We start from the raw sequence: 72,089 nt of genomic DNA on the forward strand, positions 1-72,089 counted from the left end.
CTGGAATGAGTAATGAAGAATGAGTCATGAAGTTTTATTAAAATCATGGGGCCTAAATAAAGACGAAAACATTACTAAATAAAGCCCACGGTGTTCAATTATTGTAGATAATACTAGACGCCATTATATTATATGTTGTTATATTGTGATAACAAATTAATCCAACTGCAAATTTGTTTTCAACATTTCTTGACAGGGAACCAGCAACTTTTTGTAATATTTCATGAAGCGTTTATTAAAGAGCCTGTCAACAGTTACAGTACCTATGTTTGACGACTAGTTTCGGACAAGGTGGTTCATTTTCAAGCCTCGCCTACTGAGACTGCGCTGAAAGTTATTATCTTCATAACAAACATCAAAATGGTAATACATGCGCTATAAAATATTCACAGATCAAGTGACTAATTTTATAAAAGTAGTAACGCTCATGAACAGAAAAAGATCGTTTGGTATTTATAAGCAGAAAAATTTAAGGAAGCAAAACAAATGTGAAATGATGTATAAAATTCTAGTTAATTTGGTAATGAACTGCTGTGTTGTCAAATTATAGATCATAACCTCAGTAGGGAAAAATGGACGGATAAACAACTTTAGAACATGAACATACACTTTCTTGATTAACATATTTTTACACCTCACGTTTAGTCGTTTATCTGCAACCCGATCCTTTCGACATGCTTTACAGAGCCGTGGTTCCTTTGCATCTTTTACCTTTTAATTACCACTTGATCCTGGTTTATTTTCAAAGCGGTTTAATTGTGCAGGTTAAGAAGTTTTGTTTTTGCCCTTTGTATATCGTTTCGTGTTTTCTTTGGACCACCAGTAATTTGATAGGTTAGTCTTTCTACGAAGACTTTGACAGAAAGTGACACACATCGAAACGTAACGGAATTTTGACGTAGCCACCTGCGTCGAGGTCCAATGAGACATCTTGAAAGACTCAGAAATAAGTTTTCTCTTGGTAACTGCGTGTAAGTGCTTTATTTTGACACAGTTGTCCGGTAGGCACACCTTAAAAACCATGGATGTTCCCCCTTTATTATTTTGTGAATGCTGGTGATAGAATAATTCTCTGACGTTGATAAGGACTATCGACTGCATCATGGCAGTAATGCAGGGGTGAAATTTGTTTAGGACGTTCCATTAAAACTGAAGGTGCAAATTCCGATTGAGGAATCGCTTGAGGATTGCAAGGAAAATTCCTATTTCCTTGAAAACAACGGTAAAATTTGCTGGTGTCATTGTTCTAAGACTAACACTTCATAACAGACTTATGAATAGAGTGCCTAATTTAAAACCTAGACTTTTGGTACACTATCTCATTTTCCAAATGTTCGCAATTTTTGTAATTCAGTAGAGTAGCACAGTCTCTCCATCTATCATTCACAAAATAGTGTTTCAGCTTGAATTGGCCCTAAATGTCCTAATTATTAATGTGGCAGTGGAGAGTAGTCCGTGGCTATTGTGGTCAGCTAACGTACTGCTGCGGAACCACAGACCACGCTGGCTTTTCTGTGAAAATAGTCTGTTCGCAGTGAGGTTGTGGCTCGTAACGACCAGTCGCCGGAACGACAAAAGAGCTGGCCTGTTACGGCAGCCCGGCTACCGGTAAGGGCCCTTCGCGGAACACCGCGCCGAGAAACTTACTGCTGAGGGCGCCCTCAAACCACCTACAGCGTACCACAGTGCCACAGTGCCACAATGCGCTTCTTGTAGTATGAGGAGATTCTGTGGAAGACGCTTCTTCGGCGATTCTTTCGCTTGGTCTTCGTATCTGTAACTCTTAACAATAGCTTTGAGTGTTGTATTTTATTCCAATTGCAGCGTACCATGTCCACCAGGCCCGATTTCTGTGGAAGAATGCAATTTGTTGCATGCTGGAGTGCTGGACATGTGAATAATAGGATTCGAGCACAAGTGCGTTCTGAAGTAGTTAGTTGCTTGCGGGCCCTAGTGGAGGCTTAAAGAATTTCCAATCTAAGAATCCGTTTCATTTCTAACGAGAATTTTTTTATTTAACTGAATGGCCGATTTCAGAGCATTAGGGCCTCATCCTCAAATGCTAACAACTATCAAGGCAAGAGGGGGAAGGCTAAAAGTCCGTCCACGAATTTGTTAAAAAGGAAAAAAGCAACAGAAAGCTGTGATTCTCATAATCATACATGCATGGCATTCTGGCCAGTCGCTATGGAAAGTAAACCACACGTTGTCCTACGTTTCACGCAGTGAAACACCACAGCACGTCCTGTGCCATATAGGAAGCAAATATAATGACCACATATGCTGCAATCAGCCAACAAAGAACTGAATAGTTTTGCATGCCGAGGGGATAGGAGGATGTGAAGACGTGTACGCCACACATATGAACCAATACGAATCAAGACGCTACCAAGAAATGACAAGATATCAAGGGAGTGAGGCTGATTGATCCGTCCGTGTACAATACCTATGTGTTAAGATAAATAAGTTAAAATTAGGTAAATGAAAGGAACCTCATTCAGCCTTCGAAGATATATAATAAATGAAACTTGATGAGTAACATGTACAAATCCTAATAAGCCTGTGATACATTTAACGCCTACATAATTTATAACGTTGTCACCACATATCTTATATCTGAGTAGCTAAAGAAATTGGCACACCTGACTAAGATCGTGTAGTGCACCCGCAAGTACGAAGAAGTGCCGCAAAATGGCATGGCAAGACTCGAATAATGTCTGAAGTAGTGTTGAAGGGAACTGATATCATGAATCCTGCAGGGCTGTTCATAACTGCGTAACAGTACGACGGACGAAGATCTCTTTTGAACAGTACGTAGCAAGGCATCCCAGATACGCTCGCGCCTGGGGAGATTGGTGGACAGCGGAAGTGTTTATACTCAGAAGAAAGTTGCTGGAGCCATTCTGTAGAAATTCTGGACGTATGGGGTGTCGCATTGTCCTCTTGGAATTGCTCAAGTTCCTCGGAATGCACAATAGACAAAGGATGGATACAGGTGATCAGACAGGATGCTTACGTACGTGTCACCTGTGAGAGTCGTATCTACACGCATCAGGGTCCTATATTACCTCAACTGCACAAGCCCCACACCACGTCAGAGCCTGTACCAGCTTGAAAAGTCCCCTGCCGACATGCAGCGTACCTGGATTCATGTGGTTGTCTCCATAAACGTATGCGCCCATCAGCTCGATGTAATTTGTAAGGAGATTTGTCCGACCAGGCAACATGTTTCCAGTCATCAACAGTCCAATGCCGGTGTTGACGGGCCCAGGTGAGATCTAAAGCTTTGTGTGGTGCAGTCATCAAGGGTACACGAGTGGCCCTTTGGCTCCGAAAGCTCTTATCGATGATGTTTCGTTGAATGGTTCGCTCGCTGACGCTTGTTGATGGACCAGCAATGAAACATGCAGCAATTTGCGAAGGGTTGCACTTCCGTTACGTTGAACGACTCTCTTCAGTCATCATTAGTCCCGTTCTTGCAGGATACGTTCCGGCAGCTGCGATGTCGGAGACTTGATGTTTCACCGGATTCCCGATATTCGCGTTACACACGTGAAATGGTCCTACAGAAAAATTATCTCTTCATCGTTACCTTGGAGAAGCTGTGTACCACCGCTCGTGCAACAACACCAAGTTCAGACTCACTTAAATCTAGGTAACCTGCCATTGTAACAGCAGTAACTGATCTAACAACGCCAAACAAATCTTGCTTTGTATATGCGTTGCTGACAGCACGGTCGTATTCTGCCTGTTTACGTATCTCTCTATTTTAATACGCATGCCCATACCAGTTTCTTTGGTGCTTCAGTGTATATGTTTATACGTATTACGTGCAATGTATGTTATCCTTTGCTCTAAGCTTCAATCTGACTTCGCTTCTTACATTTTTCTCTCATACTAGCTTTTTTTTGGATTTCATACCTAAATCGGTAAAAATGAAACCCTTAGGGGATTACTTTTTAGTCAGTCTGCCTGCCTGTTGAACACAATTTTTCTCAGGAAAAAATAGAAGTATCAAGATGAAAATTGTCACACATTAACGTCTAATGTCCCTTGGCGGTGTAATAAATTGAAGCTTCTACGTCAATGCAATCAAGAGATAGTGCCATGTATGTCACTTGTTTTGATATTCGCAGAAACTGTCATCAACACTTATAGGGTGCATTCCGTTGACCTAGCGTCATAAAATTTGGCAAGGAGCTAGGTTTCATAGTACAAGTAAGAGAGAAAATCCAAAATTCGTTAATCTGTAATTATATGACACAAAAATGTTTCTTTTTTCATTTGTTATCTGACATTAAATTTAAAATTAAAACTTTGTTCAAAGTATCGGAATTCGAAGAAACGATATCGTCCCAGAATCAATATCGATAACAGGCAAAAATCGACAAGGTCCTCGATTCCAGGGATCTATGAACTACCTACATACATAATTAAGTTGTGCAGGAGTCTCAGAGCGCCATTCCTATTCGCAACTGGCCAATTTTTATATACTGTGTCGCTTCTTTGTTTATGAAGTGTGTAGTGTGTATTATACACTTCCCCATTTTCTTATGTTTACTTTTGTCTCTTCTCATTTTTACATTCGGGCTTATTAGGATTTGTACATGTTTTCTACACAGTTTCATTTGTTACGTATCTTGTATAGGGATACGAGGTTCCTCCTCCTTTTACTTGCTGTTACTTAATACATATATTTCGATACCTAACTTTTTGTAACCGGGCAGACCGATCAGCCACTTCCTTCCTTGGTTTGGCGTCATTTTCTGGTGTTGTCCGCGATTAGTACTGGTTCATACCTGTGGCGTATGCATCGTCACCGCCTGCCCGCAGGCCTAATTATGCAATTCCTTGTTGTTTCCGCTGGTTGTTCGTAGCGTAAGTGGTGTTCAAATTGCTCTTTATGTGGCACTTGACATGGCACTTCGCCTTCCTGTCTCTCGCTACTGCAGGCGAATTTGTTTTTCAAGCTTACACATTGAGGACATAAACTCAACTTCCCATTCTGGCCGGACGCATGTATGACTATTTTTAATAGATAAATGACAGTTTTTTGCGGATTACCTCGTTTATCGCAACACTTTGCATCGACTTTGGAACAATACTTCTCCTCTTGTCGTTACGGTTGTTAGCACGTGAGGATGGAGCTCTAATGCTCTGAAACCTGTAGTAAATTTAAATTAATAATTAAATGAATAACTACAACTCAAACGGATTCTAAGTTTACGAATAAGTTACTCAGTTGTGGATGTCCTCTACATCAAATCCTATGCACTACTGATGGACACGGAAATAGTACACCGCGACTTAGTACTCCAGGCGTGAACTGCCACATGTCAGTGTACAAAGGGAACGGTATATCATCAGGCAATGACGGCAATGTGGTCGTTTGGCGAAATATTGTGCCTGTTGGGCAGTGACATCCGGCCATTCACCAGCGAACTATTTCACCATGAGTTAAGGCGGGAGTCATTGAAGAGAAGAATCACATGTTACGCAATGATCACATTTTACAGTACGATCTCGGGTGAACGCTACTGATCTGTATAATCGTTTCTGTGGCATATGCTGGTTAAAATTTCATTCTTTTCCTTGAGTCCAGATTATGATGTGTCTCGCCAATTCTTGGCGGCAACTTTTTCATATCAGAGTAGGACTTCCACTCCAATGTTTGTTGATGCCTTCCAAAATCCGACGGCTTCTCTGATACCTGGAAAGTCACTTCTTGATGTCCTAGGAAGAGTTCTATCACTCGCTGGCCTCGAATTCTCCTCTGTTTATTTCCTCTCCAATCCTGCAGACATTTCTTAGAGGTCCACTTAATTTTCAACATCATCAATAGCATCACATCATAAGCGCTTAATTCTCTTCCTATTCGGCTTTCGCACAGCTCATGATTCACTTCAATAAAATGTTGTGGTCCAGAAGAAATTTCTGAGACATTTCTTCCTCAAACTGGTCTATATCCCCTACTAGTAGACTTCTTTCGACCAGGAATGCCCTCTTTGCCTGTGATAGTTTGTTCTTCGTGTCCTCCTTGCTTCCTAGGTAGCATAGTTTCTTCACTTCGCCTACTTTGTGGTCAGCAGTTCTGGTGTTAGGTTTATTCCTAATCTCATTTCTGCTACTCCTCTGACTTTCATTTATCTTCGGATTAGCCTCAGTCAGCACTTTACATTTAATAGACAGTTCGTTGTATTCAGTATGTTCCCAATTCTTCTTAACTATACTGAAGATAGCAAAAGTCATCAGCAAATCTTGCCATTTAATCTAATTCCTGAACGTTACTTTTATTTCAGTCATTGTTCTTCAGTGTATGGACTGAATAGCAGAGGCGAAAGATTGCATTCCTATCACACAACGTTTTTAATGGGAGAACTTCGTTTCTTGTCTTTCATTATTATATTTCCCTCTTGTACATACTGCAGATTAACTGCTTTCTATTATAGTTTACATCTATTTTCCTGAGCATCTCTATCATGTGGCGCCATTTTATAAGGGGTGATGAAAAGGCTTGCTTTCGGAGGCTGTACATTCCAGTATCAGTACACCGATCAGCCAAAATAGCTCTGAGGACAGGGACAATCATTCCACTGACGCAACCTGGATGAAGTTACCCTTTTGATAGAACACCGTGTCCTGCTGTGCAAAGAACTCTGGAACACTCTGCTGCACATCTTCGTCCATAGGAATTGTCGACCCTTCAAGGACTGTTTTGAGGGACTGAAGGTGTGATAATCGCATGGGGGAGGGGGGGGGGGGGGGGGAGATCAAGCCTCTAGAACGTATACTCGAGTGTTTCCCACTTGAATTGGCGTAACTTCTGCGTTGCGATATTTTCGATACGGGGACGTGCGTTATTATGAAGCAGCAGCGTATCTTATCGCTGTTTTACCGGACTTCTACATTCTCATTCTCCGATGCATGTCTCAAAAAATGTTCAAATGTATGTGAAATCTTATGGGACTTAACTGCTAAGGTCATCAGTCCCTAAGCTTACACACTACTTAACCTAAATTATCCTAAGGAGAAACACACAGACCCATGCCGGAAACTTTTTGGTCACCCCTCATATACTAGTATTATCGAACGCTTTTTCTAAGCCGAAAAATCCAGTGAATATCCTTTATCCTTCTAGTCTTGCTTCTGTTATCAAGAGCTACGTAAGAACTGCTTCTCCAGTATCTTTCCATTTCCTAAAGCCAACCTTATAGTCATATAACTGTTCCTAAATTTCCTTTTTTCATTCTCCTGTGTATTTTTGTTGTCAGGAACTTTGGTACATGAGCTGTGAAGATGGTTTACGATAATTCTCGCAATTTTTGTGCCCTTACTATTTCCGAAAATCTCACGGAATGTCTCGAGACCCAGTTTCTACACACCAACTTGAACAGTTGTTTGGTTTTCACTTTGTAGAATGATTTCATAATTTCCGAAGGAATTTTATATACACCTCCCGCCTTATTAGATCTCATGTCTTCTTAACCTCTGTTAAACTCTGACTTGAATTCTGGAACACCTATGTCATGTATAGATTCTCACTTCTCTTTTCTGTTACGATATCTGTCAGTTCCTCCTTCTCGTAGAGGCCTTCAGTGCACTCTTTACATTAATCCGTTGATTCACCTTCGTTTCAAAGTAGAATTCCTTCTGTAATCCTAATGTCGAGATCTTTGATTTTAAATGCACTGAAGGTTCTTTTCAGTTTTCGGTATTCTGAAACTGTCGCTCGGAAATCTATTTCATTTTCAGTTTCTTCACATTTTCCCTTGCAACTAATTTGCTTTAGCTTTCCTGCGCTTGCTATTTATTTCGTTTTTAATTGGTTTACGTTGATGTATTACCCGAGGATTTAGGTACTTTTTCGTTTATCGGTTGGAGCGTTTCTTCTGTTACCCAAGATTTCTTAGCAGTTACTTTGTACCTATATTTCCTTCTCCGGTTTTGTCATTGCCCTTTTTAGAGATGTCAACTCCTGCTAATATGAATTGCTTATAGTCATTTTCATTACCGCAGAATCTCATCGTTCCTCAATAGTTCCGTACATCACACTTTTCGACATTGATTCATGCAGACGATCAACTCAAACTTCAGCCTGCTCTACGTTATTACTTAATTACCATTCGAAGCCACGTCTACTCTGTGGTGTGATATGGTGATGTGTAACGTAACTATGTCGGTTTGTGTGAAATAGCGTGCTGTATTCGAGTTTCTAACCGCAGAAGAGTTGGTCCGCACATAGGACATCTTTTCTTTACAGCCGGCCGTATTGGCCGAGCGGTTCTAGGAGCTTCAGTCTGGAACCGCGCTGCTGCTACGGTCGTAGGCTCAAATCCTGCATCGGGCATGGATGTGTGTGGTGTCGTTACGATAGTTAGGTTTAAGTAGTTCTACGTCTAGTGGACTGATGACCTCTGATGTTGAGTCCCATAGTGCTTAGAGCCATTTAAACAATTTTTTCTTTCCAAGTGGCAATGGCAGACCACACATGCAATTTAAAGGAAACGGCAGCGTGGAAATCCCAAACGGAAGGGTGTAAGCGCTCAATGTCATTCAATACCATCACGACGACACCCCGCGATCGACGTTAACACTCGTGGTGTCACTCGCCTTCGTACATGGCAGTGGACGTTTGAAAATTCGTGACGCTAGCTCAAAGGCCGTCAGTTGATTTAAATGTATTTCCCGGCTGACTCTTAATTAAATTACTGCCACGGGGGTGAGGAGAAAGAACACATCCTGGTGGTACCAGCATTATGCGTATTTAGATGTTCGATTAATCTGAATGGTTTGCAATGTTCCAGCGTTTCTATTCGAACTCTTTGCAGATGTACCGACAAGGACCATTTTCGCAGCTAAACATGCAAGTACGTAATGGATGTTCAGTTTCTCAATATAGTTCGTCGCACTCACACATTATACATCCGCTGTAAGAACAATTTCATGCATTTACATTTTTGGTGTCCCACAAAATTGGTTGGCTAAATATTATGACGATACGTTGCATACAACTTCCACAGGTATTGTTTATCATGTAGTCAAGACTACGTAATGAAGCCAAAATGGTGGATATAACTGAAATGTAGTTTGTTTATTAACACTTTTCTTTTTACTAACTAAATATGAAATATGAATCGGGATTGGAGTTCTGAATCCTATCCTTCTTTTGTAGTGTTTTAGGTTCCCGTTAATTGATATCTCGGAGTTAATAAGCGAACTATTTTTTATGCTGGCGCGTTGTTTGTATCAGTTACCCCCGCAACCGTCCAAGGATAAGATTCTATTAATGTTCCGCGCACATGCGTTTCACCATTTTATAAAATGCAGAATGACGCAAACTATAGCCTACCGTCGCCTAAAACACAGTACCGTTTAAGGGGGAGAGGCGAATGGCAGACACATTGAACAAACTACAAATACAGTTGACATATACACTGAGAACACCAAAACTGTTTACAGATGTGCTATGTAACATCTAAAAACCGCTTCTGATTAGCGATAGAAGAGCTCTCCAAAATTAGTACTATATGTAGCGAGAATAGACTGCTAGTTAGTGTAGGTGGTACTGGGTTGGGAGAGAAATTCACAGGTCCACAAAAAAATTTATTGTTTTACTGGAAATCAGCATGGTCCCAAGGAGATATAAACCACGTTGATAAACTCATATTAAATGAGTCAACTAGATAACTATAATGATTTCTTCCCCACAGTGGACATTCTATGTCAAATTGCAACGTAATTTAGTTTTCTGATTACGATATAGCCACAGAGCCACAAGACTGCCACATATAAGTGATAAATCAATCGCAAAATGTTAAGCGTTCAAATTAGAGTTCAGATACACTCCTGGAAATTGAAATAAGAACATCGTGAATTCATTGTCCCAGGAAGGGGAAACTTTATTGACACATTCCTGGGGTCAGATACATCACATGATCACACTGACAGAACCACAGGCACATAGACACAGGCAACAGAGCATGCACAATGTCGGCACTAGTACAGTGTATATCCACCTTTCAAAGCAATGCAGGCTGCTATTATCCCATGGAGACGATCGTAGAGATGCTGGATGTAGTCCTGTGGAACGGCTTGCCATGCCATTTCCACCTGGCGCCTCAGTTGGACCAGCGTTCGTGCTGGACGTGCAGACCGCGTGAGACGACGCTTCATCCAGTCCCAAACATGCTCAATGGGGGACAGATCCGGAGATCTTGCTGGCCAGGGTAGTTGACTTACACCTTCTAGAGCACGTTGGGTGGCACGGGATGCATGCGGACGTGCATTGTCCTGTTGGAACAGCAAGTTCCCTTGCCGGTCTAGGAATGGTAGAACGATGGGTTCGATGACGGTTTGGATGTACCGTGCACTATTCAGTGTCCCCTCGACGATCACCAGGGGTGTACGGTCAGTGTAGGAGATCGCTCCCCACACCATGATGCCGGGTGTTGGCCCTGTGTGCCTCGGTCGTATGCAGTCCTGATTGTGGCGCTCACCTGCACGGCGCCAAACACGCATACGACCATCATTGGCACCAAGGCAGAAGCGACTCTCATCGCTGAAGACGACACGTCTCTATTCGTCCCTCCATTCAGGCCTGTCGCAGCACCACTGGAGGCGGGCTGCACGATGTTGGGGCGTGAGCGGAAGACGGCCTAACGGTGTGCAGGACCGTAGCCCAGCTTCATCGAGACGGCTGCGAATGGTCCTCGCCGATACCCCAGGACAACAGTGTCCCTAATTTGCTGGGAAGTGGCGGTGCTGTCCCCTACGGCACTGCGTAGGATCCTACGGTCTTGGCGTGCATCCGTGCGTCGCTGCGGTCCGGTCCCAGGTCGACGGGCATGTGCACCTTCCGCCGACCACTGGCGACAACATCGATGTACTGTGGAGACCTCACGCCCCACGTGTTGAGCAATTCGGCGGTACTTCCACCCGGCCTCCCACATGCCCACTATACGCCCTCGCTCAAAGTCCGTCAACTGCACATACGGTTCACGTCCACGCTGTCGCGGCATGCTACCAGTGTTAAAGACTGCGATGGAGCTCCGTATGCCACGGCAAACTGGCTGACACTGACCGCGGCGGTGCACAAGTGCTGCGCAGCTAGCGCCATTCGACGGCCAACACCGCGGTTCCTGGTGTGTCCGCTGTGCCGTGCATGTGATCATTGCTTGTACAGCCCTCTCCCAGTGTCTGGAGCAAGTATGGTGGGTCTGACACACCGGTGTCAATGTGTTCTTTTTTCCATTTCCAGGAGTGTATTTACTACATAACAGAATTTAAACTTCGAACTTTTGCTAAGTTCATTACTAATAAGTCAATGGAACAACTGTAATAATTCCTTTGCCACAGGCAATTACGATCGATTACATGTTACGTCAAGTTTGGAGTACAAGTTCGACGTCTGATTACAATACGGCCACAGACCGACAAGAAGATAAAATGAAATTAAAAAACAGGCGTAAATAGGCCAAATCATCTCTTAGATATTGACACTCCCCTTCTCACCACCCTCCTTCACACCACCGAGAACCAGATGTCCGAGTTGCAGACGCCATCCACTACACCACAATCGCCACTCTGCCGACAGATCGAAACCGTGCTCCTCTCAACTGCCGGCGCTCGTGGTGACGTTCGTAACGTCACACCATGTTTATAAACTTATTATTATTAAGAAAGATATTAATATCTGATACTAAAATTGTTTATAAAGTCAATAAATAATGATACAACACGCAATGTACAATAGTGGGAATTGGTATAAAGGCAGATTTCCTACGGAAGTAATACACTTGGTCTGAAGCACACATTTATCGAATTTATTATGAATGTAGTAGATACATATAAGGTACAAATAATCGTGATGAAATTACATTGTTCTTTCCATAATACGAGTAACAAAATAAGGCGTTTTCCTGGAATATAAATTGGTAAAGGACACTCATTGCCCTGTTGTGTTAATGCATTGTTGGCAAGCTCCGTAGTTCCTCATTTGAAAACGTCGCTCACTCTTCAAAATGTTCAAATACGTGTGCAATCTTACGGGACTTAACTGCTAAGGTCATCAGTCCTTAAGCTTACATACTACTTAACCTAAACTATCCTAAGGACAAACATACACAACCATGTCCGAGGGGGGACTCGAACCTCCGCCAGGACCAGCCGCACAGGCCATGACTGCAGCGCCACTGACCGCTCTGCTAATCCAATGCGCTCACTCACTCTTCTCATATAGCTATTTTCAGTTCATATACGGCCTCAGATCACCTTAAATTGCTATAAACATGCGCTGAAAAATTTCCGTGAGGTTAAAATCGAGGCAACATGCAAACTATGGCAAGATATCGATATGTTTATCTTCAAACCAAATTTTTATCGTGCGAGCGTTGCACGGATTCATTATAGCACTGCAGCACACTTTCGCTCCCTAGGTCCTCATACATTGTGATCCATTCTGTTTCTACAATCTCAGAGTACGTATTAGTGTTCATTCTAGTGTCCATCTAAGCAATGCATGATTTATCGTTAGTACGGAATGATGCCCAAGTCGTAACACTTCCACAATCAAAATTTCTGCTCATTCTTACCTGCTGATCTGCTCTCAGATCATGCCAGTCACACTGAAATCCATCCGGACCATCTAAATTAATCTTCGTATCATTGAAGATCACTTTATCCTATTGCCAAGTCCAAGACACATGTCTTTCAGCAAATTCAAACCTAGCCAGATTATGTTTGGATGTTAGAGCAGGTTTCGGTAGTCGTTTCTATAATGCACGGTGCTTCCATTTAACAAAATGTGTTGTACGCGCCTAGCAGTTATTGGCAACTGTAAATCCGCAAGTTGAAAGGAATAAAACTTTGTGGCCCTTGCTTAGTCCAACTGTAACCCTTTCTCTGCCTCAAATAATTTTCTACTTTAACTATATTTTCCGTTCTACTCTTAACGTGAACCAAGTTAAACTAAATTAGCAATCACTGTACTTGAGCAGCTCAACCTCTTGGAGATCTGACTATTAGAGCGTCCCCGTTCCTTCTGCGCTCCATTTTTGCTTTTTCATTTCATAACAACTGTTTTCCGCGTGACTATGTCACATTCGTGGTTTTTCTACACGATACACACTGCCGCTAATGGTATCTGTTTCCTATCAGCAGGAAAGCACGTACAGACTCACTGAGACCGCACAGATCCGATTAATTTCATACCGAGTTCCATCCTCTGCCATCTGAATCGTTGACGTCTTGAAACTTCCTGGTACATTAAAACTGTGTGCCCGACCGAGACTCAGACTCGGGACCTTTGCCTTTAGCGGGCAAGTGCTCTACCATCTGAGCTACCGAAGCACGACTCACGCCCGGTACTCACAGCTTTACTTCTGCCAGTATCTCGTCTCTTACCTTCCAAACTTTACAGAAGTTCTCCTGCGAACCTTGCAGAACTAGCACTCCTGAAAGAAAGGCAAAGGTCCCGAGTTCGAGTCTCAGTCGGGCACACAGTTTTAATCTGCCAGGAAGTTTCATATCAGCGCACACTCCGCTGCAGAGTGAAAATCTCATTCCGTTGACGTCTTGTTACAAGCTGTGCTCCTGACATCAAATGTGATACCATTTGACGGCATTCTCCAGTATATTGGATCTCATACTGTTGCATATACACTGTCCCCAACTATTAAAAACGACACTGTTAATTTTCCTACAAATATCCATGCCTCTATACTGATTTCCACTACTGTATACAGATGATATGCTGCTATGAAGTTCTTGATGCCAGTTATTTATGCTTAACAAATAACGTAGTAGCTATAAATTATTTAATGAACAATATGAAAAAGGGTCCCTAAAATGGATTTCTCCATATGCACACAATTGATTATTGGCAGCATGAGAATCCCAGCCTTTTAGCACATCAATCCATAAGTTCATTTAGTGATATTTAGAGAACTCTGTATGTGTATTGTTATTTCACTAACGTAGTACTGCGGTGCCAAATTGTGTAAAGATATTGTATCGACTAGCTTTATCTGCAGCTCCGAATACGTCGATCAAAACAAATAAATTAAATTGTTTTAAATGGAGAAAGAAATTCTAGAACGAAATCACAAACTAAAACAAGAGTACTTAAGGTATGTACATTTATTAATGCAAAGGGTTTGCCCGCCGGACACACGTTACCGTTTTGCAGGTGGTCCAGATCACGGGTGGGTCCCGGAATTAGCGGCGGATGCGGCTGTGCCGTCCTATTGTCCGAAGGAACGGATGAGCTTCCTGTGTCCTTCCGTTCCACCGCAAGTTTCACAGCTGTGCTTGTTCCCCAGTTACCCAACATGCAGATACTATACAATAACTAATGTGTACTAGACTACGTCAGCTACGTACATATTTTCAATGAACGAGCACAAATCTGTCTTTTCTATCATTGAAGCGGCTTGCTTACGACGTAAACTTACTTACGTGGTTTGTAATTTGTAAAATAACACCACCTTACAATACTCTCCCGTTCCCAGCAATTTTGTACTAGTATGAGACGACTCTTATAGTGTCATCTCATGCAGTACAAAATGTTTATATTGTGCCCTTATCAGTTTATCGACTCTATCGAGAGCCGAGGGGCAGATAATCACCAATATGCATTTATCCATTCGCCAAACAATCACTCCTGGGATGCTACCAACTTTAATTTATTTTTAATGACACGTTGATTATTTACTACTTTGTTCGTAGCTGCCTTATAGGCTGAATTAATTTTGGTTTGTAGCATGACTATTACAACGTTCAGGTGCAATATAACGCATGTCAGCCAAAGAAAATTGTAGAAAAATAATGGCTTATGTCTCTGAGCACTGTGGGACTTAACTTCTGAGGTCATCAGTCGCCCAGAACTTAGAACTACTTAAACCTAACTAACCTAGGACCATCACACACATCCATGCCCGAAGCAGGATTCGAAACTGCGACCGTAGCGGTCGCGCGGTTCCAGACTGTAGCGCCTAGAACCGCTCGGCGGAGTTTAAATGACACAGACTTGCATCTAACTCTGATATATTAATTGCTGTAGTCCCAGAGACAATCAGTTCAATGCATTGTAACAAATGTGTTCTGATGTTTTCTTTCACTTTGTTAGTCTGCTCGTAGGTTTATATTGCTGATCAGCTTTACACTCTCTGCTTGACACAGTTATCTAAATTTAACTATTAATATTTATATTGCTGATCAGCTTTACACTCTCTGCTTGACACAGTTATCTAAATTTAACTATTAACTAAAAAACAGCTGCTGTGTTCTAGCAGAATTTCCGATTCGTTGATCATGTTAGGCAAAGGAAACGGAAAGACATTTCTACCCTCATCTCTTCAGAGCAAGAAATCACGCCAGCGTCCTATTTTTATGTCTTTGTTGGCTGCATCTGACGGCGGAACTCATTCCAGGGACATTTCCCTTGCGTTTCTGGCAGACGATCGGATTATCCCGGAAAAGATCTTGGTACGGAGTGGAGGGCGGGGAGAGGTGGAGGGGGGGGGGGGGGTGAGGGGGACGCTAACGAAATAAGCCGCTCGCTTCTTCCCCCTAGCGCACGCGAGCAAGCCCGCGCGTAAACAAAGTTGGCCCGCGGGGAAGCCGCCTTTAAATTAACATAGAGATTCGATTTTTATTCCGGCCTGGGAAGAGGGTGGATCGCGCGGGTCATCTCCGGGCTTTCCAGCCGTAAAATTGTAAATTGGCTGGGAAACAATTTGGCGGAACCAGCGCCGCTTCCAGATGCTGCGGCCGCCAGCAAACAGAGCTCGCGCCGATGAATTCTGATCAGGGTAACCCAGTACATCTTGGGGGGCGATCGGTTCTGCCACAGCATGGGACCAATACATTATCTTGAGTACAAACTGAGGCATTCATTTCGCTGATAAACTGTTGTTTCCGTGGCGTTTTGTTGTGCACTGTATAAAACATACTATCAGTTAGGGTAGCCTTCCGCTGCCGTTGCTTTCAATAAAAGTCATCACAGTCATGTTAACGGAGATCAACCTCCGTGTGAGATCGGATGCCTCTTATTTAACTGCCATGGTTCCACAACGAGATATATTTAAGACAAAGGAATATATCTACATCTACATACATACTCCGCAATCCACCATACGCGTGGCGGAGGGTACCTCGTACCACAACTAGCATCTTCTCTCCTTGTTCTACTCCCAAACAGAACGAGGGAAAAATAACTTCTCATATGCCTCTGTACGAGTCCTAATCTCTCTTATCTTATATTTGGGGTCTTTCCGCGAAATGTAAGTTGGTGGCAGTAAAATTGTACTGCAGTCAGCCTTAAATGCTGGTTCTCTACATTTCCTCAGTAGCGATTCACGAAAAGAACGCTTTCTTTCCTCTAGAGACTCACACCCGAGTTCCTGAAGCATTTGCGTAACACTCGTGTGATGATCAAACCTACCAGTAACAAATCTAGCAGCCCGCCTCTGAAGTGGTTCTATGTCCTCCGTCAATCCGACGTGTTAGGGATCTCAAATGCTCGAGCAGTACTCAAGAATAGGTCGTATTAGTGTTTTATAATCTGTCTCCTTTACAGATGAACCATATCTTCCCAAAATTCTACCAATGAACCGAAGACGACCATCCGCCTTCCCCAAAACTGCCATTACATGCTTGTCCCACTTCATATCGCTCTGCAATGTTACGGCCAAATATTTAAGCGACGTGACTGTGTCAAGCGCTACACTACTAATGGAGTATTCAAATATTACAGGATTGTTTTTCCTATTCATCTGCATTAATTTACATTTTGTATATTTAGAGTTAGCTGCCATACTTTACACAATAACAAATCCTGTCCAAGTCATCTTGTATCCTCCTACTCCTACAGTCAGTCAACGACGACACCTTCCCGTACACCACAGCATCATCAGCAAACAGCCGCACATTGCTATCCACCCTATCCTAAGGATCAGTTATGTAGACAGAAAACAACAACGAACGTACCACACTTCCCTGAGGCACTCCAGATGATACCCTCACCTCCGATGAACACTCACCATCGAGGACAACGTACTGGGTTCTATCACTTAAGAAGTCAATCTCTGTTCGTCCATTACGGCCAGGGGACATAGGCGGTACGTACTTTTCAATGCCAATAAACTTTACCAACAGCCGTAGACACTAAGATATTTTATTTCATTCCGAAAGCAACCAGTTTTAGCAATTCATTTTGCCATCTCCAGGCTCCATATGCTTTTTACAAATCAACAAACTTATCGTACAGTGTCATAAAACTGCTTATCGTAAGCTTATCATAATTCCAATCGTTGTGCGTGACAGCTTTCGTATTAAGCAGCTGCACAGCGATTGGAATTCACGATATCCAGTTTTATGGCGCTATACGATAAGTTCGTTGATTTGAAAAGAGCGTATGGGGCCTGAAGATGGCAAAATGGATTGCTGAAACTGGTTGCTTTCAGAATAAGATAAAACATCTTAAAGTGTACGGCTGTTGGTAAAGTTTATTGTCGTTGAAGAGGAATACAATGGTTGACTCTTGTAGCTACATACTCTCATTGAATTTTAGCAATAAACCACACTATAATGGTAGATGAGTTTGAATGAAAATTTCTGTGATGCCTTCACGTTTACTGAATGAACCTATGACGAAACTCGCTGCTCTTCTTTGGATTGTGTGTATTTCCTCTATCTCTCCTCTGTGTCAAAAGTCCGTGAGCGAAGAGAAATATTCAATTTCTGTGAGCTACGTCCACAGTGGATGGATAAAAAGTGCTTAGCCTTTTTCCAATGAATCTCATTCTGGCATCTACTTTTCCTACGCTTAGTTATGTGTAGTGGTTCCATCTTAAATATCTCCTCTAGCATACTTCCATGTATGCTATAAATGACGCTACTTCTAGTTACTTTTCGGAAATCGTGTAATCAAACAGTAACGAGAAAATCCTCCTATTTATTCGCAATATGCTCCATTCGCTTCCATTGACGATCAGTCGCCAATTTCTTCTTCAGGCCTAAAGGAAATGGTCATAAATGTAGGATCTTAGACAATTCTTCCTGAAAAACACTGACAAGCCCAGGTAACGATGATACAGCTCGATGGCGACAACGTATTGATCTCTCCAAAGTAGAACACAAGGCCTGAATAATATGAGATCCGTAACTGGTGCGTATGGGAAACGAGACTGTTCCTCCTTGTGTTCGTGTGGACTTTGCGAATTAAGTCAAGAGGGCCCTGTCGTTTTCGACCACAAAGAGGTCACTGAAGAACAAACATTGTATCGTAGGATGGACTTGATCACCGAAAATTGTCACGTAATCATTGACAACAACGCGAGTTCACAGAGTAACCATGGGTGCCATGGAATACAACAATATGGCTGCTAAAATCATCGCCGAATTCACACCATGTTTCATCCTTGGGACGTTGGAAACCCAGTGTGCAACAAAACTTGACTGACCTAACAATTTTCTTCCATTGCTCCATAATCCAGTATTTATGACTTCTGCCTCACGTTTTCCAGTTACGGGCATTTGCAACTGCGGTTTTGGAATTTCTGCACTCCCTGCAGTTCCCAGTTTATTGCGCTGCCTTCTTGTTGTTTTGGTGCTGACAGTGTTCTCGAGAGCGAGAGGCATTTCTGCTGTGACTTTTACAGTTGTCGTCCATTCATTTTTCGTCCAAATCATTTTCATCTGCCGAGATCACTCAACACATATTTTCGTCGGCGTTGTTACCTAGCAGATTATGTTTTCTTTCCGGGTTCGCTACATGTGATATAATTCTTCAATGCGGTGCCTCTTGAAACACCAAACACTTTGGCTACGTTACTTACGGATGCACGCGCCATACAAGCAAGAACTCAAACTTTTGTAGTCCTGTCTTCCTCAGTTGCGTGTAATATTACGGTTATTGAAATTTTTTTGTTTTACGACCGTCTGACTACAACTGAATGAAACATAATTTTCGTGCCATACGTGTTTCGCCTTTATTCTCTGCAAGGCGTCTTCAGTGGCCTGGAATATGAACATAATTTTACTATATATTTTACATTTTGGGCAACGTACCCATAGGCTATACACAGCTCTAGTGGTTGGTTTTTGCTGTTATGTAGTAATATTTTGAAGTCTACTTACAGGTAGCTTGGACGATTGTCTGTATATTTTTGGTGGCTTTCTTCTTCTTATAAATGCCACTTGGGTTTTTTTCCAACATTTCACAGCACTAGGAACTGAACACTTGTTTTGATGCAATGTTTTGGTTTGTGTTGTTGACTATCAGATGTTATTGACAAGGATCGAATGTTATTGCCAACTTTCGTGTGCAATTTTTGAAATATCTGTGATCTGTTTGTGTATGCATTTTGTGTGTGTGTTTTGGTGTGATATAATATTTGTTTTGGTAAGCTTTTTGTGTGTATTTACCACAAGGAAAGTTTTTGTTGTTGTTTTGGTACTTTTCTACTTTGTAGTTTTTCTGGTCTATTTAATGGTTAGTTTTTTGTATAACTTGTGACTTCTCGTATATATTCAGAAAATAAGACATCACATATAGGGACCTCTTATTGTTGAAGCTTGTTTCTTTGCACTGCCATCCGGTGTTGTTTCTTTGCACAAAAACCGCGTTGATCGTGGTTTCGGATACGCAGGAAAAGGAGAAGTCTCCATCTGAAAAAACGTACAACGGCAAAAAACCATATTTACTTTATATCTAAAAAAAGTAATGTTCAGAAGTACCTTTTTAGGAAAAAAGTTTATTACATTCCACTTAATTTTCAACTTTAGTAATACAACGTATAAACCTATTATTTACTACGCGTAATGTGGAGAAGTACCTTTTTAGGAACAAAGTTTAGTACTTTCCACTTAATTTTTAACTTTAGTAATGCAACGTATAAGTCTATTATTTACTAAGCGTATGAGGCAAATTTGACGAGAAAAACCACATTTATTTTTCAATCATACTTGTTCTTCAATGAAGATCTTTTTTTCACTGGAACCTAAGGGGACACTCAGACAAAAATTGATGTGTATGTAGCAACGGTCGAGTATCCATGGATAAGCCGAGACATAGGTTCCCTTAGAAATGTCTACCACTGTATGATTACTCTACAATACACAGTTAAGTGCCTAGTAGAGCTTTTGATCGAACCACCTTTACGCCACTTCTCTCCTGTTCCACTCTGGAGTTGCTCGCGGAGAAAACGAACACTTAAGCGGAGAACTGTAGTGCAAATAGACTTTAGTAGTCCTGCCACATTTTCTAAGTGTTCTGCCAATTAATCGCAGTCTTAATTCGTTTTGCCTACAACATTCCGTGCAAGCTCTGGTTCCTCTTGTTTTATTGTGATGATCGTTTCTTCGTATGTAGGTGGGCGCCAACCAAATATTTTCTCACTATTAGGAGAAAGTTAACGTTTGAAATTTAATCAGAAGCTCCTGCCGCAGTCAGAAACGCCTTTGTTTCAGTGACTGTCACCTCAATTCGTGTATCATATCCATGGTACTCTCTCCCCTGGTTCGCTATAATACAAAACAAGCTGCCCTTCTCTGAATTTTTTCGGAGTCCTCCGTTAAATCTATCTGACGCTGGTCTCACACCGCACAACAACACTTCAGGAGGAGGTGGCCAAGCGTAGTGCCAGCAGTCTTTAGTAGATTTGTTACATTTTCTACGTGTTCTATCAGTAAATATCCATCTGTGGTTTGTTTTGCCTACGACATTATCATTCCAGTTTTAGTTATTCGTAATTGTAATTTCTAAGTATTTACTTGAGTTTGCAGGCATTACATTTATGTGATTTATCGAATAAATGAAATTCAGCGGATTCTTTGTAGAATTCATGTGGATGACTTCACACTTTTCATTATTTAGCGTCATTTACCACTTTTTGCGCCATTTTGTGTAAATACTTTTGCAATTCGTTTTGATCATCTCATGACTTTACATCTCGGTAAATGACAGCATCATGTGAAAAAATCTAGGAGGTCTGCTAGATTGTCGCTTAAATCATTTACGTAGATCAGGAATAGCAGACAGCTTGTATCACTTCCTTGGGGATCGCTAGCTATTACTTTTACTCGAAACCTTCCGTCAGTTAATATGAACTGTGGCCTTTGTGACAGGAAGGAAATCACGGATCCTGTCACACAGTTCAGACGATACTTAATAGGTACGCTATTTAATTAGATGTCGATTGTGAGGATCGGTGTTAAAAGCCTTCTGCAAACCTAAAAATCCGGTATCCATCAGATGTCCCCTATTGATAACATTCATTAATTAGTGTGAGTAGAGAGCTAGTTGTGTTTCACTAGAACGATGTTTTCCGAATCCGTGTTGGCTATTTGTCAATAAAACGTTACCTTCGAGGTGATTCGTGACCCGTGGCGGCTTTCTCGGAATGTGTCGATATCACTATGCATATCATCTTTGGCAGTGCAGCGCTCTATGGTGTGGCGGCTCGAGCGTGGTGGCCAATTTGGTGGGCAACGTGAGCTGAGGAGCGAAGTCGTAAGGAGCATTCCGTAGGGTCTCTTCGCCGTGGTGTTAGCTGTTGGAGAGCGACCAATGTTCTTGTGGTGTTACCGCCTGTAAGTTATCGATTACCGACGTGGCTTCTGCTGTGATTTACCAGAAGGACGCTGACATCGATTTGTTGTAGAATCATGGAACGTATGTAGTGTTCAGACATAATGACCATTCTAAACTCTGAGAAGCTCATCTGCAGAAACCAGCACGGTTTTAGGAAACAGCGGTCATGCGAGACACAGCTGGCCCTCTTTGTCCATGATATACAACAGGTTCTAAATACCGGCTCACAGGCTGATGCAATATTTCTCGACTTTCGAAAGGCGTTCGACTCAGTTTCGCACTGTCGCTTGCTACAAAAAGTGCGCGCTTACGGTCTATCTGATAACATATGTGGTTGGATAGAAAGTTTCCTAACAGACAGGGAGCAGTATGTCGTCCTGAACGGGGTGTCTTCAACAGAAACAAAGGAAACTCCATGTGTGCCCGAGGGCAGCGTAATAGGTCGTCTGATATTTACGACATACATAAACGATCCGGTTGATGGTATTGACAGCGACCTGAGACTGTTTGCCGATGATGCTGTAGTCTACAGGAAAGTAGTATCACACAAAAGTTGTGAACAAATCAGCGAGGCTTTACAGAAAACAAATGTGTGGTGTAATGACTGGCAGTTATCTCTCAATATTAGTAAGTGTAACCTACTTCGTATAACAAGGCGAAAATCTCCATTAATGTACGAGTGCAAAATAAATGCCAAGTCTTTGGAAGCGGTAACGTCCATCATTTATCTGGGTGTGACTATTCGAAATGATCTCAAATGGAATGATCAGATTATACAAGTAACGGGTAAGGCGAACTCCAGATTGCAGTTTATTTGTAGAATCCTGAAGCGATGCAGTCCTTCAAGTAAGGAAATAGCGTACAATACGTTTGTTGATTCAAGAGATTGAGAAGGTCCAAAGAAGAGCTGCAAGATCCGTGACTGGTACATTTAGCCATCGCGAGAGTGTTACCAATCTCATAGGAAGTTTGAAGTGGGACACACTTGCAGATAGACGGTGCTCTAAACAGAAGGGGCTGCTCACTAAATTCCAAAATCCGATCTTCACTGAGAATGTAGAGCATATATTATTACTACCAACTTTCAAATCGCGCAATGATCACCGTTCAAAGTTGAGGGAAATAGAGCTCTTACTGAGGCGTCCAGACAGTAATCTGTCCCCTCGCGATCCGCGAGTGGAACAGAAGGGGGGGGACTTCGGTGCGAATTGTGCCCTCCATCAAACACCGCTTGGTGTCAAGCGCTAGCGGAGTATATATATGTAGATGTATATGTAGAGCTGTCAGGGCAGTGTTCACTACCACTTTCGGCTATCTTCCTTCTGTTCGTTTGGTATGGATGCCCGTGTCCCAATGGTATTCGAAGAATTGCAAAATTGGGTAGACATTTTAAACTGATTCATTTGCTAATATCTCATTCTAATTTGTTTTATGTGTTAACCATACGTATGCGTGGTGTTTTGTGAACACTTAGCCAATGTTAAGCTCCTCGTTCCAGAAGAAAGGCGGTGGCCGAGCGGTTCTAGGCGATTCAGTCCGGAACCGCGAGACTGCTACGGTCGCAGTTTCGAATCCTGCCTTGGGCATGGATGTTTGTGATTATAAGAGAACGTAAAATCATGTATGTTAGTAATTTCTTTACATGTAATGTTTTATGTAAATATAGCCTTTACTGCGACTTTAACAACTAAGAGACGGTTATATTTGGTCATGCGGGAAGAAGTGGATCTTTGGAAGAGGTGGTTGGCGGTCTTTGAACCTGGAGCGTGGGTTGGAGGAGATGGTGATACAGATGTGGTGAAAAACAATGTATTATTTCATATTATTGTAGAAGTGTTAAATATGAATAAATGAATTAAATAGTGATGTGCAAAACTAATGTAACGTTTGCTCTCTAAAAATCAAAATACCACGTCACCCTACAAACCAGCTAGTCTCAACCAAACACAAAGAAAACCGCGGGAACTTCGCAGTGGAATCACATCTAGACTTCACGAAGACAACAACGCAGCCATCGATATGAGTAAACTACCAAACTGTTCGTACTTTTTAGCGACCTCGGACTCTAAATTTTAATCTTCTGTAGTGCCTGAAGTCACCATGTGGACAAAGGAGTAGGACAACTTACAGACTGTGGAAATCTTACGAAGAGGTTTGATAAATGATGTACTTAGGTTAGTTAGGTTTAACTAGTTCTAAGTTCTAAGGGACTGATTACCTCCGATGTTAAGTCCCATAGTGCTCTTTTGAACCATTTGAACGAGAAGAAAGCTTATTTGAATGCTTACGTTGTGCAATAGTATGTGCTTTACTGTCCGCCTTCCCTTAATTTTTCTGATTTTTAAAGTAAATGATTAGTCACGTAATTTTCAATTGAAAGCGCAATGGGTGTTTAGTAATACCCGTTACCATGGGCTCATGTCAGAACGTTGATCTGTTCTGTTGTTTCGTTTATTATTTACTTTTGATATTCTTGTTTCTTCGAAAGTAATGTTTAAGGCCTATGCTACCTAAGAAGTTATATAGTGCGTGTGTTCTCTTAGATGGTTCAGACAAATTTTAGTCTGTTGCAGGAGGCATTTGTTCTCTCAGAACCGCTATGGAGTAATGTGTGTATAGTGATGAGCTGTGAATGTCATGTGAGTGTCCTTGCGGCTCCTTTAATGGTTTTGTGGAAAGGAAAATTTTTGTGATATTACAATCTTATTGCGGAAATTATTTTTTTTTATGTTTGTAGCTGGTTTCTTAAATATTTTGGTTAACTTGGTAAAAGGCAGTTAAGTCGTCAGATTAATTAATTCTGCCCTAAGAGTTTTTTTTATCTGATGCACGGCTGTGTGTTGGAATTCTGTCTAATTAAAATTATGCAGCAGGAAACTGTCGTTAATACCCTCTTGTACTCCATTTCTGGCACGCGTTACCTGGGATCGGGCCCCACTTACCCACGCCGCGAATGCGTGCTTAGCCGGCTGTTCACATCTTGAGTGCGTAACCCTCGGCAGTTCTCCTCGCTGTCTGTCTTTCGCGCTGTTTCATCCAACCACGGCTGCACTACTTAATATTCTTGTTCGAGTTAAGTATATAATTTGAATAATTTTGAATTTATATCCGTTAGCATGTTGCTTGCACCTTACGCTAATTGACATGTGTTGTGGCGCCAACACATATCTTAATCTTTGGAAGTTAATTATTCTTGTGATATTAGGAAAGGTGTTAAACCTTCAGTTGATGTATTTTTCTGGGTTTAAAATTATGTTATCTAGCTATTGATGTTAAATGTTCTTATTTTTTTAAAAGTTTTACGTTGTTTTAATCAGTCAATTTTAAATCACGTTTTTTCTCACCAGTTTATAAGTAAAGGACGTTCTGGTATGTTCTGTTACTGTGGTTTCTATTTATGCCTGCCTTTATCACGCCCTTAGCTTTATAACATACCGCGCCTTATATAGGGTGTGTCTTTGCCTTGAAGAATAGTAAGTTTTTTGGTTTGAAACTAACTTCAGATTTTTCTGTAAATTATTTAAACTGGCATTCAACTTTAATTGAATTTCTCATCACTTGACCTTTTCATTAATTAAAAAAGACTTAACTGGCCGCTGTCTGAGTGAAACTGTGTAAAATAAATATGTTTTCTACCAGTGAATGAAGTATGTGAAATCCCCACTGGTGGATTCCTTTCCGATTTTCCTTCCTGGCTGAATTAATAGGTGGTAACTGTGGCAATTACAAAAACGGCTCTAAGCACTACGGGACATAACATCGGAGGTCATCAGTTCCCTAGATTTATTACTACTTAAACCTAAATAACCTAAGGACATTACACACATCCATGCCTGATGCAGGATTCAAACCTACGACTGTAGCACCAGCGCGTTCCGGACTGAAGCGCGTAGAACCTCTTGGTCAAAGCGGCCGGCTGTGACCATTTCAAGTGGTTGGAGCACAGTGTATGTTCCAAAACTCTTCTGGAAATCGACTTTAGTGACGCTCTTCTGTAATTCAGAGCATTACTCCCATTTCTTTTCTTGAGTATTGACGTGCCTTGTGCCATTTTCCAGTCTTTGGTTATGGATCTTTCTACGAGTGAACAGCTGTATATGGTTGCTAAGTATGGAACAATTGTATCAGCATACTGTGAAAGGAACCTGACTTTTGCACTATCTGGACCTTGCCTTTCTTAAGTGCGTTAAGCAGCTTCGCCGTACCGAGGTTAGCTACTACTAAGTTAAGCAACGTTTTGAGGTGTGGGGTTGATCTTTTATTCTGTTATTCTGCGCAACGGATCAATCTGAGATGTACACTTTACCCTGTGGCTCCTGCAAGATGCAATTTCCACACCCACACTACTACAGAAGTAAGACAGACGCCCCTAACGTTCTAAGGAGAAATGCCTGAAAAACTTTCAGCAATAAATACCTTCTGGAGTTGTCCGCTGTAAGGAAATGACACAAAATTTCACAAAATTTCTTACGTAACTAATGGGATACTTGGGTACTGGAGTATTGCTTGCTAGTGTAAGAAAAACTTGGAACTAACGAGAGTTATTATTTATTTTGCAAAAATTCTGAGAAATCACAATGACACTTTTAGTTATGAATTGAACAAGTTATATCCTGATTCTTTTCGGAACGTGGAGTTACCTTTCAAGGATAGGATTCGCTAATGGAATTTCTACACAAAGATTAAGATGGTAGTTAACTTGGCAGTATGGATGAGAGGCATGCCTACTCAACTTGAATAATTATCCTTCAGAATGTTGCTAGGTTCGGTAGAGGCTGGCGCGTGTGAAATGCAGTGAAGTGTACTGTTGTGGAGGAAATATGGGGCTCGCAATAGCTGTAGCGCACAATACCGTAAGCTACGATGACTGCTGTCTGCGCCGCTCGCTGCTGACAAGTAAGATAACTCTCGTTCTATTTGGACTGACCTTCGCCAATCAAATTCTCCCTAGGTCTTGATGAAGTCAAGCATTCCTATTCGCACCTAGTCTATTGGCGTGGTACACCGGTCAGATAACCAGTCCACCTCGCTGTCACTGAAAATTCGCTCAGAGGCGTTTAACTATTACTCTGTCCGTTCACACCACACAATAAGTGTGTTGGCCATCACAGTGAACAAATCTTAATCGCAAGGACTCAATATAGAGTCGCCCTTTGATTCGCTCTCGACAGAGGTGCTCTCCCAGTGAAGTACTGAGGAGAGACTTGTTCCTCGCTCTTTCTACACGTACGAGCGCGCTCGCTCTCGTTACGTGTTCTCGCTCCAAGAGCGACAACGGAACCACCCCTCTCCACGCCAGACGTGAAGGGGTATGTCTTTTGGTCTCTTCCATTATTCCTTCAGCTCAAGGCGTCAGAAATATCGTGTGCCAATCAGCATTGCTCTTCGAAAACGGGAGAATGACGTTTCATTTAAGGCGACCAATCCGGAAACTAGCTTTGACGTTTGGCCTTTGCTGTCTCCCTGTGAAAAATCTCTGAAACTGCATGTTATGTGTAGAGAATGCGTAGGCTGGCGGCTCCCACACAACGTAGCGGAATTTGCTTTGAAGCCAAACACGAGGTCGTTCCCCCCTTTCCACTCGGGCCCATGCTGTCCGCTACGGGCGGTCACTGGCCGACATGGGCTGCGTCGTCCGCTGAAGGGCCTGGCGTCCCGTTCTGCAGCCTCTCTCCCAAACTAAAAGTCTCTGTGACCGTCGTATCTAGAATGTAAGTGTGCACGCCAGCCTCGAGTGTTTCACTTGTTAATTGCATATCGTTTACATGAATTCATACAACATTGACTTTGTCTTATTGAGTGTGGGTTCGAATGAAGCGTCTTGACGTGCGGAATATGATTGTGAGGGCGGAACATGTAAGCAATGAAGGTCTGGAGACCGCGACGTCTTACAACGTTGGCAGTCGCTCATTATTGGAATTCTCCTCTCGTAAGCGTCCTAACAAGAGACTGCTTTTGTGCAACCTAAGAGCAACTTAAGACGCCATGAGGGCGCCCCACCGATAAGGCCACAGGAAATCGGTGTACTTGTCCGCGTGCCACGCGAGGCAGAACCCGCCGTTTGTCGATGGCCCGCCCCGCTGTCTTTCCTCCTTCCCTCCCCCCTCTCTTGCCCCGCGCCACTTTCTCCACCTCTAGCTCCGCCGGAACATACGTCACGCGGTATCTGCGGCCGCGGCGAATGGAGAGCGATTTATAAGGCTGCGTCGACCGGGCTCCCCGTGTGCAGCGCTATCTGTCCCCCTGGTCCCCCAGTCCCACGCCCCTCACAGCTCCCGGCCGTCATTGAATTTGCTGCACGCCTCTCCTCAACCTAACGGCTGGGGACCATCAGGAGGCCCGAGGCGGCGCAGACGAGCCATTTTTCTTCCGGAACATGTGTGCCGTTCATATCCTCTCCCCGAAACCGGATGGCGGCCTCGGCGTGCCCCCTTCACCCACCTGGTGTACCGGTATTCGGTAGCTTCCGGCATCCACCTCTTTCCACTATCGCAAAGACACCTAACAGGGCACTACGGTTGACTGGAACAACCGACTAAGACGATATAAATTGTGAAATTTATCGGTGTCTGCTGCGATACATCGTAATACGTATGAAACGCCCGCTAAATCACGCAGGGCCAACAGGTAATTAGGGTTGCGGAAAGGGCCAAGAGAGTTGCGGTCGGATTCATTTGACAACTGTAATTTATTATCATTTAGTTCACAAATACACTTTTGAAAGAATTGAAATTGCTTCGCGGCTGAAGGCCTCCAAACAAATGCTATAGAATAAGTTCAATTTTGAAAAGACATGACACACAGGTAAATTTACGAATAACAAAAATTATACATATGTGAGATCAGCATGAGGAGAGGCTGAAGGCCGCCGGATTAAATCTTCAAAATTCAAAATATGCTATGATGATTACTGAATGCAGTAGGTCACAATGTTTTAAGATGCTAACAGGGTTGATGGCCCACAAGGCGCACAAAAAGAGATAAACAAACGCAACAAGATGGCTGAAGGCCGCAAAGTTAAATTCTGCAAACTAATAAAATATACATTGCAACAATCGGTAAAGAAATACATTAAAGGGGGTAGAACGTCAAACGGGCCGTCTTGGAGCAGGATAGACACCACAGGACATTTTTATTTCCACTGTCTATACTTTTACGAATAAATTCATAAAACTTTGTGAGCATGACCGGGATGGATTAAGGAATCATAATCATAGCAATGAAATCATCATCATCAGCATCATCATCATCATTTAAGACTGAAACTTCCTGGCAGATTAAAACTGTGTGCCCGACCGAGACTCGAACTCGGGACCTTTGCCTTTCGCGGGCAAGTGCTCTAGCATCTGAGCTACCGGATCACGACTCACGCCCGGTACTCACAGCTTTACTTCTGCCAGTACCTCGTCTCCCACCTTCCAAACTTTACAGAAGCTCTCCTGCGAACCTTGCAGAACTAGCAGGTGGGAGACGAGGTACTGGCAGAAGTAAAGCTGTGAGTACCGGGCGTGAGTCGTGCTTCGGTGGCTCAGATGGTAGAGCACTTTCCCGCGAAAGGCAAAAGTCCCGAGTTCGAGTCTCGGTCGGGCACAGAGTTTTAATCTGCCAGGAAGTTTCATATCATCGCACACTCCGCTGCAGAGTGAAAATCTCATTCTGGAAACATTCCCCAGGCTGTGGCTAAGCCATGTCTCCGCAATATCCTTTCTTTCAGGAGTGCTAGTTCTGCAAGGTTCGCAGGAGAGCTTCTGTAAAGTTTGGAAGGTGGGAGACGAGATACTGCCAGAAGTAAAGCTGTGAGTACCGGGCGTGAGTCGTGCTTCGGTAGCTCAGATGGTAGAGCAATTGCCCGCGAAAGGCAAAGGTCCCGAGTTCGAGTCTCAGTCGGGCACACAGTTATAATCTGGCAGGAAGTTTGATATCAGCGCACACTCCGCTGCAGAGTGAAAATCTCACTCTGGGATCATTTAAGACTGATTATGCCTTTCAGCGTTCAGTCTGTAGCATAGTCCCCCTTATAAAATTCCTCCATGATCCCCTATTCGATGCTAACATTGGTGCCTCTTCTGATGTTAAGCCTATTATTTCAAAATCATTCTTAACCGAATCCAGGTACCTTCTCCGTGGTCTGTCCCGACTCCTCCTACCCTCTACTGCTGAACCCATGAGTCTCTTGGGTAACCTTGCTTCTCCCATGCGTGTAAGATGACCCCATCATTTAAGCGTGTTTGCCCTGACTGCTACATCTATAGAGTTCATTCCCAGTTTTTCTTTGATTTCCTCATTGTGCACACCCTCCTGCCATTGTTCCCATCTACTAGTACCTGCAATCATCCTAGCTACTTTCATATCCGTAACCTGAACCATATTTCTAAGGTAACCTGAATCCACCCAGCTTTCGCTCCCATACAACAAAGTTGGACGAAAGATTGAACGGTGCACAGATAACTTAGTCTTTGTACTGACTTCCTTCTTGCAGAAGGGAGTAGATCGTAGCTGAGCGCTCACTGCATTAGCTTTGCTACACCTCGCTTCCAGTTCTTTCAATATGTTGCCATCCTGTGAGAATATGCATCCTAAGTACTTGAAACTGTCCACCTGTTCTAACTTTGTTCCTCCTACTTGGCACTCAATCCATGTGTATCTCTTCCCCACTGACATTACTTTTGTTTTGGAGATGCTAATCTTCATACCATAGTCCTTACATTTCTGATATAGCTCTGAAATATTACTTTGCAAACTTTCAATAGAATCTGCCATCACATCTAAGTCATCCGCATATGCGAGACTGCTTATTTTGTGTTCACCTTCAGCCAGTCTATTGTTTTCAGCATATTATCCATAAATAATATGAACAATAGTGGAGACAGCTTGCAGCCGTGTCTTACCCCTGAAACTTCTCTGAACCATGGACTCCATTTACCGTCAACTCTAACTGCTGCCTGAGTATCTATGTAAAGACGTTTAAATGCTTGCAAAAGTTTGCCTCCTATTCCATAATCACGTAGAACAGACAATAACTTCCTCTTAGGACCCCGGTCATATGCCTTTTCTAGATCTATAAAACATAGATACAATTCCCTGTTTCCACAGCCAATAGAAGTAAGAAAATGATGAACTTACACATCTAAAAAAAGAAATTAATTTTTTAAAAAACTTTCATTGCTATGCAACAATCAGAGCATAGCAATGAAAGTTAAAAATAAAATATTTTTTTTTTTTTACATGTAGAAGCTCATCATTTTCTCACTTCTATCGGCTGCGTTTGTTGCTATAGGTACGTTTTTCATATGTGACAGAGATTCTTCGACGAATTTTGTACAGCATACAAACCATATTTACCGGTGTATGAAACTCTAGAAATTATTTAATTTATGAAAAAATGAATGGGCTGTTACATTTTAAACTTCATGTTTAGAAAAAAACTCAAATTTTGTAGTTAATTATCTTAATTTTTACAACAGTTTTTATTAGATTTGGAATATTATATTCATACACCTCTACGTATGGTATGTATGCTGTGCAAAATTCATCGAAGAATCTCCCTTACTTATGAAGAAAAGTGTACCAATAGCAACAAATGCAGCCAATGGTAAGTGAAAAAAGGTCAAATACAAATGTAAAAAAATAAATTATTTTCTCATATTTTAGAACTTTCACCACTATAAGTGTAAATCCTGAATCCTTTCTGGTCATTCTAACAAAGTTTTAGGAATTTATTTTCAAAAATATAGACAGTGGAAATTAAAAATTCCTGTGGTGTCTCTCCTGCTCCAAGTCGGGACGACTACCCAACTTAAAAATTTCCTTTTTGCAACACCGACGGCGGAAAGCGCACAATCTTTTAAAACCTTTCAGGGGAAATTACAACAACGTTTCAAAAGCAGAAGGCGATCATGTATGTACTTGAAGGAAACTCTGATTGGTTCAAATGTCTCTGAGCACTATGGGACTTATCATCTATGGTCATAAATCCCCTAGAACTTAGAACTACTTAAACATAACTAACCTAAGGACATCACACACATCCATAACCAAGGCAGGATTCGAACCTGCGACCGTAGCGGTAGCGTGGTTCCAAACTGAAGCGCCTAGAACCGCTCCTCTAGAACGGCCGGCCCAAACACAAAAGGTTACAATGAAATATGTATTAGTTGTCAAAACTACACACAACGTTGGACAGCGACAACAGGTGAGGAAAAGACGCTACCTGAAATATCGTTAGTGATTAGGGCAGGTAACCGGAACACTAACGGCCACAAGGCAGAAAATGCGGCTGGTGCACTCGAATTGTAGTCAAACAATATAGTTAATTGCACGGCATAGCGGCTAAATTTCAGCAATAGAAACACTCTGTTTTGCTCGCAGGAAAACCTCCCCAACAGCGAACCACTGAAACGAACCACACAACATGAATGCGCGTGGCTTGGGCAGTAGAAATCACTACTCAACTTTGACGTCCTGGGTCAGTGAACTACGAAGCTCGTAGCTCCACACACGCTCCGACACTGCGCAGGGATCGGCAGCGGACTCAGCCGACTGCATCGCGCGGAGATAACTTCCCAGGTCCGCAGCAACCGACCGACCGACGATCCAATAAGACCGTGGCCCGGCTGAAGTGTTGCGTGGCCTTAATGGTCGGGCGAGCCATGTCGACACAGGCGTCACTGCTCCAACCTGACTGCACTAGAACGGCATTGCAACTCCTCGACTCACAGGTCCGGACTGCCCTTCAGACGCGCTCCAACTGACTGACATCCGAACTGCACTCCTTGCGCGTTCCAACTCACTGGTAGACCCGAACTCTAGACGCAAAACTCTCAGTAGACGGTTAGGCAAAGCAGCACCTCAGTAGTAATTTAAATTAGTTTAATGAGTTGGAAGTACGGTAAAAACGGGGTGTAAAATACACGATGGCGGGATCACGAGCCAATCACGGCTCAATGTACTACTGTCGGCGGTGGAACACCTGACCAGGTAGCTCGTCTGAAGATGAGTGGACATATCTAAAAAGGGCAATCACAGATTTGGGAGTGAGACGTAAGTACAAGGAAGGTAAACTCGAAGAAACATTAGCCATCAGATGAATAATTTCTATTGATCGACGAAAGAAGCAAGTACAAGAATATTCGGCGAACGACAAGAACACAGCAATATAAATCCCTTATGAATGCATTAACTAGCAAACACAGAACAACCAAGGAGAAACGATGTGAAGATATAGAAAAAGAACTGGTCGTCGGAGGACTAAATCAGCATTAAGAAATGTCAAAACAACATTTTTTGAGATTTAAGGCAATGGTGGTAACATAAAGAGTGCAAAGGGAATTATGAGGTTAAATAAGAATACATTGAAGGCCTCTATGAGGGGGAGGACGTGTCTGATTACACGGTAGAAGAAAAAAATTGTATCAATACGGATGACAGGGACAATCTAGTATTAGTCGGAATTTAAAAGAGCTATGCCTAACTTGAGACAGGGCAGAAAGGATAGGTAACATCCCATTGGACCGTGGGGGAAGTGACAGCCAAAGTACTGTTCTAGTTGATATGTAGAATCTATGATAATGGCGCGTACCAGTAGACTTGAGAATGTAATCCACTCAATTCCGAAGACAGCAAACTGCAAAAATCGGCTTAATGGCACATCAGATCATGCATCTAAGTTTCTAAGAAGAATAATATACAGAAGAACGGAAAATTAGATTGAGTAATAGTTAGACAACTATCAGGTCGGCTTTAGGATAGGCAAAGGCATCAGAGAGGCAGTTCCCGCGTTGCGCCTGATAATGGAAGCAAGGGCGAAGAAAAATCAAGACACAGTAATAGCGTTCGTTGAACTAGAAAGAGCATTCGACAATGTAAAATGGTACAAGATTTTCGAAATTCTCAAAAAACTGTTGTAAGTCATAGAGAAAGACGGGTAATATGCAATATGCACAAGAACCAAGAGGGAACAATACGACAGGAAGAACGAGGTGCTCGGACTAAAAAGGGTGTAACATTAGGAAGCAGCCTTTCGGCCTTACTGTTCAATCTACGCATCGAAGAGGTCATGATGGAAGTGAAAGAACGGTTTAAGAGTGAGCTAAAATTCAGGGTGAAAAGATATCAATGATAAGATTCGCTAATGACACTGCTATCATCAGTGGATGTGAAGAAGAATTACGGTAATTGCTGGATGGAATGAACAAATTATTGAGTACGGAATAGGTATTGAGATTAAACCGGAATTTTGCTACGTTGGAAACAAAATTAGCCATGATGGACGCAGCAAGGAGGAAATAAAAAGCAAACTACGGCATGAAAATAGGGCTTTACTGGCCAAGCGAAATGTACTGTCATCAATCATAAGCCTTAATTTGAGGGAGAAATTTCTGAGAATGTACGTTTGGAGCGTAGCATTGTATGATATTGGAACATGGACTATGGGAAAACAGGAACAAAAGAGAATCGAAGCTTTTGAAATATAGTGTTATCGAAGAATGTTGAAAATGAGGTGGTGGATCGATGAGGTACGGAATGAGAAGGGTAAGCCGTGACTTCCTGCGACGTTCTTGGCTGGGCAGTTTCTCTGTTGAAGTTACGCACTTTGCGGCGCCCTGGTTGGCTAGCGCCCTCTATTTAGGACGGCCGCGGCTCGCGAGCAGAAGACTCTGTCGGGGCAGTGACGGAGTGTCAGTTGGCGACAGTGACGAATGGAAGACAGCGCACAGAGCATCGCGAATAGTCACTCGGCACAGGTTGTTGACATTCCGGCGTCTGGGTCTGGTAGCGAGCGGAACTGGAGTGCGGAGACAGTCACCTGTCAAAATAGGCTCTGTTTAAGAGTCGTGTATATCTCGAATCTTTCGGAGAAGGCGGGAGTTTGCCCCTGCGTTCACGTTAACGGTGAGCTCCTGGACTAATTTTAAATGGTGAGCCATTTTCTGGTGGAACTTTTGACTGTCATTGCTCCGTATAGCTATTTTGATTTTCGCTAGTCATTCCTTAAACCACTTGCACATGGTCCGGGGTACTTGGTATTTCAAGTCCGTGTAGCTGAGCTGTGCCCTGGCTACGTTGCAACAAGTGTGACTGATACTGAGCGATTCCTTTTAATATTTGTTGTTGTTAATATATTAAGTGGTGAATTGTATGAATCAAAGTTTATTGTCTGTATAAAACTTCATCCGCCAATTTAAATTGGAATTCCAAACTTCTTGCCAACTACCATAGTAACAATTCTGTGCCGTCAAACTTCGGTACTTTGGTATCTACATCTACATTACATCTACATCTACATGACTACTGTGCAATTCACATTTAAGTGCTTGGCAGAGGGTTCATCGAACCACAATCATACTATCTCTCTACTATTCCACTCCCGAACAGCGAGCGGGAAAAACGAACACCTAAACCTTTCTGTTCGAGCTCTGATTTCTCTTATTTTATTTTGATGATCATTCCTACCTATGTAGGTTGGGCTCAACAAAACATTTTCGCATTCGGAAGAGAAAGTTGGTGACTGAAATTTCGTAAGAAGGTCTCGCCGCGACGAAAAACGTCTATGCTGTAATGACTTCCATCCCAACTCGTGTATCATATCCGCCACACACTCTCTCCTATAACGTGATAATACAAAACGAGCGGCCATTTTTTGCACCCTTTCGATGTCCTCCGTCAATCCCACCTGGTAAGGATCCCACACCGCGCAGCAATATTCTAACAGAGGACGGACGAGTGTAGTGTAAGCTGTCTCTTTAGTGGACTTGTTGCATCTTCCAAGTGTCCTACCAATGAAACGCAACCTTTGGCTCGCCTTCCCGACAATATTATCTATGTGGTCCTTCCAACTGAAGTTGTTCGTAATTTTAACACCCAGGTACTTAGTTGAATTGACAGCCTTGAGAATTGTACTATTTATCGAGTAATCGAATTCCAACGGATTTCTTTTGGAACTCATGTGGATCATCTTACACTTTTCGTTATTTAGCGTCAACTGCCACCTGACACACCATACAGCAATCTTTTCTAAATCGTTTTGCAACTGATACTGGTCTTCGGATGACCTTACTAGACTGTAAATTACAGCATCATCTGCGAACAATATAAGAGAACTGCTCAGATTGTCACCCAAGTCATTTATATAGATCAGGAACAGCAGAGGTCCCAGGACGCTTCCCTGGGGAACACCTGATATCACTTCAGTTTTACTCGATGATTTGCCGTCTATTACTACGAACTGCGACCTTCCTGACAGGAAATCACGAATCCAGTCGCACAACTGAGACGATACCCCATAGCTCCGCAGCTTGATTAGAAGTCGCTTGTGAGGAACGGTGTCAAAAGCTTTCCGGAAATCTAGAAATACGGAATCAACTTGAGATCCCCTGTCGATAGCGGCCATTACTTCGTGCGAATAAAGAGCTAGCTGCGTTGCACAAGAGCGATGTTTTCTGAAGCCATGCTGATTACGTGTCAATAGATCGTTCCCTTCGAGGTGATTCATAATGTTTGAATACAGTATATGCTCCAAAGCCCTTCTGCAAACCGACGTCAATGATATAGGTCTGTAGTTAAATGGATTACTCCTACTACCCTTCTTGAACACTGGTGCGACCTGCGCAATTTTCCAATCTGTAGGTACAGATCTATCAGTGAGCGAGCGGTTGTATATGAGTGCTAAGTAGGGAGCTATAGTATCAGCGTAATCTGAAAGGAACCTAATCGGTATACAGTCTGAACCTGAAGACTTGCCCATATCAAGCTATTTGAGTTGCTTCGCAACCCCTAAGGTATCTACTTCTAAGAAACTCATGCTAGCAGATGTTCGTGTTTCAAATTCTGAAATATTCCATTCATCTTCCCTGGAGAAAGAATTTCGGAAAACTACGTTCAATAACTCCACTTTAGCGGCACAGTCGTCGATAACAGTACCATCGGCACTGCGCAGCGAAGGTATTGACTGCGTCTTGCCGCTTGTGTACTTTACATACATCTAAGGTTGTCTGTTGGTTGTCTTGTCATTATCACCTTGAGATTGTTGTGGTTTATAGATTTATAAACTGAAATTTCACGTCATTGGAGATTGTTGAATGAACTATTGCTTTAATAAGTAATTGCGGTTGTCACACTATAATACTAACTACTCTAGAGTACTGGCCCGCCAAAGGCAAAGGTCCCGAGTTCTAGTCTCAGTCTGGCACACAGTTCTAATCAGCCAGGAAGTTTCATATCAGCTCTCACTTCGCTGTAGAGTGAAAATTTCGTTCTGGAGATTTAAGATTTTTTGGAAAAAAGAAAGAAAAACGTACGATAGTAGAACTTACAAACGGTGAAAGATAAATATACCAAACATAACAGTCAGAATACAGACAAAAGTGGTGTCAGTGAGGCGTGATCACCAACAGCTTGCCTTACAGTGGTCTGGGCTCCCAAACGACACGTCAACCAAAACAGGCACACAGGAGATCCTCCCAGGACGTGCAGGCACACCCCAAGGCTAGCATGAGGGTCCAGACTATAAATCACTTCTGTAATACATCAATGCTCTTGAAGACAATGAGAAATTGCGTATCACAATCGCAGCTTTTAACGTAATTAAAACAAGGGGATGCCTCGAGAGAGTTTACAACTTTTAACAAATCCGTACCAAAAGGTGGCTCAAATGGCCACACATGCTTCAAAACTATGTACAGCGGCTATTATAGCTCGAACGTGATAACATAGGCAGCACACTCAAAAGTTGAATACAATAAATGAGAAACGCTTGGTAAGAGAAGCCAAAAGCGAAAACAAATTACATCCAAGAGGGAGGCTGAGCGTATTATTGCCAGATCGACATGAACACGCCACGGCCCACTAAATAAGCAATATGGGCACGTGCCGAAATGAAGTAGAAGGTGATGCACCGCAATAGGGCGAACGGGCAAGCTGTCGAATAATATTCCAAAAACTGTGCTAAACGCTCGACTGCCCGGATCTGTGGAAAACCACCAACGCAGGGTATAATTACGGGCCTCACCCAGTCTTAGGACGCCCATGAGCAGCAAGGCTTCGTCCTTCAGACAAATCATCACCGACAGTGAGAACTGGGAAACAAGCTGCTGCAAGTCTCTTGGTCGCGGTGCATCCCCGGTGTAGGAACGTCCTCCATGGACTGCTCGCGCTGCTTCTCCTTACTCGCTCAGGTTGTTCCCGAGTTCTCTCTTCCCGAACGTCTCTTAAGCAAAACAGACCGCCAAAGAGCTCTTTCTACAGCAAACGTCAGAAAAACCCCTCTTCGCGCTGGCTGTCCCAGCCTGCTCTGTTTAAGCAAACCAAAGACAACTTCACATCAGCAACAGAAATTCTCGCTAGTCCGGTCGGGCACGAGGTTTAGAACTTACAGCGCGGCTCAATATTAACATCCATGTAACTATTACTGCGAATCGCAGCACAGCGAGAATTCACAAACGACTATGAATCCTTATCCTGCCGATGAGCTGCACTTGAAAGCTTTGTTCGTTATAAGTACGATGGTTAGAGTTCCCAGAGATATGAGGTCTACTCACAAAGTACATTACGTTTTGGCTTTAAAAATAAATAAACTATTGGAACTTTTTTATTATATACAGATGAAAGCCACACTTAAATACTACTTTTCTACATAGTTGTCATTTAAATTAAGGCACTTATCGTAGCGATGGACGAGGTTGGAAATTCCTTCGTCGTAAAATTCAGCCTCCTCAGCCTTCAACCACGTGGTTACCTCTTCTTTTGGGACAGAAAAAGTTTGATTTTTGTGGAGTTCCTGAAAAGAGGCACTACAATAAACTCTCAAAGGTATTACCAAACTCTGCACAACCTCAGAAGAGCAATACATAACAAGCGCAAGGGAAAGATGGGCTCAAAGATCTTGATGATTGACGACAACGCCCGAGCCCACACAGCAAATGCCACTCGTGAAGTTCTCTAATCTTTTAAGTGGGAGTTGTTTCCTCATCCGCCGTACAGTCCCGACCTGGCACCGAGCGACTTCCACTTATTCGCAGCAATGAAGAAGTGGTTGGCTATGTAGCGTTTTGATGATAACGCACAGCTTCAAACCACGTGGTTGAAGGCGCAGGCGGCCGAATTTTACGACGAAGGAATTTCCAAGCTCGTCCACAGCTACGATAAGTACCTTAATTTAAATGACAACTATGCAGGAAAGTAGTATTTAAGTGTGGCTTTCACCTGTATATAATAAAAAATATCAATACTTTATTTATTTTTAATTCCAAAACGTAATGTACTTTGTGGATATCCTCGTATAATTATTTGGTGTCAGTTATGGCTAGTCCATAATAAAACTAAATATTTTCATAATGATAATGTCGTCTTTAGAAGAGAAATTACTTGTTAATTCGGCATAATGTATTTCTCCAGATTTGGAAGTGGGGCCAGTGAGCCCTAAAACATGTATAGTATCTTACATACTTTGCTTTAGTAAGAGCAAAAACTGTCGCTATCATTTGTGCTACCCTCGTACGCAGGATTCTATATATTGATCCACCTAGCACTTTGCAATACAGCATTTGATTAAGTACATAACTGTATTATCGAACCCAGGTTAAGTGCCGCAGTGACATTTACCATAATTTCCTCATCATCACCCATCCCTTGTGTCTTTCTAAAAAGCCTCGCATCCATTATCAAGCTCAACGTCACAACTGTCTCTCTTGTGACTTTACCTGTCCGACAGCCAAACTCCTCGTCATCTAACCCGATCCTCAACATGCTGTTCCATTCTACTATTGCTCCTTATCAACCTGGATCCATTAGCATAAGCTGACTGAATAGTAGTTGTTACACTTATCTGCCCTTGCTATCTAGTGGATTGTGCGGATTATATTTTTCTAAAAGTCTAATGGTATTTCTCCAGTCTTATAGATGCTACATACCAACGTGAATGGTCTAACAGTTGTCGCCTTCCCCGCGCCTTACATGGCGCTATATTCCAAAAGGTCACGAAACTCGATAGTGGTTGTTTATATAGCGGCTGCCTTTGCACATGTAACTCCCACCAATTTTTGGTATAAAGTTACCAATTTGGACTTGCAATCACCAGTACAAAACACTCACCTCATAGAATGTTTTATATCGTTTCTTCACCTTCACATTAATTGCACCCTGCTGCTAATCCCGTTTTAGTAGGAGAGTGATTCTTTATGTTAATTATCAAGTAAAAATTTGAAATATTAGAGAAGGAAAGGCGCATCACGTAGACGACAGCGAGAGAATAGTATACACAGGAAGTGAAAAAAAATATGTCGAATACATGTTCAAAAGGAGTGTCGAATACTATGAGAGGTGCTAGTAATCATCGAAACAGGAAAAAAGCCGTGTAGGCATGGGTCCGGAAATGCACACTACCTGAGATAAGTCCAATAAACGTGGGTCCGGAAATGCATACTTTCTGCGACAAACAGGTGATTACAGGAGGTGTTCCACGTACATGACACTGGAGCAGTTTGCCCTTTGTCATCTTTGAAGTATACCCGGTTGTTGTTATAAGTGCTGGCAGTCATCGAAAACACGATCGTGTAGTGTCCATACTTCTTTGATTGGTGATTGGCGTGGCGTAGACCATTTCCCTGAAGTGTCTCCATAACCAAAAGTCCAGCAGGCCTTGGTATGGAGCCTCCCCGCCCCCCTCCCCTCCATCAGCGAGCAGTTCCGAAATGTCTGCGACAGATGTTCACGCACATTGTGACGGAAGTATACTGATGCTCCATCGTGCTTGAACCACATTTTTATTCGTTTCTACAATGGCACAGCCTCCAGCAAGTGAGGCAATACATTAATGAGAAAGTCTAGATAGTAGTCCCCAGTCAACCGTTGTGGTAGGACTTATAGCCCTATTAATCTATCGCCAAATACCCTTGCCCATATTTGGATTGGGAATCGGTGCTGACGCCCAGTTCCTGAATTGCTTGGCGATTTACGTCTGGCCATACCATAGATGTATGGAAATTCGCCACACCGTCTGTGGTGAACTCTACCTCACTGCTAAATAAAATCTTGAATGTGAACAGTTGATCTGCAGCACACTATATGCTTTGAACACGGTCGCCACACTCGCATTTCGCAACCAAGTTAGTCATCCATCGCCGAGTATTGTACCTCTTTGATGGATCACTCTGACACGGGTATTTTACCCTCGACGAGATCCTTCTGGGATTCAGTTATTAAGGAATCAGTGCATATGCACTTGGTGGAAGATCTTATAAGTCTGATGGTGGCTTTCAGTTTGATAACTCGTGGAACCCGGTGATTTCTTTACTTCTTCAGAAAGAACACGTTTTATGACTAGATTCTGATAGAGAACGCGCGTATAGTATCACCATTATGCATGTGCCACCGCGCCTTACATGGAGCTATATTTCAAGAGGTCACGAAACTCGATAGTGGTTGTTTATATAGTGGCTGCCTTTGCTCATGTATCTCTGCAACAATTTTTGGTATAAAGTTACCAATTTGGACTTGCAATCACCAGTACAAAACACTCACCTGATAACAGATGAATAGTTGCTAACTGAAATATCCTGGAAAGAGGTCGACGTAGTCCAGCTGGAACCCCGAAACTTCATGTAGTAGTGTATTCGTTACCACTACCTGGAATTTACTGCAGAACTCAGTCTTTCTTCTGTCCCCTTCATACTACCAAATCCATATTCTTCGGTAATTCTATCTTCTATTCGTTCCCTATTACCTCGCTCCATTCTTCCATGATTATTAAATTGTCATCTTCTTTTATAAACTGATTTATACGGTCAATATGCTCGTACAATCTATGTATCTCACCATCTTCTGCTTGTGACGTTGGCATGTATACATGTATACCTTACCTATTGTCTTAAGTGTTTGTTTGCTATTGGTTCTGAAGAGGAGAGCCCTACCACTCAACTATTCTCAGTAACTCTCCCTCACTGCCCTTCATTGCCTATTCATAATGAGTCCTGCTCCCGTTAAAACATTTTCTACTGCTGTTAATGTTACCCTATATTTATCCAACCAGAAATCCTTATTTCTATCAATTTCTCTTCTGTGATCCACCCTATTTCTAGACTGAGCCTTGGAATTTATCGTTTCAGATTTTCTAGCTTCACTAGCACGTACAAACTTCTGACATTCCACATACCGTCTAAATCTACATCTACATCCATACTCCGCAAGCCACGTGACGATGTGTGGCGGAGAGTACGTTGAGTACCTCTATCGGTTTTTCGTTCTATTCCAGTCTCGTACTATGTTACCATTTCATGGGTTATTCAGTCTTATCGCGATTGACTCCAACTTGGCAGTTCGCTCCTGGGGATATCCTAATTAGACACTGATCCAGAATCTTTTGCTAACGCAGAGATCATCATGACACTTTATCAGATACAGTATGTTTTTTTTATTTATTAGTGTCCATTGCCTTTTGCCTCGTAATATAGTTGATCATATCTGATTCCTCTGCATTTTAGCGGTAATTCCCCATCCCACCGGCAAAAGAATGCCCTGAGTATCTAGCCGCTCCACACTCTTTTTGTCACGGCCGTTTTCAAATCGGCGATGACTTCTTATACTAGATGTCTTAGGCTGACATATTTATTCAAAATGCACTCCTGGAAATTGAAATAAGAACACCGTTAATTCATTGTCCCAGGAAGGGGAAACTTTATTGACACATTCCTGGGGTCAGATACATCACATGATCACACTGACAGAACCACAGGCACATAGACACAGGCAACAGAGCATGCACAATGTCGGCACTAGTACAGCGTATATCCACCTTTTGCAGCAATGCAGGCTGCTATTCTCCCATGGAGACGATCGTAGAGATGCTGGATGTAGTCCTGTGGAACGGCTTGCCATGCCATTTCCACCTGGCGCCTCAGTTGGACCAGCGTTCGTGCTGGACGTGCAGACCACGTGAGACGGAGCTTCATCCAGTACCAAACATGCTCAATGGTGGACAGATCCGGAGATCTTGCTGGCCAGGGTAGTTGACTTACACCTTCTAGAGCACGTTGGGTGGCACGGGATACATGCGGACGTGCATTGTCCTGTTGGAACAGCAAGTTCCCTTGCCGGTCTAGGAATGGTATAACGATGGGTATGATGACGGTTTGGATGTACAGTGCACTATTCAGTGTCCCCTGGACGATCACCAGAGGTGTACGGCCAGTGTAGGAGACCGCTCCCCACACCATGATGCCGGGTGTTGGCCCTGTGTGCCTCGGTCGTATGCAGTCCTGATTGTGGCGCTCACCTGCACGGCGCCAAACACGCATACGACCATCATTGGCACCAAGGCAGAAGCGACTCTCATCGCTGAAGACGACACGTCTCCATTCGTCCCTCTATTCACGCCTGTCGCGACACCACTGAGGCGGGCTGCACGATGTTGGGGCGTGAGCGGAAGACGGCCTAACGGTGTGCGGGACCGTAGCCCAGCTTCATGGAGACGGTTGCGAATGGTCCTCGCCGATACCCCAGGAGCAACAGTGTCCCTAATTTGCTGGGAAGTGGCGGTGCGGTCCCCTACGGCACTGCGTAGGATCCTACGGTCTTGGCGTGCATCCGTGCGTCGCTGCGGTCCGGTCCCAGGTCGACGGGCACGTGCACCTTCCGCAGACCACTGGCGACAACATCGATGTACTGTGGAGACCTCACGCCCCACGTGTTGAGCAATTCGGCGGTACGTCCACCCGGCCTCCCGCATGCCCACTATACGCCCTCGCTCAAAGTCCGTCAACTGCACATACGGTTCACGTCCACGTTGTCGCGGCATGCTACCAGTGTTAAAGACTGCGATGGAGCTCCGTATGCCACGGCAAACTGGCTGACACTGACGGCGGCGGTGCACAAATGCTGCGCAGCTAGCGCCATTCGACGGCCAACACCGCGGTTCCTGGTGTGTCCGCTGTGCCGTGCGTGTGATCATTGCTTGTACAGCCCTCTCGCAGTGTCCGGAGCAAGTATGGTGGGTCTGACACACCGGTGTCAATGTGTTCTTTTTTCCATTTCCAGGACTGTAGAAACACTGGACCTGAGTTACGCAAATGTGAGTAATTTGAAGTGAGCGTCATTAGGACGGGGTCCTGCAGCTCCAAGATCTGAAACATGCATTTAATACAAAAAAGAAAAGTGATTAACCTTTGTTGACTGACGACTCTCTTATATTTCATGTAGGTGAATATACAAACAGGATATCTTAAACGGTTCCAGAAAATTCCGACTTTAACAGCTTAGTTGGATCGCTGTGTATAGTACACTGTTTGCTAGTGTTAGAATTTGGACGGGTGTTAGCGAGGGACGAGAGTCATAGACCAAGAAGCACAAATTTGGCATCCACGTCTAAGTCAATTACGAAAGACAAGTAATAAAGCATCACATTTGTCACACAGTTATCAGCTCTCTAAGGAAAAAAATGGTACGACATTCATGCACACAATAAATTTATTTAGCCACAGTCGCTACATACTTCGGTAAGCCGATTTCTTCCCTGATTTATGTAAATGACAGCGGTGGAATTCCAGGGAACCATGGTTACGTGAACTTGACCAATAAGTAATCTGACTATGTCTTAGCAATCTCTCTTGCTCCGCTGCGTAAAATGTGATGCATGGCTCCCAGATTCTCATAAACGACGTAATGCGAGTAACTAGGAGGCAACAGCATCCTACAACCTGACGAACTGATTTCATTTAGTCGACTTTTTTTAGAACCTGAGGCTTGATGACGAGTTTTTGTTTCAAAAAAGACCCGAAGTACAGTGATGTTCAGCGCTTTTAGTAACTGACTGTGAGTGACCTATAACTTTAATAGCGGTTTTCATTGTTTACCGACATCTTAACTTCTTTATGGATAATCATATGTCAATGGACATCGTAACCGTTGATTTAGTGCAGGAACGAAACACAGCTGTGAAGCATAACCAAATGAAGATTTTACGGAATAGACAATGATTGTCGTGACACGGGTGAAGCTGTAAGTCGTTCCTCGCTTTACACATAGCGTTTTTATATTCTGACACACATTAACGAAGTTCGTCAAGAGACGGAAAGAGTGGGTGTGCATATATGTCTACATTGGGCTCTATGTGTCCACAAGAATACCTCTTCTGCCGTTATTATACTTATAATTTCTAATTTTTGATATCTTCTGCAGTCTAAGATATAACCGGTCTCGTTCTTATCTTGGTTTTGAGGTTAGTCAGTTACTGCTTACAGCTGAGGTTTAATAGCATTGAAATCATGGTAGAAGACTCTAAAGAGGACAGTAAAGAGAAATGTTGATTAGACTGCATTCCGGGAGATGGATTATAATGGATTGTCCACAGGTGAAGTTAACCGAGGTGGAGGCTGCAGGGATGTTCTACGAATGTAAGTGCAAACACATCAGCTTTCACTGGAACTAAGCTCGTCTGCAAACGAGAATGATAACCCATTACTTGCCGTTAACAGGAGGTTATTAGCAAACATTGATAGTTGCGTTTAAACATGTTACACGGATGTAGCAGAGCAGACCGGTGCAACCAGGTCAGAACTCGCAGCTGTAGCTAGACAACTTTTGAAAGAGATAGCCTGGAGGATACACTCAAATTTGCAAATAGTAGGCATTTTTCTCCCGAAACTAGGAAGAAATCGCAGTACGCAACGGAAGACGTTGCCTAAAGGAACGGACACGTACTTGCGTACGGACAGGACAATAGAGAGTAACAAACTACCTCTTGAAGGTCAGGCCGAAAAAAAAAAAAACTACGTAGTTCGAGGAAGGTGCATTCGAGGAAATTTCCGTGCGAAACATTAGAACGTTTCGGCACAAATGGGTGTAATGTTGAAACTTTTAATGAGGTAGTGTCGTTAGCAATCGAGACTATCACTCTGAAATTACTAAGCGATATTTACAAGGTATCTAAGGGAAATAATTGCACATGCAGACTGGCGTGACGCGATTATCAAGATATTCCGGAGATTTCAGTGAGAGCTTTGATAGGGGATGTACGATGCAAGAATTGTTCTAATTATGCATGTCTCCAACAATACTGTACCAGACAAGATGACGATGTTCAAAGCATTCCTCGGTGAATGTAAAGGTAAAAATATGTAACTTCATGTAGCTGAGTGACAGTGTTTATTGCAGTCCAAACATTTGGAGATAGAAGAAAACAAGGTTTGGAAACGAGTACTCACGTAGCACCAATAGCCTTGCCGCAGCGGTTCCCGTCAGATTACCGAAGTTAAGCGCTGTCGAGCTTGGCTAGCATTTGGATGGGTGAGCGTCCGAGTCTGTGATGTGCTGTGATGATCCTCAAATGTGATGTGCTGGCTGAAGAACTGATAACCGATGATATAGTACTGGATCATCCGGATGGGCCTTAATGGCCAAGGGTTCATATAAAAGATATCTTAGTCCTGATAATGAAATGAATTAGCCCGATAAACAGTAGAAGAGGAAGCGTTATAGATGGAACCCCAGAACATGAGGCGTTTGAAGAAATCCTACAAGGTTAGGAACTTCATGGAGTGTGCAACAAGTACGGGGGCATGTACATAAATATAAACGAAATTCCAGTGGAACCTAAAATCAGCCACCTCGTAACGATTTCTCCACAACTCAGATTTCTTATCCGTTTTTTTTTCCCCCGAATCTTCATATACGCAATGAGCTTGAGTACCATGTAAGGTAGTAGAGAATCACTGTAGATGATTATTGGAAACTACAGCGAAGACTTTTGAAATGCTTAAATCGTAATCTCGATATAACTGTGTAGTAAGAAATAGGTAATTGACATATAAACTGAAAATTAGTAACAGACATGAATTCCACATAGTAGGCTATTTAAATTAATAGAAAATAAAAAATACCATTGAGGGATGTCAGACAACTGATCCAGTTTCGCATCGTATTCCAGCTGTTATGCACCAGACGGTGTCGGTAGGGAAGCCTCTAAAACACGAGTGGTAGCTGGCCAATGGAACAGTATTCAGTTTACTTTTGAAACACATTTTTTAATTTAAAATATGTAACCAATTCATTAAAAGAAAGGTTGGTTCACCGGCCCTAGCTCCTACCCAAATAGTTAATTTAATAGCTAAAGGTATGAGCCAGGCACAGTGATGAAAACTCGTCGTATTCGAATCGCAGTTAGCAGTGGATCTGAGGACATAAAAAATAAGTACTCTCGAAGGACATGAACAAGTATTAAATGAGGGCAGTGTTGAACTTCTCAGTTATGGAATTTGATACAACAAGCATTAATCTAATCTGAAGTTATTGTTTCCTTCGAATATTAACTCAACGGAAGTGCAAAGAATATGCCTACATTTAAACTCCTTTCGTAAATCCATTGTTCTGTTTGCCTTGATAGAACATACCAATTTTACTACAGCATTCTGGCAACGTTGATATATGGACAGTAGCTTTCGCCCTGGTGAGAAGATGCTGTGTAGACACCCGATATTTATGACGGCAGGCTCATTGGTAGGTGGCGGCCCCTTGGGGGCCATAGGCGCGACGTCCTACTTGTCTGTCAGCAGTGACGCCTGGAATGGCTCCCCGGCTCTGTACGTACACAATGTGACAGTAAGAGAGTGGTGAGTAAGGGATTCGGCTCGTTGATCTCTGGGAGGAGCCGGATGATGGCTGTCTACGTAGCACTAAGTCCCGGGTGGGGGAGCGAGGGGGGACTCAGGGCTTAAATTTCCATTTGTGAGACATCCATGTTTTGCAACAAATCCGCCACAGTTGGAAAATTCTTTTATTGACCGAAGTCTTATATGACACGCGTCGCTATAAACTAGCACGTTTCCAAGGCCTTAGCACCATCATCAGGTGTAACTGAAGTTTATCAGCAGTAGGAAGTCATGGCATGCCCAAACAACTAATAGGCAAACATGTACCGTAGATGTGTAATACCACCCAGCCAGAATTTGGAAAGGTGTTAGTGATGGTACGATTATTGTAGATGTTTGCCTACAAGTTGTTTGGACATGGACATGATGTCGTACTATTGATAGATTTCAATATAAGGAATGGGGTAGATTGTTTCTCACTGATTGAGCTACCGGCCAAGGCCTTCCACAGCAAAGAAAACATACATACCTTCACACAAACTAGCACACCCCACGCACAGTTGGCCCCCAGCTCCGGTTGTAGCTACCAGTATATGCACATTTCGTATCTCGTTACTGAATATTCCGAACGACGATTTTCGAATGCAGCATTTACTTCCGTTTCTTGACCTGAACTTTGACTTTGTAAAATTGTATATAGCTGTTTTAGATGCTTCTAGTTTTTTATCGTTACAATTCGAGCTCGACTGTCTGGCAGTTTGTAATGTTTGGCCGGCAGGAGTGACCGAACGGTTGTAGGCGCTACAGTCTAGAACTTCGCGACCGCAACGGTCGCAGGTTCGAATCGTGCATCGGGCATGGATGTGCGTGATGTCCTTAGGTTAGTAAGGTTTAAGTAGTTCTAAGTTATAGGGGACTGATGACATCAAATGTTAAGTCCCATAGTGCTCAGAGCCATTTGAACCATTTTTGTAACTTTTGATCGTTGTTGTGTTTCAGCCATCGATTTACCAAAGATCCTGTTTTCTGCATGCTACATGGTATACAACTGTGATCTGCCAGTTTGTGTCAGGCTGTGACTCAAAACACAGCTCGACCAGCTGCAGGATAAGTCCAGAGCCCATAGAGAAACAGAAGTCATTTTGATACAGATACCCACGTTCAGTAGTAGTGAAGGATCTTCCGATAAATAGCAACAATCTTTTCGTGTAATTTGGGTGTAGTGGTCTCTTGTTTGCCAAACATAACATGAAACGTTTTTAAGATAACAGAGTCTTAGCTAAGGTAGAAATGATATATCATTGCTCCCAGTGATCCAAACATTTAAACGCATGTTGAATCTGTCCACATATCATTGTAAACAGCTGAAAAAATGCTACTGACGACAGATCACGAGGCTACTTCGTCCCTCTCGTGAATACCTTCTTCCTCTAAGAAATCAAGAGAATCGAATGGCCTGTGGTTTCTGTTGACATGAACCCAATTAACCATTCTCGAGACCAGTTGAAACTACATAGCAACGTATCGTTGCAGAAAATCCCCAACGCACCGGCTTAACTCTGGGGCACCGCTGTAGAAGAGTGAATTAAAGTCCACCGAAATTCAAAGAAACACATCCGTTGTTAAACTCATGCGAGCCGTCGACGTAAACGTAGGAGCTTCGTAAAAGTTAGCCTGCTGCATGCATGAATGATTTTTGGCTAAATGGAGGCAGAAATTGCAACTCAAGATTTTGATTTATTTAATTCGTGTTTCTAGTATTTCGCTGCCTGAGTAGCACTGGCACGTCGACGCTACAGTCTGATAATACGTACTGCCTTGATACATTTTTTGTTGTTGTGTTCTTCAGTCAGAAGAATGGTTTGATCCAGTTCTCCACGCTAGGCTAACCTGTACAAGCCTCTTCACCTCCGATAACTGTTGTAGCCAACATCGATTTAAATCGGCTTACTGTTTTCATCTTCGTCTCGGTCTATAGGTTTTACCCAACACACTTTCTTCCAGTACTAAGCTGACGATTCCTTGATGCTTTTGATTAAGTCCTACCAACCGATCCCTAATTTTAGTGCAGTTGTTCTACATATTTTTCTGCCTAATTCTGTTCATTACCTCCTAATCAGTTATGTGATCTACCCATGTAATCTTAGGCATTCTTTTGCCTCGTCTTCACTTCACTCCCATACGAAGCTACACTCTAGATAAATACTTTTAGCAAAAGGTACCTAACACTTAAACATACACCTATCAGCCAGTACATTATGCCCTCCAGACTACTACCGATATAAACCCGTCCAGCCGATAAAAGCGACACCTGGCGAGTAATAAGTGCACTAGTCAGACACAGGCACGGCACATGTAGCGTCAGTGCGTGTGCTGTCCGTGTGTAGAATGTCTCGCTATCTATCTGAGTTTGACCGAGTGCAGACTGTGATGGCCCGGAGGTTCGTCGCTAGCATTTCGGGTGTTCGAGGAGTGCTGTGATGACTGACTTCAACATGTGTCGAGACCAAGGTGAAACGACGTCCAGACGTCTTGGATTTGGCCGGAACCCCTCATTACAGATATCGAACGTCGTCGGATGGGCAGGCTGGTAAAAAAGAACAGATTGTGATCTGTGGCGGAAATAACATCAGACCGGGCAGAGTACAAATATGTCTGAACACAGACTCCTAACGATGGGCCACCGCAGACAACGACCCATATACGTGCCAATATTAACACCACTACGTCGGTAAATACGACTGAACTGGGCATCTGACCATCGGCACTGGATATTGGTTCCGTGGCAGAGTGTTGCACGATTTGATGAGTACCATCTTCGTCATGTCGATGGGAGGACGCAAATCCGTCGTCTTCCGGCGGAACAGCTCGTTGACACCTGTACTGCGGGACGAAGACAATCTGGAGGCGGATACATCATACTGTGGGGAATATTGACGTTGCCATCCATGTGTCCAGCGGAGCTCTTGCAAGGCACCATGACGGTCAAGAAGTATCGTACATTGGTACGTTGATGATGTACCCGGCGGCAGTGGCATTTTTAGCAAGGTAATACTCCATGTCATAAGGTCAGAAGTATGATGGGTTGGTTCGATGAAGACAGTGACTAGTTCATGTGCTGTCCCCCCCACCCCTCCTTCAATTCCCCCCCCCCCCCCCAATCTCTCTACGTCTGAAACCGATCAAACGCATCTGTGATGTGGTTGAACGTCGCGTTAGAGCGCCATCGCTACCGTCCACACAATCTACGGGAATTCGGTGACTTGTGTAGTCAGATGTGGTGCCAGCCTCCTCCAGCGACATACCAAAGCCTTATTGGTTCCACGTTATAATGCGTCGACAAAGATGGATGTATTCATAATGTTCTGCCTGATCGGTGTATAATGAATGTTATCAAATGTCTCTTCCTTAGAAATTCTTTTCTTGCCATTGCCAACTGACATTTTGTACCCAATTTACTTTCGCTTGATGTAACTGGACTACAATGAGATGATCGTCTGGCATTTTTACCCGGGAGGCCCCATTCGGGGAAGTACGGCCGCCGACTTGGGAATCAATGATGATGAAAATGATGATGATGGACACACAACACCCGGTCCCCTGCCGGGAATTGACTCCGGGCCGCCTGCGTGGTAGGCGGTAACGCTAGCACCATGCTACAGAGCCGGATACTGGACTACATCCCTTCACCCTTGTTTTTCTTACATCCTTCTTTCAAGACAATCCATACCGTTTTGCTGTTTTCCAAGTCCTCGCTTGATCCCATATTTCTCCGGAACTGTAACTGATCATTCCGAAGGTAGACTGCCACGAGTTTCTCCAATCTTCTGTAAATAATTCGTGTCAGTATTTTGCAGTCTTTAGTTAATAACTGATAGTTATGTAATATACACACCTGTCAGCGCCAGGTTTCTTCGGGGCTGGAATTATCACATTCTTCTCGAAGTCTGAGGGTATTCTGCCTGTACCACGTATTTTACAAATCAGGTGAAATAATTTGTCCATGGATGGCTTTGCCCAGGATATCAGTGGCTCCGAGGGAATGAAATCCACTCCAGGGGCCTTCTTTCGTCAGGTCTTTCACTGATCTAACACATTCTTCTCGCAGTATCATTTCTCACACGTCATCTTCATTTATTTCCTCATCCCTTTCTGTAATCCGCCTTAATTTACTGTGTATAGTCCCTCTATATACAGATCTTTCAGCTTTTCCCTTCTTTGTTTAGCAGTGATTTTTTAACTGAACTCTTGAAATTCACGCAATTCCTTCTGTTTTCTCCAGAGGAGTGTTTAATTTTGCAATGAACGATATGTATATTTTCTCTAGTCATACATGCTTCTATAGCCTTGTAATTGTCGTCCCGCTATTCCTGCTTACCCGGCGGAGGTTTGAGTCCTCCCACGGGAATGGGTGTGTGTGTTTGTCCTTAGGATAATTTAGGTTAAGTAGTGTGCAAGCTTACGGACTAAGGACCTTAGCAGTTAAGTCCCATAAGGTTTCACACACATTTGAACATTTCGATATTCCTGGTTAACCTATTGGTACTTATAGTGAATCTCATTTTTTAATGTCCATCTTCCATTTTGCATGCTTAGATTGCTGCACTGTTGTATTTTCTTCTTCCTTCAGGTAAATTCAATATCATCTCTTAAATCCAAGAACATATACTAGGCCTTGTCTTTTCACCTGTTTGGTTCTCTGCTGCCTTCATTATTTCATCTCTCAAAGTTACTTCATCTTTCGTCCTCTATTGTTTTCTTTCCCCTATTGTAGTCAATCGGTGCATAATACTTTCTCTGACAATTTCACTATCCCCTGGTTCTTTTAACTTATACGGATCCCACCTCTATAATTTCCTAACGTTTTGCATTTTCTTAAGTTTTAACCTGGACTTCATAACCAATAAATTACGGCCAGAGGTAACAACCACCCTGGAAATGTCTTCTAGTTTAAAAGCTGGTTCCCAAATCTATGTCTAACTATTATATAACCAATGTGAAATCTTACAATTTCCGTGTCTCCTCCACGTATAAAACCAATACCAAGAGATGATTAAACTATGTACTGTGCAAATTCTCTTCCTTTCCTTTCTTCCCAGCCATATTCTCCTACCATTTTTACTTCTCTTTCTCTTTCCGTAATCGGATTCCAGTCCCTCATACTAATTAAAATTTCGTCATACATACCTTGAGTCTTTTCATCTTCTGCAGTGTCAGTTGTCATGAGAGTGTAAACTTGTACTACTGTAGAGGCGAGGCCTTCGCGTCTATCGTGCCTACGATAAAGTGTCCACTATGCTGTTCAAAGTAACATACCCGCATTCATATTTTCTTAATTATAATTTTTTTTATTAAAAACCCTATACTAACCTCATCAGAAATCCTATCCCTCCTACCGCCAAACTTCACCAAATCCCACTCTATCTGAACTCCAACCCAGTTCCTTTTTTAAATTTTCTACCCCACCTAGTTCCCCATTCGGATTTCCGGAGCACTGGTGCCCTGAGGCTACCGAGAGTGCGATCAGCGGCGCGCCTTGCGGGCATTGTCGGAGAATCTACACAGCACCAGCCAGGCGGAAGGATCCGCAGGGCTGGGCGGCGACGATGAGGAAGAAATTGTAAAGATAATTCAATAAATAATTGTCAAACTCCACGGCATCTCACTCTTTGGCGCAGCCACTTTGTCTGCTGCTAACAAGTGGTGCAGAAGTCGTACCATAGTACTCCGTATAGAATAGATAGGGATCCAGTATTAGAAACAGAATGTAAAAGAGATTCCGATGATCTCAGACCTAAGAAAGGCAGAAGGGATAGACTGCATCCCATTATAATTTCTGAAATCATTTGGTGGAAGAGGTAACAAAACGACTATTGATGCTGATGTATTTCGGAAAAAAGAAACATCTTCCATACAATTGCGAAGATTGGAAGAGTCAACAAGTACGTGAATTACCGTAAAATCACCTTAAAACTTACACATCAAAGTTGCTGAGAACAGTAATATACAGAAGAATGGAAAAGAGAATTGAGGATCAGTTTGGTTTTAAGAAAATTAAAGGTGCCAGAGAGTAAATTCTGATCTTGTGACTGATAATGGAAGAATGATGCGTTTATAGGATTTGTCGACTCAGAAAAAATATTTGGCTGTGTAGAGTGAGGCAAGACGTTCGAAATTATGAGAAAAATACGAGTAACACACACTAGGTATAAGAACGAACAGGGAGCAATAAGAGTGGAAGACAAAGAACAAAGTTCTCGGATTAAAAAGTGTGTAAGAAAGGTATATAGTCTTTGGCCTGTACTGGTAAATCTATACATCGAAGAAGGAATGACAGCAATAAAAGGAAGGCTTAAGGGTGGAACTGAAATTCAGAGTGAAGGGTTATCAGTGATAAGATTCTGTGATGATATTGCTATCTTCAGTGGAAGTGAAGAAGAATTACCGGAGCTACTGATTGAAACAAACAGTCTAATGAGTGCGAAAGTAATGAGAAGTAGCAGAAATGAGAACAGCGAAAAACTTAACGTCAGGATCTGTGATCGTGTGGTAGACGAAGTTAAGGAATTCTTCAACCAAGGCAGCAAAATAACTTAGTACGGGCGGAGCAAGAACGAAATAAAAAGTAGAATAGCATTGGTAAAAAGGGCATTCCTGGCCAAGAAAAAGTCTTCTAGCATCAAACTTAGGTCTTAATTTGTCGAAGAAATATCTGGGAATGTACGTTTCACAGCATTGTATGGTAGTGAAACATAGACTGTGGGAAAACCGGAACAGAAGAGAATCGAAGCATTTGAGACGTGATGCAACCGGCAAAGATTGAAAAGAAGGGCACAATGGCGGGACATCTGTCAATAAATCAAGGAATACTTCCGTGGTACTAAAGGGAGCTATAGAGAGTAAAATCTGTAGAGCAAAACAGAGATTAGAATGCATCCGGCATATAATGGAGAACATACTACTCTGAAATGAAGAGTTTGGCACAGGAGAGGAGTTCGCAGCGGGCCGCATACAACCAGCCAAAAGACTGATGACTCATTAAAAAATTAAAGATGACCTACCTCACCTCCCGTCCAAGTTAATGGATATAAGACGAAATCGTCTTGAGTAGCCCCCTCCCGGAGATCCGAATGGTCCATTAATTTATCTCCGTACTATTTTACGCAAGAGAACGCCGTCATAGTTTAACCATACAGTATAGGTGCATGACCTCGCGAGAAATAGCAGCTGTCGTTTTCCCTTTCAGCCATTCGCAGTACCAGCACAGCAAGGCCATGTTGGCTTTTGTTACAAAGTCAGATCAGCCAATGACCCAGACTCTTTCTCCTGCAACTATTGAAAATGCTGATGCCACTCTTCACGATCCTCTGGTTCTTCTGACTTGTCCACAGATTGCACTCCATTGTGGTTGCACATATGGTACGGCTATCAGCATCATTGAGGCAGGGAAGACAGATCACCTCGGGAGGGTCATTGGTTCATGGAGGGACTTGATAAATAGAAGCTAATAATAGAACATTCCTTCCAAATAAATACTGTTTTCAGTATGCTGCTTGTGGACCCTTTGCCCAAGATTTACTAGTGCTGTCTCGGCAGACGTGGTGGAGGTCGGGATAGAAATAGATAGTGAGAAGGAAATACGGGCGGGAACTTAGTCTAGAGGCGAAGCGCGCATATGTGGCTATCAGTTATCTGAGGCTACTAAACCGTAGGTGAACTGTGCCAAGAATCGATAGGTCGCGTCCGATTTGTAAGTGAGCTGACCCTTGCCAAAGGAGGCTTGCGAACGGCACTTTGGCTGCCTTGTGCACCCCCCCCCCCCCCCACCCCTACTCTCTCTCTCTGAGTTGAACCGGCGACAGGAAGGAAGGAGTGAGGCAAGAAAGCGGTCGGGTGCGTACGATCTCTCATACGCGACCTGGGTCCTGTGGGCCGTTCCAGAGAGACATGAATTCGTCGCCGCGTTAGGCCATCGGATACACAGGGCTTGTCTTGGAGGATGATGGAAAACAGCGCGACCGTTTGGAGCCGAAAGACGATAGCTGGCAGCAGGCGGACCGTTGCAGGCCGAGGGGCGCATTTTGCTGTTGCGTTCCAGCTCCAGGGTCGATAACGGCGAACAACTTCCAGCCGGAAGTAGCCTTCTCACGAGCAAATGATGACTAACTGACAACTTCAGCTAACGATATGTGTTGTTGATATACCTCGATGTGGACAGCTGAAAATGTGTGCCCCGACCGGGACTCCTACCCGGGATCTCCTGCTTACATGGCAGACGCGCTATCCATCTGAGCCACCGAGGACACAGGTGAATAGCGCGACTACAGGGACTCATCCCTTGCACGCTTCCCGTGAGACTCACATTCCCAACTGTCCTTAATTCTACATATGTATTTACCTTCTAGACATTTGCCCACCAACTCATTACTCTCGCACGCTTTGGCGATTCCCGTAAGAGTTTGGGCAACCTGCATGCATTCGCACAGACGAAGGTCAATGGCTCCGTAGCCTTTAACTACATATACGAACACAGTAACTTGTTCTCGAAAGAAGAGTTACTGTTGATGACCGTGCAGCTTTTCCGTGGAATAAATGATGACTAACTGCCAACCTCAGCTGCCATTTGAACAATTTTTTACATGTTCATTAAAGTTTAACTGCATTACTAATTTAATGTTTCGTATTGGCGGTCTCAGCACCTAGCACCTAAGTGTCTGTAGATCGTGGACTAGTTTGTTGGTCGTGGACAGTAACAGCAGTTTCTGTCGCATGTTTGGTGTAGTTTTGTAGAATATTTGCTTAATAGTGGCAGTGTTGAGTGAAATGTAGACATTGTATTTTGCAAACATACTGGTTTTTGTTACAGAACTATCGAGAGAAAAATAAAATGCTTGGCCTAGCCTGCGGATCACTGAGGTTGGGGTAGGACTATACGTATTGCTGTTTATTTTAAAGTTTGTACTTAGTATCTTTTTAGAAGCAGGTAATTTGGGTGTTCCCGCCAGACTACAGTGTGGCTTGCTGATCTCCATTGACGTCAGGGCCATCTTGTTTACTCTCCTCGGCCTGAGTCGACCTGAGGTTTTAGTACCTGATTTTCAGAAATATATTATGCTTTATTAATGTATTTTGGTGTTTATTGTTTAATTCAGCGTATTTAAATTATTTTCCGCTCTGTTGAATCTTGCCTGCTTTTCCTACAGCTAGAAAGCCGATATGAGATTAGGAATTTTAATTGTGTTGCAGTTATTCCATTTAATATTGCAGAATTTATTTAAAGCTAGTGTCTATTCACTTTAATTTAACTGATCACCATTAAACAAGAAATTTAGTATTTGGTATTTAATTATTCACTATTAGGTTTGAAGCTTAATTGGCTGTTCCTGTAACTTTAATGGATATTACTGCGTTGTTTCGTGTCTGCGTTTGTTTTAAAGTCGGTTGATGTTATTAATAAATGCTGTTCAGTCTTGTAGTCTGCAACGAATGATGTTCAGTCCCCCACTCGTCCAGTCTTTCCACGACCTGTCCTATAAGTGCGAAGGTATCAAGCACGCTACAGTAGAAGTGAAGAGAAATTTGTCGCAGTACTTATAGATACCGTTACTCAGCAATCATGACAGAAGTTGATATACTTCGACCAGACTTCAAGATCAAGGAAGATTGTAATCGGATTAAATCATGGTCAAAGATTCCGAAATCACATACTGTATTATAAGGTGTACTCAAGAGCAGGTATAGACCAAGATGACAATTAGTAAAGGCGGAGAGTAGCCTGAAGCTTAAGAGATTTGTCCAGCAGAATCAGTGTGCAATGAAGTTGGGTATTGATGTACTGACGAATGATGGGAAGCGTTTGAATTTCTCTGGTGTTATACATGCGCGGCAGTAAATATCACAGTTGGCTTTTTGTCTGAAGACTAATGAACAATTCTAAAAAGGGCAATTACAGATTATAAAAAACCGCTGATACTGTCCAAGGAAGGTGGCAGCGAATAAATCTTGGCATACATGAAAAGTACTTCAAATGATGGAGATAGAATTAAGTACAAATATGTTCAGAGAAATTTAGACGTACAGACGTATAAGATATTTGTGTACGAAATAAGTGTTAAGTGTAGTGAAGCAAAGAGATAATGGCCTAAGGAAAAATATGAAGAAATTGAAAAAGAATTGTCGTCGGAAGGACTCAGTCAGCATTAGAAAAGTTGAACCAGTCTTCGGTGAATTAAAAGCAAGAGCGTCAAAAGTGCAAGGGTAATTGCATTATAAACTACAGAGGAGAGATCGGATAAGTAGAAAGAGGGACTTGTCTGATGGTGTGATTGTGGAGCCAACGTGGAAGACAGATGGGTTCCACTATTAGAATCAGAGATGAATAGAGTTTTTGCAGAGCCGAAGGGATATATAAAGTTCTTTCGCAATTTTTAAAATTATTGGGTGAAGCGGCAACTAAACGACTATACAAGCTGGTATACAGAATCAGTGAGTCTGGAGACATACTATCAGACTTTCGGAAAATACCATCCGCAACCGAAGACAGCAAGGCAGATAACTGCGAGACCTAAAAAACTATATATAGAAAAAAGGGAAAGCAAATTCAGAATCAGTTTAGATGACAACTATTGAGCCGTGCTGTGGCTCGCATTGGTGATGTTTGTAGGTTTTCGCCCTCCGTTGGAGGCGAGAAAGTATCGTTTACTTAGCATGGTTGTGGTTGTTTGTCTTCTTCTCGTGTTGACTGGTGCCACTCGGTTTTGCGAGCGTTGCCTGTCCGCTAGTGGCAGCAGCGGCGGTTATCGATATGTAGTAACTGTTGCCCTATCTTTGGGGCGACGTCGTTATTTTCCGGATCATGTGAGTGGGCCAGTTCGGTTGGGGACTCATGAGGAGCAGGTCCACACAGTGTGAGAACACACCAAGACCGCTGGCAGCACGCGTGGACTGTCGGATGGAAGGGCTGTGGACACGAGGGTGCACGAGCCCGTCGTAATCCGGATCCAGCAAGGTTTAAGATGAGTGCATTTCAATCCAAGTAGAGAAACCTCCACCGTTGTGATATCTCGCGGTTCTCCAGTGTCTTGGGTTCGTGTTGCTGCTCGTAGTGTCGCCGAGGTGAAGAGCACTAAGTGGCGTGTTTGGGGAAGGCGGATCTGATTAGCTTTCCTCGACTTCTTATTACTATTTACTGTGTTCAAGTTGTTAATATTTGTTAAGTTCAACCAGCGGCCAGTGAGTGATTCTTCTGCTCTGGTGGTAGTGGTTTCTGTTTTGTTCCGGGCGCTCTGGGGACGTACTGCAGACCGCCAGTTCCGGCTTTGGCGTATTGTTCCGTCGTAGCACTTGGTTTATCGGACGCCAGGTAGCTTTAGTGAGATTATCATGAGTCATTCGTTAGACTGCCACTAGTCTGAGCTACCATCTTGAGAAGTGAATGCGATTGTTGGCTGCCTATCTCATCACTCGCCAAAGTGTTTGTTGCCTGACCTTCTCAGAAGGCGATTCCTGGAGCACCATCTGGATCAGTTGCTTGTTTTTTAATTAACCTTTGCTGTAAAACAGCAGGTTCAGAATTTTTATATTATTATTGCCGTCCCTGGCATGTAAGGCCTTCTGCCGTGATTGTGGTCATTTACCTTGAAATTCTAGTTTGGTATTTGTATTTTAGCAGTAAGCCTTAAAACCTTATTTACTGCCATTCCTGGTGTCGGATGCTGTCTGATGTGTTTGTGGTGACTTGCCTTTAATATTTCAGTACCTGTAATTTGTAAGTAGCAGCGAGCTTTAAACAGTTCTTAATTTAGTGCCATTCCTGGCGTGTACAGCCTTCTGCCCAGATCACAGTGGCTTGCTTTTAAAACATTACCTGTTGTATCTGTATTTAATGGTGATTTGCTAAATTGTAACTCACTGAAAACACTATTATTTACACAGTTCTTTATTCCTTCATCAATAACGTCTGGTACTTTTTATTTATTGTTGAGTCTGGAATTACTGGTTAAAATAAATTGTGTGTAACTGTAAAAGGCACCCAATAGTAACTGATTCAGGCCCCGTCCACAACAGTAACCAAATCCTGACTTTCCTTTTGACTACCAGGTATAAACTAGTGTTGTTTTCGAAAACCAGGAACCAGAGATAGCTCAGACGCTACGATTGATAATGGATGCAATATTTAACGAGATTTGCTTCATACTGCTTGCAGACTTGGAAAAAGTTGGACAATATAAAACAGGGAATGATGCCCGAAATTATGAGAAAAATTGGAGTGAGATGTATTGAAATACGGATAATATACGTACAAGAACTAAGAAGGAACAATGAGAATGGGTGATCAAGAACTATTTGCTCGTATTAAAAAGAATGTAAAACAGGGACGTAGTCTTTCACGTCAGTTCTTCAATCTTACATTCCTCAAAGAATACGAAGCAGAATTACAGGACGATTTGAAGAGGAAGGGCAGCCTAATGAGTATAGAAATACGGATTGAGAGTAAATCGAAAAATGACTGAAGTATTGAAGAAAAGCAGAAATCAGACGAGCGATTAACGGACGTAAAAAATGGTGACCATGACGTAGATTATGTTAAGTGATTCTGATTCGTGAGAGACAAAATATCACATGACGGACGGAGCGAAGAGCGATTTAAACGGACAATATCACAGACAAAGAAGCATTCCGGCCAGAAGAGGTCTAATTTTATCAGAGACAGATCTTAAGCTGAGGAGGAAATTTCTGAGAATATACGATAGGAGAACTGCATCGAATGGCCGTGCATCATGGACAGTGGGAATACCGGAAAAGAAGAGAATCAAAGCGTGGGATGTGATGAGCTGCAGTAAGATATTGAAAGTAGGTTGACTGATAAGGCTATGAACAGAATCAGCGAAAAAAGAAACAATAGGGAAAAAAAAATTAAAAAAAAGAAATTGGCCGTAAAATTAATAGACGTCCGCTATTCTTTTTAGTTCCTCAATATGTAAATTGATTCCTGTCCATTACATATGTGAATAAAGGAAATACATTTCCTTGATATGACTGCTCTCATTGCGAATATTACGCCGTTTCGACTAACGGCACGCTCAGTTCAGAAGTTGGTTGTTATAATTTGCGGCACATAGTTTTAACTGTTCTAAGTTTTGTTGTGCTGATGGGAGCAGCTGAAATGGTGTAATAAATAACGAAAATTTTCTGAGTGATCTAGACGACTTTATACACAAAACATTGTGCAAGTAACCGATGTAGGGCGTATGTTTTGTGCCTAAAATGTGGGTAATTAAATGCACGTTCATAACTGAATCCAGCCAGGTATTTTTTTGTGTACGTGTTAGCTATAACGCAGAAGCGTATCGAGAAATGTAAACAAGATAAACTGACTGTTAATTTGATTCTAACTTTCTCTCTGTACTGTGTGTCGAATATTGAGAGGTAGCTGCATATAAGATATTAAAATTCAGTCTGCTCTTACGATTTCGTCGGACATATTGCACGAAGACACAGAGAAGCTCTTATACTGTCGATATATCTCAAAAAGGAGATTCTTTGGTATCCAAACAAGCATGAATTAGACTTGTGCTTTGCCTCTGTGAAACTGGTAACGGAACGTGACTTTAAGTTCCGCTGCGAGAACCGCAGGCAAACGATTTATATTGGGCACTTGCGCTTTCTCTTTGTGGCCGCAATAGAGAGAATATCTGTACCGAGCGTGTTAAATGATCCGCGAAGGGAATCGTGGATTTGCTAACGAAAGAGTTCGTTTTTTCATTTTATATGTAGCGAATGGTCTTCAACCTATCTCTCGTTCAATAGCGAAGTCCTGTACTTGACTCGTAACTTGCTTAATGTCCGAAAAGTGTTTCAACAAGCGCCCTGTCCCGTATTTTTCCCCCGTGTTCTTTCTTTATAACGTCGTATACTTTCTCCCTATTTTTTTCTATTAGTTCATTTGGAAATTGCAATTGTTGTGTCATTTTCCGTAGTTTGCCCTGAGTAGGTTGTGCCTTCAACTATTGGCTCTGAGCACTACGGGACTTAACATCTGATGTCATCATTCCCCTTGAACTGAGAACTACTTAAACCTAACTAACCTAAGGACATCACACAGATCCATGCCCGAGGTAGGATTCGAACCTGCGACCGTAGCGGTCGCGCGGTTCCAGACTGAAGCGCCTAGAACCGGTCTGCCACACAGGCCGGCGCCTTCAACTATTGATCGCTTATACATATATTAACTGATTGTGCTTACATTGTGGTGATCCACGCAAGATTCTTTAGCGGTTTCTTCAAACCAAGCAAAAAGATTCTCCTGTCTTCCTTCCATTGTTCCTCAGTACAGTAATTACGTACGTTTACAAAGGTTAAGATTAACTTGTGAGAAGCAGGAAAGCAAATGTATTTTCTTTCAGTGGGTAAGAGAAGTTCGTTGCTGCATGAGTCACTGAGATGCGAAAATGGGAGCTGAGAATATCCGTTGTGCTTAATTACAGGTACAACTTAAAAGGTCTCAGTCCCAGTGTATAATTCTCCTCAGTAGTTTCGTATTAAGACTAGGATTTAGTGCATCACTAAACAAGCTCGTAGCATTTAATAATGTCTAGAGATTAGGTTCTAACGTATAAAACTCTTTAAAATTCACGAAATATGTTAAAGAATAGAACTTTCAGTATCTAGTCGTGGCGTCCGGCTTTCGCCCGATATATCTGAGGTTATCTCACATATGCTTTCTCTGTTGACAGGCCAGATAAAAGATAAATAGTTCCATCGAATGCCACATAATTTGCATCATTCAAGTGGCAATATAAATCCAAGATGGCCGGGGTGGACGAGCGGTTCTGGGCGCTACAGTCTAGAAATGCGTGACCGCTCCGGTCGCAGGTTCGAATTCTGCTTCAGTCATGGATGTGTGTGATGTTCTTAGGTTAGTGAGGTTTAAGTAGTTCTAAGTTCTAGGGGGCTGATGACCTTAGAAGTTAAGTCCCATAATGCTCAGAGCCATTTGAACAATTTTCTTTTTAATATAAATCCAAACCAGCAGGCTGACTGTCATTAATATTGTCAGATTTCTACCTTAATTCTCTCTGATGAGTACACTTGATACGCCGCAGTCTGTATTCCCTTTTTCCGACTGAATGTTAGTGAGGAATATTTATTTCAGCGCCACTTGCCTCCTCTGCTATTTATTGATCGACCATTACCGATCTAGCGTCCATCAATGATATTGGCTGAAGATGACGGTAGATAAGGAGGGCCAAAGAAAGTTCCTTATGACGAATTGTCCTCATGAAGAAAACTTCGTTTTGCTGATAAGTAACCAGTGCCACACTACAATTTCCATCACTAATTTTCGTCATTTTTGACAGATCCGTCCGATGAGGTACTGCCGCCATTTTTATTCTTGAAGGGGATCTCAATGCCAGCCACGCGACTGCGTTTGTGGGTGAACCTGGAGCCTCCAGCGCCTACTTGCTGACGTCGACCACCATCTGTTGGAGGCTCTGACAATGTCTACAGATTGGTGCCGGAGATCCTTCGCATTCGACGCCGACGTTCAGATACACGCATCGCGCAGTCGCTAGACATTGCCGCCCGGGTTAGTGGCTCCCAGGCACGGAGTTGGAGAGAGAGCAGGAGGAATGGAGAAGGAAGACGGGCAAGCGAAAGCTAAAAGGCATGCGCTTTCTGCCCCCCCCCCCCCCTCCCTGATGCCGCACTTGTTCAAATATTTGGCGAGGCAGCCAAGTTGCTGCACCCCCGCGTTTATTCCTGGGAGCCATCTTCCTTCCTGCACAGCCATACATCACGCTCTCAACCGAAGGCTTCAGATTTCTGACCTGCTGAACAACAAAGTCGACTACCAGAATGTTATCTGATCGGCAGGAACTGCGTGAATTCACATGTCGTCGTAAATCGTTAGGAAACTAAGGGCTTGTTTTAAAAGACCGTTGCATGTCACTCTGATTTCTGCTTCTAAACGATTTACACACTGAAGTGGTTCTGTGGGTAAGATATTGAACGCTATTTCGGGGAAGCTCGAGTGAAAAATACCTACAACGTCCCAGATTTACGTTCTCTATGAATTTCTTAAATACCTTAACCACAATTCCGGTTTTATCCCACATTTACAGGAAAAGTTGTGAATAAAGAGTACTTCCCACTGGATGTGGAAAAGATCATCACTAATTTGGCAAAATTGTATACAGTGAGTGTAGTGACGATGACGAACGTCTTATTAATTAATCTATTAATTTAATGAATAGACGTTAAGTAGAGCAAACACGTGAAAGTAGTAATGTAATCTACTAAAAGGCTTCAGTTTATTAGGAAAACATATGTGGTAGAAACCTGTCTCAGTAGTTACGAACAACGTTGTTTGACAGTCAAGATATCCAAGGAATTCAGGGAATTCAGAAGCTGGTCCTTAAAAGTGTCATAGTATTTTAGTTAATTGTGTTGCGTTGTCATCGTACCCCGAGTGTGTGCTCCTTCTTTCAAATATCTGATGGTTAATCTTCCTCTTTCCTCCTAGATTCCTAATTCAGTAACCTAGTATGTTCCTAAATTGTCGTTGGTGAATACTTACTTCTTGCACATTTTTCCCCTTTCTGAGAGCTCTTGGAACCCTTTAGCTTATTTTTGGATAATTCATGTTTTACATATTTATTTTGCATCACTCGTTGTAATTACAGAAGATAAAGTTATGGACATCCTTGCAAGAACCAATCAAGAATGTCAGAGGATATTTCGGCTAACTTTGTTTCAGCTTTGGCATGTCTGAGCTTGAGTGTGCTGGCCGCTGTGGCGGAGCGGTTCTAGACGCTTCCGTCCGGAACCGCGCTGCTGCTACGGTCGCAAGTTCGAATCCTGCCTCGGGCATGGATGTGTGTGACGTCCTTAGGTTAGTCAGCTTTAAGTGGTTCTAAGTCTAGGGGATTGGTGACCTCATATGTTAAGTCCCACAGCGCTCAGAGCCATCTGAATCTATTTTTTTGTGAGCTTGAGTGTGATGCTAGCATCATCGTAAATAGAATTTCCAAATTAGCATTGTAAGATGAAAGGAATTTATGTATAGCAACAAAGCGTGTCATCCGATCATGAACCGTTTTCCGCACTTTCAATAGTAATTTGTTTTCAGTGTGTGCAGTCTTCGCGGAAACGGAATGAAGTATCTAACGTGACTGTCGGATTTCTGTCAGTTAAATATGAAGCGCAATAATTATTAATTGAACTGCGAATTAGATGGACACAATATTCCTCCAGAGAAAACTTGTAATATACGATTCACGGAAATGGAATAAAGTATCTAATATGGCTGTCGGCTGTCTATCAGTCAAACATGAAGCGCAATATTTATTCAATTAACTGTGAATTCCATGGCCATAACAATTCTCCAGAGATAACTCATGATAAATCTTCACTCGCTCGACTACGTATGTCAGAAATGCAAAACGGCATCTCTATAAATACGTATAACAGAATGGGGTTTTGACTAACTTCTTACTTCCAAACATTTAGCAAATATAACATAGTTGTCTTTTTATTTGTGGTGGGGGTAGCTACTTGCAAGAAACGAAAGTATGTAAGCAGTCCCAAGATAGCCAGCCTTAGTGGCGACTATTATTTATAGTCGTTAGCAGTTAACACACGTCGCAGAGCTCATCCTCAATTGAAATAAAACAATAAAATAAATTCAATTAAATTAAAATACGGGGAAAACATACACCAAGAGCTCAAAGAAAATGATGAATGTAGGGTTAATATCATTTACAACGACTGATTTCTTTTGACTCATCCGTTGTCTGGTTTAGCATTTTACGACCTCCTTTCGTGACTACTACGTTTGATTAACCTCTGCCTGTACTACGAAACATCATGAACTTCATTCTGTTCCAGGACAAGTATAAGCTATACGAATTTCGCACACATTCTATGCTTCTCCATGGCGTCCTATAAATACTATGATCCACTGATTTAAATATGAGCAACTACTCAACCCTGTTTTAAGACGTCAAAAACCGGTCTATCTCGATAAGACCTCGCACATGTCATTAATTTTGTGCGTGTGATCTTGGAAGGATGTCTACTCCTTACTATACGAACTGTTACGTGATCGATACCTCGTGCCATATCTCCTGGAACACGATCTTTGGCGTACAGAGAGAGAGTGGCGCGCATTCCGCGAGTGGCGTTGAGCCCGTTTATCTGGAGAGGCAATGTGTAAAGCAGCACGGACAGCGCAGGCCTGCGGGGCAACGGGCCGGGTGTTTGTTCTACCACCCGTGTGACTTCCAAGTTTGTCTGGCTGAGCAGCTTCCTGTCACAAGCGACCCGCACCGGAAGCGGAAGTGGACACATTATTCCTTTGACCGAGCACACGGCACTCATAAACTCATCCACGTCTCCCTTCCATATATGTTTTCCGTCCCGCACGACGGTGAAGTATTTACTGTTTCCACCTCGTGGCGTGCTTTGAAGCTGAATCTCGATTGGCCGTTGCTCCTTTTTACAGTTAGGTTTGAGTGGGGGTGGTTGCCTTTTTATTGAGTTAACGTAATTGTTTTATCTATGTTGCAAGCTTGTAATCCAAGTAATTAAGGTTTTACTCGTTTTGCTTAAAAGTTATTTCTATGTTAATCAACCTATAATTGTACGTCTGCGCTGACCTAGCGAGGTAGCACACTGGACTCAGATTCGAAGAGGTCGACGGCGCAAACCCATGTCCGGCTATCCTCATTTAGGTCTTCCGTGATTTTCGCAAATCGCTTCAGACAAATGCCGGGGTGGTCACTTTGAAAGGGCACGACGGACTTGCTTTCCTCATCCGAGGGGACCAATGACCTCGCTGTCGGTCCCCTCGCCAATTCAACCAACTAACATTTTCGCTCTGGGGCGTGCACCCACTGGTTGCTCAGAAAAGCAAGTGTGTGGTGAGCAGCGTTTCGGGCCTGCCCTAAGTAATTTCTAGGCCATTCGTCCAGAACACATTGCCCGATGAATGGTGAATTCCTATCAAGCAGTTTGTTTTTCTTCCATTTTAACGAACTCCATTTAGATAAACCTAAATTATTTGTTTTATTTTAGTTCAAGACATTCTAAAGGTGTTTATTGCCTGCCTGTTTTGAAGACTATTTTCATATCGTATTATACTTGTTGTAAAAAACTCTTATTTGGGGCACTCTTGAGTCTTGTACTTATAGCGATAATTTTATCGATTATCTGTAATTGTTCTAATTTGTTTAAACTAATTGGATGGTCTTGTCTTAACATGTCACGGTCCTCTTGGCCTGAACGGTAAAGCTACCATTACTAAGGAGTGTTATTAAAAACCTTGATACGATAGTCAGTCCTTATTTTTTCTGGTCCTCCCACTCTAAGGCAACCTTATGCCAGTACTGCGTGCCAGTACATAATCCCCTCAGGGAATTATTTGTCCACTCGCATTCCATTATTTGCTACGAAATCATCGCCATAGAAGAAGTTCACCATCATATGAAATAAAATTTTAACGTAGCACTCTGCTCCCTTCTCCGAAGAAAATAACACGCGTTGCTAGTACGAGCTGTCCTTCAATGCCATGAAAGAGCCCGTACTGACGGGTAAAATGACGTAGCTCGTGAAGGACACAAGGATGCATGCAGTACATGTAACCACGTTGGGAAAAGCCAGAAACGCATGCTCCCTTTGTCTATTTTCTGAGTAAAAAGTAAATAACTAATTAAATGAAGTTGTTTATCCATCAAAAAGAAACCTAAACCTCACACACAAGCATATTTTGGGGCTTACAGTGTCAACGATCTAAATTTTTGTCATTAAATTGTTAAAATGAGTCATATAAAAAAACAAAGGATATTTTAAAAAGATTCATACTTTTTGCAATACTGTATCTTATACGTGAAGGAAGATACCAATTTTTGGTGAATTTGAACTTAGGCATAGGAGTTTAATACAAATCTAGGGTAATCATTACAGTTACGTTTCTGATCCAAGTTTTCAATTAGCTATGACAAACGTTAATCTTGTCCTCTACTAGATACACAACAATTGTCCAGACATAGTGAAACTCTTTCCATACTTGTTAGCTGCCGATTAAAATGGTTTCCGGTAGGGGTTACTAACAACAAGAATTTAGGGATCTCCCTTTCAATAAATGGAATTAAATAACAACTTTGGTGATCTCTGATTTACTGGCATATTCCAAAATCCTCTTACAACATGAATCAAGAAAGATGCATTTGCTATGAATGCCTGCAATTTATTCGGCGTGGTTTTTCGTCCAGATTACGGCAACGATGGGGTATACGGGTCTTACTCCAGTGGTCACAAAGGTCAATTTATCTCAAGGTACACTGCAATCAGTACACTAACGGTAAACATGCTCGGAAATGAGAAGAGTTTGACTATCGTTTGGAAGTTTCTCGTTTGTATGTTTCTGTGGCGAAGGGCACATTGTATATTTGTAAAAAGTAAAAGAAAACTGAAAGCCCTGTCTGTCTCGGGCCACGAGGTATTGATCGTGACTCCTGGAGAAGCCCTGCTGAGAGCAGTGTAAATTGACTCTGAACGATGGACTTTCGCAGAGATCGATGTACTAGGCAGCCCCTCCTCACCCGAGTACAAAGAGGCAAGCTGCTCAGTCCCACACGTCAATTAGCGGCATTCTAGGAACATTCCAAAAAGCGTCATCACTGGGTAGAAATTCCACACTGTCGCTTTCAATTATCTTGACATTGCATAACTTTCTGGGTTAAAGCAACTAATAAACTCATTTATTTCATTTCGGGCCGTTGTGAGGCCAGTGTGAAACATAGGAAGTTGGAATTTCTGTAGTTCAATTCCTTAAATACTTTCTTTTCTTTCCTGAATTATATTAAGTATTTAATGCAAATATATTTTATTGAGTTTGCTATATAACTTCGAAGGCCTGGCAAAAAACGAACTTTTATACAGTGAGTGACAAAAGCCACGGGATAGGGAGATGCACACATCCACATGACGGTAGTCTGGCATACACATGGTATACAAGGGCAGCACATTGGCGAGCTGCCATTTGTGCTCTGGTGATTCATGTGAAAAGGTTTCTGACGATATTATGGCCCCAGGATGGGAATTAACAACTTTCGATTCTGGAAATCCGTTTCTAGCAGCCGGTTTCCGGAAACTGGTACAGCTGTTTTCCACACAGCGTAATGAACTGTGTTAGCAAATCCGTTTCAGACCTTATCACGTAAATATGACAGTGAAAACCAGTTCACGAAATTCGGTTTTCGTCTCTCGGAAGATGTGTCGCATGTAAACGTAGCAACCGCAGCGATACTGCTGATAATTTTTGTTACTCACTGTGAGACAAGCGCGCCAAGCGAAAGTAAGCTACATTGCTGGGTACGTTGCCTAATGACTGCTAATTGCGTCGTTTATATTCATTTTTAACGCCGTTTCTATGAAATGGAGCATATGTACCGCAATAAATAGCAGCAATAAAAAAAGCACACCAAGTTTGTCATTCTATTGTTTTTCTATGGGCAAGTGCTCAGTGCACTTCGGGGCGCACCGGTTTATGAGTGCGCAAAAGAGGAAACTGGTGTGAAAGGCAGTACTTATATAATTTGACGTATCATAGAAGCTACAATAGTTGTTGCTGCAGAGAAAACTACCACACGTGATAATAAAGTAACAAAACCAATACTGTTGTTTCCCGACTCAGAAAATATCAGTTCAGCAATTGTAGCAGCATCGGTGTTACAATCGTAACAGTTTTTGAAAGTACATTTTTCAAGAAGATGTAATTATTGTAAATGGACATTCATGAATTGTGAAATTAAGTGAAGTGCAACAATTAGTAACTCTTTACGCTTACAGGTAAATAGTCGCTTGTTAAGCAATGTGCTAATCATAATACCAGTCAGCAACAGATATATGCATTTTATGGATGAAATACTGTGTTTATATTCTCTGACTTTCAGCTCCCAAAGTTGCAGTGATGTGTAGTTTTGAGACAAATCAACAGGAAGAAGTTCTGTACAGGAAGACGCTGTGTCTTACTTTATTTCATTCATGACTTTGGCTCTATTTACATTCGGTTTATTATGATGCAAGTGCCTTTATAGTTTACTAATACTTTGGGTGCAAAAATATAATAAATATTTTGTAATTAAGGAGAAAAGGTTTAAGAAGAACCATTTACGTTATGGCAGAACGATGTTATGTCATAAACGCCTTCCTTGATGTTATGTGTGTTCCAACTGTGGTAAAACTTCAACAGACTGTTTTAACAGCAGTAAGTGTCGCGTCTGTGTCTGTTAATTGTGGATTTGCTAGGATAACGTTGCACCTTTCACGATTTTAAGCGAATACACAAAAATGCTTATTGCACCGTTTGGACGACAAAGTGGCTTTAATCACAATGTTTACCTGATAAGTACAAATGAAATCAGGGCAGTGTGTGAAGGAATGTACAGATAGGACTAGCATTATGAGTTTACTCAAAATCGCTGAATTTCAGTGATACTCGACCGCAACGGCCGATAGTTCATTAAATAAAATAGTTCGGTGTACTATGCCTTGAGCAAAAGTTGTTTTATAAAGATGGAATTCCATGTCTTTCTGCGATTTATAGCTCACACCTCAGTTCCTTTATGCTAATAAATCGCCTTTGGAATCTTAACAATTTTATCACATTGAATCATATGTTTCTTAGCCCTTCTTTACATGCCATTATCACCAATTGTTAATCCCAGAGTGATGTTTGTGTGGTCTATATCCAGAATATCAGACTACAGCCGTCTCCTTCTTCCTTTTTTTCCAACAACAGATACACATAACAGAGGCGTTAGTCATCAACAATATATTCTCCTTCACTATTTACAATAGTCTGCCAACACTGGAGCAAATTTTCGATTTCGCGGCTGTAGGAATCGCGTGGTTTTGAGGCGAACGACTTGTCAAACCAAATTCGGAGTGGAAAATACGTGCCTTGAACATTGTCCTATAGAGAGCGGGAAAGGTGAATGAGATGGGTGAGGAATGACTTTCCAATCCAGCTTCTGTAGCGTGTTTTTTGTCATTCTAACAGAACGCGGTGGGTGTTAACATAGACTAGCATTACTTCACACAGTCTTCCTGCTCATTGTTCATGGATTTCGTCTGCAAGATGTCTCAGTTTTTTACAATAAATGTCAGAAGTTATGGCTTCACCTCAGGGATGCAATTCGTAGCACACCCTTGAGTCGCTGTCCCACTCGATGAGTGACATTGCCTTCTGCGGATGCGTTCAGGTCCTTGTATGGAGAGTTGCTACTTTGTTTGAGTCCAGCCATTCTTTTTTTTCCCCTTATGTTAGCATAAAGACACCCGCAACGATACAGAATAGGGGTGGTCCGTGTAGTTCACGAAACAACTGGTAACGAGCAAACACAGCTGCGCATATGTTCACCAGCTGCTTTCTGTGGTTTCGGCTAACAGCATATGGATTTTTGAACCTTACCCATCGGATGCAAATGTCGCACGTTAGTGAAATGACCACGGTGTATAACATTTCCCAGTTCTCCAGTACACTGACGTGCATCATGGTGGTTTAATGCGTTTAAACGATCTTTATCAATCCCCGCAAGGCGTTCTGAACGTGGAGAGTCATTAACGTTAGAGAGATCTTCCTCAGGACGAGAAACAATCTTCTTACGGTGGTCTGTCTAAAGGTATTCATCCACGGTGCAAATCTTTGGCTGCTCCACTGCTGGCACCCATCTACTGGATTTAAACAGAAAAGTGTGTCGAAAATGTTGTTTTTTTCTCCACTTGGCTCTCCATTTTCTCGCGTCCACAGATCTTGCTGATTCACGACAACGCCTAGGCCCAAACGGCAAATGCCACTCGTGAAGTTCTGGTATCTTTTAAGTGGAAGTTGTTTCCTCATCTGCCGTACAGTTCCGACCTGGCACCGAGCGTCTTCCACTTGTTCCCAGCAATGAAGAAGTGGTTGGCTATGCAGCGTTTTGATGACGACGCACAGCTTCAAGAAGAGGTAACCACGTGGTTGAAGACGCAGGCGGCCGAATTTTACGACGAAGGAATTTCCAAGCGCGTCCATCGCTACGATAAGTGCCTTAATTTAAATGGCAACTGTGTAGAAATGTAGTATTTAAGTGTGGCTTTCACCTGTATATAATAAAAAAATTACAATACTTTATTTATTTTTAATTCCAAAACGTAATGTACTTTGTGGATAGTCCTCATATTAAGTTATAAAACGGTAAGTAAAAGGTCCACATAAGTGAACGCGAGAGGAAAAATTACGTCACTTTGGGAAAAATATTTACTGCCCTTTAAACTGAAATTGTTAATCTCGTCTGTGTAATTAACTGCAGCCTATAGCTACATTCAAAATTATCTCGACCAACGTGATTTCACAATTTTAAGTGCTGACACAGCGTTGAAACAAGTCTTACTTGAACATGTAGTTGTTTCTGACACCACTAATACGGGCTGTTTGTAGTTTGGCGAGTGATAATTAAACACAATGGTCGGGAGAAGAGCGGGTCTTGGGCTGAGGGTTCCTGGAGGAGAGGTGAGTGAGAGATATGTCACTACAACATTCTGCATCCTCTAACGCAAAGCGTCAATCAGCCTCTACATTTCTCTACCCACGCTGAACAAGCTGCAGTGCTAAAAGCTTTGCATATACTTCATAATGGTGGACTGGTTATTGAATCAGGTCAAACGCAGATCGTAGAAGGATTTACGGAATACATGTTTACGTTCTGAATGAAGAAGGGCCCATATACAGAAGAGAGTAGCAACAAAAGTACGAGAATATTGTCGAACACACTCAGTGTTAGCAGTAGCTGGAGACAGAATGAGATAGTCAAATGTACGGTCTGGATCATCTGACTTACTTCGATGTCTTTCTGTAATGCGACCTGTAGGGTCTCAGG

The sequence above is a fragment of the Schistocerca gregaria genome, chromosome 8 (genome assembly GCF_023897955.1).
Source record: "Schistocerca gregaria isolate iqSchGreg1 chromosome 8, iqSchGreg1.2, whole genome shotgun sequence".
Taxonomy (NCBI): Eukaryota; Metazoa; Arthropoda; class Insecta; order Orthoptera; family Acrididae; genus Schistocerca; species Schistocerca gregaria.